A 72,089-nucleotide genomic window follows, 5' to 3' on the forward strand; every position below is an offset into this window, starting at 1 on the left:
GGTAGACTGGTTTGAATTCTCCAATTTCAATAAGATTCGACTAATGATGAAATTTCCACCTTTGTTATTATTTCAGTTCTTTCTCTCTATTTCTTTTGTGATAGATTTTTATTTTATTGGTTATCAGAAAAAGAGAAAAAAAACCAGCGGCTGACTTAATTCAAGATGACAAAGGTGGAAAGTTGGAGTTTATTTGCACAGAAATAAATTACCCAAATTTAATTATACACCGAAGATGCATCTATATCTGGTTCATATATTCAGATTAAAGGAAAATAAATTATACTTAATAAAACTCAAATTCACTTGCCAAGGGTTATGAAATAAAAAAATTAAAAGTTGGCAGCGACTCAGACTCGGAGTGTCTGAAGAAAAAAATTCAATGCCTAACCTGAGGGGCCAATTCGCAGTTTCCTCCGATCCCATTTTCCGCTGGGGTAGCTTTCAATGAGCATATTCCTTGAGAGTGCGATTGTGGGAAGTAAACAGCCCAGAGCTCTTTCTTTGCGCTTGCGCAGTTTGACGATGAAGCCACGCCACCATCAATCTGTATCATAAATTTCCATTGCGTTCCGAACTGTGAAATGGAGGGGCAACAATGGCGCTGATTGGCATTTTTACTGGTACTTTACGACCTTGGCCCTATTTTTTTTGGTGTTTTTTATGTAGAAGAAAGGTGGTGTACTCTATAAAAGGGAGCAGAAAGAAAGATGGAAAGGATGTTCAGATCAATAATCATCCGCCATCGCTGATATACTCAAACAACTAATATTCTTAAACGCTAATAAAGGTAAGTTTCCCTTTTTAATTAGTGGCAAATCTATCGTGGTTGCAGACTTGCAGTGAGAATATGTCAAGTTGTCAACTTGCTAAAATAACACTAGTACATCTAAAATAAAAATAAATAGGCGTAAGAACGTTTCCTAAAATCTTTTAAACGTCAAAAATAAGTGTTCTACCCTTCCCAGCGCTTCACAAAAAAGGGCATCCACGAAATCCAACCGTCAAATACGGTCAAAATGATCCCTGATTATCACCCATCATGATGATATAAAAGGTGTCTTGGCTTTTTTACCAGAAATTTAGTGAAATTATTATTATTTTTTAAATATTTTGTTAAATAATATTTTGAATCTATAAATAGATTCAATACTTAACCTAACAACCATTTTAAATAGAAATGTTAAAAGCATACCAAAAAAATCAAAACTAAAATGTTCACAACACATTTAAAATAAACCCTAACACTATGGAATAAAGTCGACACCAATAATGATGAAGATCTGGTTAGGGATTTAAACGTAAACTCGTCCTACCTTCATCTTAAGAAGAGGTAGACTATGTATTTGTGATTGGATAGAATGATTCTTAGCTATTTGCAATACCATGTGTATGGAGTTGCAGTGATATTTGGTCGACCTTGAAATGTGATTATTTGAGCTTGTTTGAAGACCAGTATATTTAAGTTTATGGAAGAAGATGGAAGAAGACATTTATATTATGAAACATAATACTTTTATTTCACTCTTATTATGATACACAATACTTTCATTTCAAAACAGAATTCATGTTTTTATTTCTGGAAACTTTACAAATGCAAAATGAAATCGGTGAAAAATATTAATTAAAATGATAAGAGAATGAATCTGAAAGGTATGACAAATTCTTGTTTGAGAAGGGAAAACCAAATCTGAATGCAGGCTTCAAAACAAGTTTGTGCCAATTGTATACAAAATCAAATAATGTGTTTATTTAAGTTCCCAAAATAGGGAGACCGTCGAAGGACACCTCCATCGGAGAGTAATGGCCATCGCTGAGAGTTTTTCCTGCGCAGGGGAGGAAACCCTTGTCACTGCGGTTGTCGGAGGCGGCGTGGGAGGGAAGGATGCAGCCCTCGCTCCTCACAGGATCGATTTCAGAGCACGATACTGGTATGCTGCGACCCTTCTCAAGATATCGGGAACGCCCTGAGCAAGAGGCCAATTGACTGGGAAGAATCGGATCTCCTCGACGCAACAGTCACCCCTCGTCCAAATCATCTACTGTTCGATGGGCAAAATAAAACCGATCTAACGGAGAAGCTAGTAAAGTCGACCGAGGTCAGAGATCTACAGATATCTTTTGACTTGGGGCCCAGAACCCATCCTGGGGGCTGGAAACAGTTAGAGATCGGACTGTTTTTCACGGGATCGGCCAGGTTGTTGTGCGCCAGGCGGATACCTCCTCAGGCGCTTACTGCATGCAAAGACAGGGGATAATATGAGGCAGATCTGCCTCTTCACTCAAATGCATGGCCCCATCCTTGCAGATCCAGGCTGGATCTACCTGATACGAGCAGTTTTCAAGACTCCCAAGAACCCATGTTGCAGATCGGAGGATCTACACATCGATTCAACAGAGGGATCGCAGATCGCAAAATGCAAATGAAGGAACATCCCAACAAGAGCCCAGATCTGGAGTACTGCTTACAGTCAGATCGCAAGGCAATCAGCAACGACACTGGCTCAGGATCAGGATCTCAGCTAAAACGTAGACATCAGGTAAACGAAGCTCGATTTCAGATTTTCATTAAAACCCCAAATAAGCAATCCTCTCTAGTATGGGTACAAGCAGAGAGTAATGTTCTGCAGCTGAAGCAGCAAATTTGGGCTCTGACTGGATATCCTGGTCAGATCCAACACTTGGTAAATGGCAGAAGATCTCTCCAGGATAACAGAACTTTGGCAAGTTATGAGATCAGCTCTGGAGAAACCATTTTTGTGAACCTCAGACTGAGAGGAGGTGCCCTTCCTCAGGGCCAGCCTAGCAGCTCAGGAGGAGACAAAGGGAAAAAGTCAGCTTCTCAGCACCAACCTAAGGGAGGTCCCTCCTACAAAAACATCCTTCAAGGTAGCAGAGATCCAGGGCCCTCTCCAGATCAAGGCGGATATACACCTAGGCCTTACATAGTAGACCAGCTAGGGCAAACTCCAGCCATTAATTTTGACTTCACAGGGCTGGATGATTATGTTAAGTCATATGAATCGCAGGCCCTAATATGCCGATTCAACAACTTCTGGCCAACACCAACGAATCTATTTCACTGGATATTTTCCAATTGGACCATGGAATGCGATATACACTTATGCTCTAGAGGGTTCTTCATAGTCAGGTTTGCATCCAGGGAAGTCAGAGAAACAATCATCAATGCCGGGCCTTGGTTCTGGGGAACGGCAGGCCTGTTCATGACCCCATGGTTTACAGACTTCGATCCAAACAAAATGACAGTCTCCAAAATGTCGGTCTCGGTTCGTCTACACAACCTTCCTCTACACTTCTGGAGCGAACGAGTTTTGGAAGGAACCGGGAACAGCATAGGGAAATACATCAAAACAGATATGGAAAGGATCGACGAAAGGATTTTCACTTCCGCACGAATCTGTGTGGAAGTGGATCTAAGTAAAGGGCTGCCTGACAACATAAGGCTGATCTACAAACAAAAAAATTGGTTGCAAGCACTAGACTATGAAAATACTGCTTTCAGGTGCAGGCTCTGCAGACAAACAGGACACTTGCAAAGCACATGTCCAGAAGCCAAAAAAGTAAACAGCAAAAGAAAGCAGAAAGGAAAGCAGAAGAAAGGATGGTTCTTTTCCCCTCCAGTCTCAGAAGATGAAGAATCAGAAGCTGAAGAGGAAGATACTACCACTGTTGTTGGGAAAAGTATCCATTCGGAATGCCCCTATCCCACTCTAAGGTGTGATAGTGCCTTAGCAACAAACAAGGTAAACTAATTGAGTATTCTTCTTTATGAAATGTAGATGAGGAGGAAGGATGTAACTAACCTGTGTCTTCCGCTAGTTTGTTGATCCAAATCACTCCTCTCTTCAGTAGCTCCCAGCTATTTGCTCCTTCACCGGCCCAGCTTCACCGAATTCCTGCAAGATCACAAGAGAGAGAAACTACACAAAGATACAGATATACATTCATAAAAAGCTCAAGATCAGATTAAGCTAAACATGTAAGCATAACAAAACATCATTGGTACACAGCATGTAGGAGAAACTCAAATAGTTTATTGACAGAATAAGAAAGTCCAAGAGGAGATACAACCAAGTGAGTTTCGATCCAGCATCTACCTCCCAACAAAGGAATCCCTTCCTCTCCTCCAACAAAGCATAAATCACCCAATGTACTAATCTCAATCTCAAACCAACAGCAATTCTCTGCAAAGTACAAAATTCCAGCCTCCTGAACCTCTGGGTGAGAGATCCATATATAGATGTAAGAAGAGAGGATGAGTCAGCTTATCTTTTGACTTGTGGCTTCTCTCTGTCAGTTCTTGCTTCCACTTGGAGGTTGAGAGCCTCTTACTCATCACTAGTCGAATTCATTGAGGCAAGTGTCATTGGAGAAGATTCTGGAAGCTTCCAGGGTCTTTCCACCTCATTGAATGAGCTTGCCATTTGTCATTTCCCGCTCAGCGCACCCTGGTAGTGCTTCCACCTGCGTTGCAGTGCACCTAGCCAGTGTAGTCTCTGCATTTCAATGCAGGCAGCTAGTGGAGCCTCTGAATTGGTCCTGAATTGACTGTTTCTGAGTGGTTTTTGGTGGAGAACTTCTGGGAGAAGCTGTCATTGGTTGACCTTGTTCCTTTAGGAGCTATAACAACATCTTTAGGGACTTTGGATCCCTTGAATTATGGACATTTTGTGCTTATAGCTGTAAGGCACAAAAATGTCTATAACAGTTGCCCCCTAAAGTATGAGGCCGTTTATCGGGTGAAATGCTTTATTAGGAGGATCCGAAGTTCATTCAATGCTAGGAGGAGACCTGTAATAAGATACAATACAATACATTATTTTTCATACTGTTTTCATGATCTAGCTGAGGCGGGCATTCCCATGCTCAACTTTATAAATTCATTTTTATGTACATAGGACAGACAATTGTCTGATGATAGACTGATGATCCTGCTGAGATCATCATCCTTTGGTAGGATGATTGTCTGTGCTGCAATGTTGTACATGTCAATGTCTTTATTTTTCCTGAATATATATCGTAGCCCGGATGGATGAAACTAGATCCGGGGTCTTCAAACTCGTTCGATCTTCACTCTAAGTACAAGTCGATCCATGTGAGAAATGTTTTGAAGTCGAACATGGAAAGACATCGCTTGATTACCAGTCAATGATGTAAACTGTTAACAAGCGCGAGAGAAATCACCGATAATGATAATGACCCTCAAGGTACTGCAGTAAAATTCACGTGGTGTGAATAAAGGACTTGGCGTCGAACACCACGCAAAATCTTTCGGTCGAAGGTCATTGACGTATACTTGTCGCCGGAAGTGAGAAACTTGCCATTGAGGCATGCAAGCTTCAAAGTACTGAAGGGGGTGTCCGTAGATCAACTTCTTGGATAATGAGCTGATGTCGACAAGAAGCGATCCGTCAAAGGAGGGCCTTGATGTATCCCACATCAGTGACACGGAACGGAGCAAATGATTTTGATGGAGGTGAAAACGATCTGATGATATATGGTTCAGGGTGGCGGTCATGAAAGAATGAAGGATAATGTATGGTAGTGGATGGGACACGGTTGACTTCTCTGGATGACTTCTCTTGAACATATCGGCGACACTTATGTGATGGATTGGTAGCATTTACCCCAAAGATGGATGGTATGGCGAGACCATGGTGATGTGACCGGTGAATGAAACAACCCAACCCGACTCAGGCATGGAGTGGAAGTGTCATGTTCAAGAGCGACTTGCTACCAATAAAGTTCTTTGAGTTTCTTCCCAATTTTTCCCCAGTCATTGCTGACCAATACCTCTTTATTTTTGTCAAGCTTGAGGAGGATAACATATGCTTGTTCTATAATTTGCCCTTCGGGCAAACCCATCGCTATGTTTTAACGAGCCTAGCGATAGTGAAACTCGTTCTCGTCTAAAGATAAGTTTGTAGCTATTTAATGTTTTTAACGAGTCTAACGACAAAGATAACTCGGTCCTTTTCATTTTTAGAGAGTCTGAAAAGGTACGTAAAGTCAACTACGAATGTCCTTTTTCGTCATCTAATCCCTTAAGTCCGAAAAAGTATAAAACAATACAGAAGGGATGAATTTTCGATAGTTTTAACGAGCCGAACAAAACAAGTGCTCGATATTTTTGTGCAATAATCCCTCAGGTCCAAAAAGATTAAAATCTAGAGGAGGGATAACACTTCCGGTTGCTTTAACGAGCTGGAAGGTCAAAACTCGGCAATCTTTTCATATTTTACGAGTCAGATGAAAAGAGCTTAAAGAAGACTCGTCTTTTGAGGAACGAGTGATAAAACGGGTTAGCAGCTGATTCCAGGTAAGGGTTGGAATTTTCCAATCACGGCAGTGTCACAAGGATGGCTAGTGAAATCACTCTTCGCAGCTGTTCCTCAAAAATGGGTAAACAATCAATATGGAGGTGAATGATCGGCCAATGGAAAAGTGGAGGTGACGGTGCAAACACGACCAAGGCTTTAATGGCTGATAATGTTACATTCACGGTGGTTATTTACCGGAGGATAGTTCATTTTTTAACGAGCTTAAACGCGGAAAAACATTGCTCGGTCTTATGTTTATTTTTTAACGAGCATGAACTATGTGCTAAAACTGCTCGATAACATGGTCTTGTTTTGATTTTTTACCATAAATAGCTTTGCTCTTTTCAAAGATAGTACTGTATCCTCAATTGCTGCATCAAACTAGTTAGAAATGAATAACATTTGCTTGAAAATGAGATTAAAACATTAATATTTCACTTTGAACTACGTAAAAAGCAATTAAAAAGTGTTTTTACTTCTCATTTTACCATTTCATTTGAACTTGGTTTGTTGGAGCTTTGGAGGTGCCTCTTCCCCCTTGATTTTCATCAGTTGATTTTGGGAGATTCTGTGGACGATTCTTGGCGCCGTCTGGACCAGGTAGAAGCTAAAACTGAGCTCTTTCATTTCATGGTTTCCTTTCTGTATTCTGTGCTTGATTTCCTGTTTTTCTGAGCCCCTGGGGTTTGATGGGGTCGCTCTGCCATCAGCGCACCTTGGGCACTCGAAACCTGCGCTAAATGTCAAGCAGTATGAAGGCAGTTTGACCTTCAACGCAGGTGGAACACTGTACAGGTGCGTTGGGCGCAAAAAAGGATTTTGTTGCATAGTTTTTGATGAAAATTTTTGCCTGTTTCTCATCAAAACCAGGATCTAACGCATCTCATGTTTGTTTTTCAGAGATATTGGGGCAAAAATGACCCTTACATGGTGAGAACGAGAACATGAAGACGAGGACATGATTGCCCTACATGATCCGGTTACGGTGAACGCGCTGCGGAACTGTGGTCTGCTGAAGTTCTTCCGCATCTCTAGCATGAGACAGCAGATCAACCTACTGCAGTATTTGCTTGATGCTTGGGATCCTATCAACCAAGTTTTTCAGATTAGGGGCAAATCTATCCCCTTGACCACAGTAGACATTTACTTCTTGGCTGGCTTGTCGAGGCGGGGTGCCCCCATCTCTTTGTCAGGTTCGGCCCGAGGGAGTGACTCTGTGAGAGATTACGTCCGCCAGTATTGCAGGGAAGGATCTCAGCCGAGTAAAGACGGCAAGATCGTTATCCGTGAGGTTGCTGACAGGTCCCTTAGGTCTATCCTGTACACTATTGGTAGGATGGCCGGTAGTGCGTCTCTTCATGTAGCCAACAGATCTTATATGCAACATGCCTTGGAGTGCCTCCAACCGAAAATATTCAACTGGTGTGATGCAGTACTTCTTCAGATGAAGAGTCAGTTGAACAAGGTAAAGGACGGGAGGTTGAAGAACTTTGGGTTCGGTTCTATTTTGACCGCCTTTGCTTTGGAGAAGATACCACTGATGCAGCCACAGTACATTGCACTCGACTTGCCTTCTCCTACTGAACCACGCATGCAGAGATGGGTTGACCACATGTCTAGGCATGCTGGTCAATCTCAGATTTCTTTTTCTGATACCTTCTTCAGGTGGTTTGAGCGTCAGGAGATGGTCTATTCCGAGTATCCATATGTTGGCATGGACTTCCGGGGTGATCCAGATTTAGTACTGCCGGACGGCGAGCAGTGGGGCGCTATTGGTAAAATCTTCGACCATATCACTGTTTACTGTTTTTATTCATAATGTCCTTGTGCTTTATTCTATCAAGACTTTAATCAAACTCATGTGTGCATGCAGATGTTGGTCCTGTTCGTCCAGTAGTTCGCCTGAGAGTGCCAGCCGCTGCCCCAGCAGGAGAGGCTGCCGGGAGGGTTATCCTTTGTGACCTTGATGTGGCCGAGACCCTTACAGCTGTGTAGGAGCAGGTTGAGAGCCTTACTCTCGGTATTCCAGATGTGAGGATCGACGAGTTACCTTTACAGTTGCAGCGGCATACTACTGGTGTGCCTAGACGATGGACTCGTCTCTTACGCATGATTGCACAGGCTGTGACGTGCTATCATGAGCATCATTAGACTAGGGTGCCCCCTAGCATTTTGAGTTTTTGGGTCATGTGACCGATTTTGTCTTGGTTACAAAACATTATATGTAAACCATAAACAACTTATATATATATTTTTTGATTTTCGGGGTTTTATTCTGGTTATGTGATCCACATGTACAACATTGATGATGTGTTTCTTTTTATAAATGTGGCAAATGTCTATCTAACACATAGTTTGCTAATGAGTCGGTTAATGTGTTTAAGTTTCTGGAAATATGTTGGTATTGAATTAAATCAAATTGTCTTTCCAAAATCCTAACTCTTAGGAACATGCGATAAATAGCTGGATTTCGGACGGAATATATACCATTGAGTTGTAGTATTACGAGTTGTGAGTCTAGCCTCACGATTAGTTGACGTATACCATGGGTGATGGCATCAGAGAGTAGTTCTATCAACGCACTATACTCAGCGATGTTATTCGTTGATTGACCGATACATACACCTCTGAAACTTACTAACTCGCCGCTTGGATCAAAAATGGCCCAGGCTGCGGAGGATAGGTTCTGCGAACTACGACTCGCTCCGTCGGCATATCCAACACATGTCTCCAAAAGGTTTGACATCTGCAATAAATGTAAAAAGGTGGATTACTCGACCAAACGACCACTTTAGCGAAAACAAAATACAACAAAAGCATATTGGTTACTATTTAAGCATAGTAACGCTTGAGGTACAACCCATTACGGGGTTGCGCCAGTGGAATTCCGTCATAATCCATTAACTCGTAGGCTCCTTTCGCTAACACTTGTTTAACAATGTAGGGGCCCATCCATAAAGAATTAAATTTACCTGCTCCCAATTTATCGGATTCTTGGTCGTAAAGCAAGACCAAGTCACCTTCTGAGAAGACACGGGGTTTGACATTTTTTTCGAACTGCGCCTTGACTCGTTTCTTATGGGCTTCGTTAGCCAAAGCGGTATTACGACGGGTTTCATCCAATTGGATTAATTCCAAGAAACGGGCCTCTTCTTCAGAAGTTCCAGGGAGGAGATCGATTGCGAGTCTAAGAGACGAGATTTCGCACTGGACTGGTAAGACTGCTTCTAGGTCATACACCAATTGGAAAGGTGTGAACCCGGTTGCATTCCTTACCGATGTTCGGTAAGCCCACAAGGCTGAGTACAGGATTAGGTGCCACCTTCTTTTGTGAACTCCGATCATCCTTTGCAACATACGCTTCAGGACCTTGTTGATCGCTTCAACTTGTCCGTTGGCTTGCGGATAATACGGGGTAGAGCTGTCGTGAGATAGCCCTAGCTTGGCAGCTAATTCAACCATCATGTGATTGCGAAAATGCGATCCATGATCCGTAACTATAGCCTGTGGTACGCCGAATCTGGCGACTACATGATTGAAAAAGAAAAGGGCAGCTGTTTCACCAGTGTTATCTAATGTAGGCATCGCCTCGGCCCATTTGGTAAAATAGTCAACGACGACTATAATATACCCATGCCCCCCGGTCGAGGTGGGGTTACATGTCATGAAATCGATGCCCCATTTGGAAAAAGGCCCAACAACAACTATTGGCTATAAAGGTGCGGGTGGTCTTCTGGTTTTGCTATCAAAAATTTGACAAGCATGGCAACTTCTGACTGCGGTTATGCAATCTTTGAACATGGTTGGCCAGAAGTATCCTGCTCGTAAGATTTTTTGTGCTGTAACATAACCAGATTGATGCCTCCCACAAGCTCCTGAATGACACTCATTCAGAGCTTTCTCGGCCTCCTCATGGGTGAGGCACCTTCTCAGAACTGTATCGACACTGCGACGGTAAAGTGTATCACCGACGATCATGTAGTCTTTTGCTTGGTATCGTATACGTTTCTGTTCTGAGTGAGAGGTGTTAGGCCTAAAATTTTGGGTTTGGAGATAAACTATTATATCTCCATACCACTCATTGCTTTTGGATATCGGAAACAAATTCTCGTCCACGATTGTTTCTTCGGATGTTTCATCGTTGGACGACGATGGCAGGTCGCATAATAATTCTGCAAAAACTAGAGCTTTCTTTTATTTGGATTTTACACCAGATCAAACTCTTGAAGGATTGCTATCCATTTTGAATATTTGCCCCCCAGCAACTGTCGCGACAATATATAAGTCATGGGGTTGCAATCAGACAAAATGGTAGTTTTCCGAAAGAGGACATAGTGTCGAAACCTTTGTATTGCTTGAACAGCTGCAAGCGCTAGTTTTTCAACATAAGAATATTTACTTTCTGTATCATTTAAGTTTCTACTTAAATAATATATATGGTGTTCAATTCCATCGACTTCTTGATCTAAAACCATTGCGATGGTTGTATCTGCTGCAGCCAGATACAGGTTAAAGTCTCTTTGATAATCGGGTGCGTACATTAATGATGCTTTTATTAAGGAATCCTTTAAAGCATCAAAGGAAGCTTGCGCAACCTGATCCCAGACGAAGGGTACCTCCTTTTTCAAAAGACGTGTATAACCTTTAGCAAGTTCGGCGTAATTTGGAATGAACCTCCTCAGAAAGTTTGCTTTCCCTTGGAGTTTCTGAATCTGAAGCAAATTCATAGGTGGAGGCAAATTGATGATTGCCTGGACCTTGCAAGGGTCGAGACGAATCCCATCTTTGGAAACTACAAAGCCAAGTAAACGACCAGAACTGACGCAAAATACACATTTGTGCGGATTTAGTTGTATCTTGTAGTGTCGGCAACGTAGAAATATCGCTCTTAAATGCTGCGGATGAGTAGTCCGCTTTCGCGAATGAGCCGGAAGGTCATCGAGGTATGGTTCAACGATGTTCTTGATGTCATGGAAGGCATAATTCATTGCCCTCTGAAACTTCGCCCCTGCGTTCTTTAAACCAAAGGGTAATTTTCGATATGCGAATGTGCCCCACGGACAAATGAATGCAGTCTTTGACTGGTCCTGTGGGCGGATATTTATTTGATTGTACCCGAAAATCCATCCATGAATGAAAAGATTTCGCATCTGGCGCATTCATCAATTATCTGGTCGATGAAGGGTGTAGGGTAGTTGTCTTTCGGACAAGCTTGATTTACATCCCTATAATCAACTCACACTCTTATTGTCCCTTGTTTCTTCATAACAGGGACAATGTTTGATACCCAATCGGTTAGAGGAACCGGGTAGATGAAATCAACATGGAGAAGTTTTTCAACTTCTGCCTTAATGGCAGCGGCTTTCTTGGGGTGCACCTGCCTGAGCCGTTGTCGTACCGGTTTGACATCTGGATACATCTTAATTTCGTGTTCAACGATACTCGAGTCAATGCCTGGCATTTCATCATATGACCAAGCAAAGACATCTCTAAACTCGCGAAAAAGAGCGTTATATATTTCCAGTTCTGAAGGAGAACAACCTTTGCCGACATAAATATTCTCTACAACATTTGTTTTAGTCGAGATATTTATGGCTATAGTCTCTTCAATATTGGATAATTTTCGCTTGGAATCCACCGTATTTACAGTATTTGATAGTAATTCAAAAACTGAAGGATGATAAAGGTCATCTTGAGTATCTTCTTCATAATCCAGAAGAAGGGAACGATGGTGGCAAGAATTCCTTCGTCGGTTCCATGCACTTGCGACCAAGGATCTAAAGGGGTACCATATTCTCCAGACCTATCTACCCAAACGCTTGATGAGCGTTGGTTCGGGTTCGCCTCCCATGCCAGAAACATTGATTGCTACAATATTTCTATTGGGCTTGGGGGCAAAACCATCGCATGATCCGTGTTGATATCGTCTTCTGAGATCTTCGTGGAAGATATCATATTGCAGGTACCTATCAACGCTACTTCCGCCAAGTCGATCGGAGGTGGAAGAGCGAAAGTTCCCATTAGTATAGGATCTTTTAGTAGGCCTACTCCGATATTCTGAAGCGAATGGGGGTTTCCATGGATCATGGGAATGCTTCCTGTAACTTGTGAACCATTAGGGAGGAAGTTTTGTTGGTCGACGATCGTAATCCCCCCTTGAAAGGGGAATGCAATCTTCCTAAAATAGGTCGACACAACAGCTGCCATGGCATAGATCCACGGTCTCCCTAGTAGGATGTTGTAATCAAGGTTCCCATCGATGACTTCAACATCTATTTCTACTGTTTTTCCCCCTAGTTCAACCTTCAAGTTATTTAGGATACCATATGGGGTATATGTCCTTCCGTCGAATGCTTTTAATGTTGTCGAGGATCGTGACAAGGTTGGAGATCCTAAAGTTTTCCAGCAACTCATCGACATAATACATGTAGATGCCCCCTCATCAATAATTGTTCGATGAACAATTTTGTTGAGGGCTTTCACTTGGATAAGGAAAGCTAGTTGAGCTGGTAACTGAGGATCGTATCCTTTGTGGTCAAAGGATACAAGATTGGAATCCTTAGGATCGACCCCACCAATGGCTGATAACAAAGCCTGCCTTTGGGATGGGCAATTTTGTAGTACTTCCAGAGTCGACATAGCGGATGGCGATTGGGCCAAATCTTCCACTATGTTATAATGCTGCACTGCTCTGGCGCGAGGATTAAATGTCGACTTGTGTACTACTCCCTTTGGCGGTTTTATTGTTAATTCAGGAATGATGGGTGGTACAACTTTTGTCGAAGTTGTTGTCGAACTACTCGGTTGATCTTTACCTTTGTCGTTCGACAGCTGCGGATTCCCGTAATCTTTGTTCCTTGTCGAAATCAAAGCATTATTTTGTTGCTTTGAAATCGACAACATTAGCACTTGCGACGGGGAAGCATTTCCACTATCAACCAAATTTGTTCCTGGATTTGGAAACGGATCAGTTAACACAGCTGAGGTTTTCGAACTCTTAAAGAATCTTTTAAGCTCAGCTTTGTATGGACAATCTGTTGTCCAATGATCCTCATCGCATATACGACATCCCGTTGAGGGTGGTTTCTTATTTCCAGGAGGGTTTGAAGAAGTTTTTCAGGAGATGACTCACCCTGTTTCTTCTTCTTCCCTTTGCTTTGTTTCTTCTTGCTTCCTGGTTGTTTGGTTTCTTTGCCCTTATCTGTTGATACGGCATTTACTTCCGAAGCAAGAATTTCATCTTTTGCATTTTGATCTGAAATCTTACGGGCTTTCTTGGACGCAGCCTTTGTCGATTTCGCGTTTGTCGTGCCAATCACGCCATCGCCGGCGTGAGAGTCATTGTTTGATTTAGGAGGAGGAGGAATTGAGAATTCCGGTCTAGGGGCGTCAGGTATTTTGTTGTAGAGCGTGCCAGACTGAGCATAGACCAAGTCTAGATATTGCGTACGAGCGATAACTTGCTCTTCCGTTACGACTCCCCCCTTCGCCACATCTTCCGTTATGGCAGGAAGTAACGACTTGATAAACCATTCAGCTAATAGCTGATCGGGAACGTACATTTTTACCATCCTACGACGACGTCGCCACTCATGTATATGATCAGATATGTGAGTGGCCGTTGTCTGTTTGAAGTTGGTTAAGATTTCCGTTCCCGTTTCATACATTATCGGTAATTGAAAATGGGTTAAGAAAGTCGTGGCTAAGGTGTTGAAATTGTCGAACGAAGCTCTAGGCAATTCAATATACCATTTTGCCGCTGGACCCATTAACGTCCTCTGAAAAAGGCGAAGCCTTATCGAATCATCGTTTAGGGTGTTTGATGAACACCATAGATGAAATGTCATCACGTGATTCGATGGGTCCTCACCTGGATTTCCATTAAATTTAGGAATATCTGAAGGAAGTTTGTGAGGAATCACTGGCCACCAAGGGGCGTAAGCAATTGGATCGTTTGTTAACCGGTGTAAATCGGGTAACTCTAAAGTTGCCACGAATGGTAACTGTTGATTCAGGTTAGGTGAAGCATACCCAGGATACGATGGAATTGCCTGAGCAGTTGGCCTTTGCATACCAGCATAATGTAATTGATGTTGGTATGACTGATACGGTTGGTGGACATGACCACCGTAAAGTGGTTGATTTTGACCGTTTTGAATGTACGGTTGTCCACTGTTCGCAAAGATCTGCTGCTCAGAACCTTGGTATACTTGTTGGAATTGTGGTTGTTGATATTGCGCCAGCCACGGTTGTGGAGCCATGTTCTGTTGCGCTATACTTACCGTTGGACCAAGGTGTGGGGTAATTGTACCCATTTGGACCTGTGTCGCCCCACCAATAGGCGATTGTGGTTGAGTCACAGGGTCAAGGGGCTGTTGCATTACAACCTGAGAAATCTGAGGTTGACACACAACAGGCAACGTTTGAACTTGCGACACGGTCACAATAGCTGGTGTAGTCGGAATGTTCGACATAGGTACACATTGTTGCATAGAATACACAACCCTTGGTTGTTGGGGTAGTATAGGTACCCAACCACTTGATGTAACTCCAGTGTAACCTGAATACTGTTGTGAATTCCCGTATGGATATCCTCCTGGAGGGGGTAATGAAAGGGCATACTGCCCCCCATACGGTGGTAACCCGGAACTCAAGGGGATTGTTTGCCCTTGGGGACTGGATTGCCCAAATTGACCTCCAAATGGATCAATTTGTCGAGTCTCAACATAAGAGTTGCCGGATATTATTCCGGAGGAACAAACAGGAATAGACCATACTGTCGAAATAGTCCCTGGATGGACTCCTTCTAGTGGTTGTGAGCTAGTCGGGACAGATGGTACGTCGGCAAACATTGTCGGAGTGACGGCAGGGAGTTTCGCTGTTGCTGTGTCAGCCGACACAGTCCTAGATGTTGACGGTTGTTCAGACATTTTGAGTCTATCCAAAAGATTACCTAGCAATTCTATAGGAACTTCCACTGGTGGTAGACTAACTTCTGATGTTGAAGGAAATAAAGTGACCCCGACTCCAAAATGTGTCGGAGTACTTGCTTGCAGATCTTCTACAATTTCCTCTATCGCAATCAAACCAAGTGGAAGGGTAAGACCGTCAGGTCCGTAAAATATTTCTGGTGCCGAAGAAGGGGTTGAATCGACAGCGACAGATGTTTGAGGAGCAAGACTCTCCGAACCGGTTGCAGATGGAACTGGTTCAGTAACACAAGTGTTTACTCTCAGACTAGGATCAGTATCATTGTCCCTCTGTGGCTGTTGAACTTCTTCTGTAGAGGCAGGGTTTCCAGAAATGTTTGGAGTAACCGGAATCTCAGATGTTGTTGAAACACTTGTTCTAACTTTGATAGGAGATTTCGAACCGGTTAAACGAGTTCGCTTTGTCTGTACTGTTTTCGATTCCGGAGACAAAGACGGTTGACTCGTAAGCCTCCGCGAACGACGGGGTTTCTATTGACTTTCTTCCACGATTGCGGATTACTCGATCAACCAAAATACAAAAAGGGGAAAATGTTTTTCCGAATTAAATGAATTTTTAGACGCTTTAGACACAACTTGCTTTTTCAATTTTAAAGAGTCGAGAAAAAGCAAAAGATGACTCTAGTCTCCTTCGACGTTTTAACGAGCCCGAAGTGACAAATGATCGGATGGACTTTTTCCGTTATAGAGTCTGAAAAAGGCCAAAAGGAACTGCTCTGGAGTTCTAGGTAGAGGGTGTGCCAAACTTTTCGCAAAATCACAGAATACTTTTTAAGGTACGGGCGGTCAATCTTCCCGAATGCTGTGTTCAGTGCATTGCGATCAGTAGGGTGGCCGACACGGCTTCCTATGGATAAAGGTTTTATTCCTATAGGGGTCTCCCAATATATACTCGATGGTACGTGGGAGCACAATCCGTACTGGCGCTATCGTCTCTCAGGAGGAATCACCCAACCATCAGCGAGATCGACAGTCACCAGGTTTTACGACGCCGGAACACGTCTCTAGCCTAGACCTCTATGTTGTGCGTTAAGTTACAAAGCGTTGTTAAGTTCATTCAATTTATTTTAGGTTGATCTTTCTTAGAAGTTTGCCTTTTTGGATCACCACGAGATGTATGATACAATTCCTAAATGCAGTCTAAAGATGATAAGCAAGCTTTTATATCTTTTCAACAATGAAAATCCTAGCTACAAGGGGAAAAGAAAGACACAATCTTTTCTCAAAGAGCATAGAGCACACTGTAAATGCACTTTTCCTAAATCAAAGCATGCAAACTATCAAAATGCAAATGCACATATGCATGTATTTGTTTTCGCTTTCTTAATATTGATGCCTAAAAAGAAAGTTGTTGTACAAATTTGAATTTGATTTCAAGTGAAAACATAAACAAGTTCCTTTCGAAAACAAAAAGACGATTACGACACTTTATGATTTTGAAATAAACACTTGTTTCGACACTAGAAATGCATAAATTCAAACCAAAAGACAAAAGTAAAAGCGTAATCAACTGTGAACAACAAAAAAACTCACTCCTAAGATCAAAATGACACTTACGACAGGTCTAGATCTAAGGGCGACAGTATGACTAGTTTACTTTTGTAATGGGAAACTGTAAATGATGTAACAAATACACAAAGAACAAATACAATTTCTTTATACAACTGAGGCAGAATTGAGGCAAAGAAAAGGGGTTTCAGATAGGTACACTGACTGATAACAGGCTGCAAAAAAACAGAGATACAACTGAGCAAAAGGAAGCAGGGAACCATAGCTGCACAAGGCAAGGGCTGATCAGCGCACCCTCAACACAGAGAAACTGAACTTCAGCGTAGGTATCCTTCACGGGACCTGCGTTGAAATGCAGAACCTCTTCACAGAGTCTGCGCTGAAGCAGAAACGAGAATTGTTTCTAGGTTTTGGGTCACGGTTTGCAGTTTAATCTACAGTTTTTGGCCGGATAAAAGCTATCAATTAGGTACAATTAGGAGGATGATTTAAAGGAGGACTAAGATCTATCACAAAGGGTTGTTAGGGCACTTGTGGATCAGATGTTCAGATCATAAAAACAGGCCTAGTGAGTGGACTAGAGTGGCAGATCTCTACTTTGCATTTGAAAATGGCAAATGCATTTCGATTCGGCACTCCTGAGTTTATGAGAAGAACAACAATAGAAACACAAATAAACTAACAAGATACGATCCCCAGCGGAGTCGCCAATTTGTTGTTGGGAAAAGTATCCATTCGGAATGCCCCTATCCCACTCTAAGGTGTGATAGTGCCTTAGCAACAAACAAGGTAAACTAATTGAGTATTCTTCTTTATGAAATGTAGATGAGGAGGAAGGATGTAACTAACATGTGCCTTCCGCTAGTTTGTTGATCCAAATCACTCCTCTCTTCAGTAGCTCCCAGCTCTTTGCTCCTTCACCGGCCCAGCTTCACCGAATTCCTGCAAGATCACAAGAGAGAGAAACTACACAAAGATACAGATATACATTCATAAAAAGCTCAAGATCAGATTAAGCTAAACATGTAAGCATAACAAAACATCATTGGTACACAACATGTAGGAGAAACTCAAATAGTTTATTGACAGAATAAGAAAGTCCAAGAGGAGATACAACCAAGTGAGTTCCGATCCAGCATCTACCTCCCAACAAAGGAATCCCTTCCTCTCCTCCAACAAAGCATAAATCACCCAATGTACTAATTTCAATCTCAAACCAATAACAATTCTCTGCAAAGTAAAAAATTCTAGGCTCCTGAACCTCTGGGTGAGAGATCCATATATATATGTAAGCAGAGAGGATGAGTCAGATTATGTTTTGACTTGTGGCTTCTCTCTGTCAGTTCTTGCTTCCACTTGGAGGTTGAGAGCCTCTTACTCATCACTAGTCGAATTCATTGAGGCAAGTGTCATTGGAGAAGATTCTGGAAGCTTCCAGGGTCTTTCCACCTCGTTGAATGAGCTTGCCATTTTTCATTTCCCACTCAGCGCACCTGGTAGTGCTTCCACCTGTGTTGCAGTGCACCTAGCCAGTGTAGTCTCTGCATTTCAACGCAGGCAGCTAGTGGAGCCTCTGAATTGATCCTGAATTGACTGTTTCTAAGTGGTTTTTGGTGGAGAACTTCTGGGAGAAGCTGTCATTGGTTGACCTTGTTCCTTTAGGAGTTGTAACAACATCTTTAGGGACTTTGGATCCCTTGAATTATGGACATTTCGTGCTTATAGCTGTAAGGCACAAAAATGTCTATAACAACCACAGAGAAAGCTGAGGTTTCCCATGAAACGGGGATTCAGAAGGAAACCACACCAGACACCAAGGCTTCACAGTTGCACCCAAATCAGGCAGAGAAGACAAATGATGACCTGAACATGGGAGGGATTAAGCGGCATCACCAATCAGACACATCAGACTTAGACAAGGAATTAGGTCAGCAGAAAGCAGAAACACAATTAGTCATAGCCTCGATCGAGCCCACTCAAGGAGAGTGGCGCAAGGTCGAAAAGAAAAAAGGAAGAAAAACCTGAAGCGTGAGTCTCACTCACATATGTAATTCAGTTTTTTCTTGCTTTCACTCCTCTCCCCTCTCTCTCTTTTTCTCTTCTTTTCTCATCATTTTTTTGCACGTTAGTTATGTAACGCTGTGAAGGGTGCCATGGCACTCGTGCCCATTGGGCAGCTTATGGAAATGCATCATGCATCTGCAATTGTAACTTTTCATTTTTTAATAAAAGGTTACAGATTTTTTCTCCGGAAAAAAAAAGTTCCCAAAATAGTTTTAATATAAAAAGAAAAACAAGTAATTGTCCAACAGTTGCAGAATTTGAAGTTTGCTATTGAAATAAAGCTTGAAACTATAAAGTGGATGACAAGGTTGGAGAGTAGAGTGTGAAGGGCCTTGCACGTGTTCAATCATGAACCCCACACTCTAATGTTTACTACTTGCCTGCAAAATGCTACAACGTCAATGAAAGCACTAAAAATAAAACATCCTTCAATATTTACAGCTTGTCTACAAAATGCCACAACATCATCGAAAACACTAAAAATAAAAGAAAAGAAAGAAAAGACCAGACACGAATACAAAGGAACATTATATGAACTTTACCTAGAACAAAACAGAGGAAAATAAGAGTGTTGAAGAGTTGGGGACACCTAACTTTTGAACTGGCCCCAACAAGTGTTGCCTATAAATTCATGAATACAATTTTTAGAAGGGATGCTTTCTACAAAGGAGAGTGAATACATCACAAATCACAAATTTGTGTGTTTGTAATTTATGAAATTCCTTTGAGTCAAAATTCAAAATGTCATTGTAATGTAATTTTTGAGAAATAAAGAATGAACATAAACATGTGATGTTATAGTTTTTTTCATGTATTTTCTAGAGTGTTTTTTTTTAATATGTTAATTGTGTTTAAATGTTAGTTAAGTTTTTCACTGAATTGGACTTTGTTCCCGGTGTTATTAAAGCTAGATGAAGGAGATGGACATTTTTAAGATAATTTTTCACATTCAAGAAAGACACTAAGTTTTTAGCATAATTGCATGGGAATTGTTCTTGGTATTTTCTAAACTCATGCCATGTGTTTCGTGTGTGTTCTCGAGATCCATGGAGTTTAAGAATGGGAATGAAACATCCCCAATTGGTTGGGAACAATTATGGGAACTTTGGGGCTTTTTTTTTGGAACTTCAACTTCAAAGAAATGTGAGTTTGAGAATGAGTTTTTATATCAAAGGTTTAGATTAAAAATTTATTCTTGGTATTAATAAATACTATTTTACAGTATTACTGAATCAAAATATAAATATTTTTATTAAAAATAATTTTGTTATAGTTATTCAAAATATCATTATAATATAAATATTAAACTACATGTAAATTTTTGTCCAAAAGTTATTTAAATTAAGAAAATAATATTTGTTTTACAGTGGTGGATGCAAATCACTTTTAATGCAAATATGTTTGTGATTGTGCTTTGCATAGACATGAGAGTCCAATATGTTTGTGTTGTGCCTAGACATGAGAGCCATATGTCTGTGTTTGTGTTGAACCTAGACATGAGTGGTATTATTTAACTTTTTATATGTAACATTTAATTTTACAAAGAGTGTGTGTGTGTGTTGTTTCTCATTTTTTAAATGAATATTTATAGATATTAAATTTTAATATGTTAAATATGTTCATATAATTATTTTCTATTGTTTTAAAAGAACGGGTAAGGGTATTTATATTAACAAAAGTTGGAACTGGGACCAAAACCCTTACATAGGTTTTTCATATACAAAATTTCTAACTTTATGAGACTAGACAAAATGCTTACTAGGCTTGAGGCTATAAAACCTTCTTAATCTAAAGATATGACCCGAAAGTATAACCAAATTTGCATAATATCATAAAGAACCAGAGAATTAAACAACATCAAACCATTTCTACAAGACACCTCCTAGCTTCTCAGACCACGAACCTCAACAACGACCATGGCTAGTAGCATCAACCCCCCTAGAATGGTGGGTTCTATTTCTTTCCATGGCATCTTTGGGACCAAGACCTCCTGAACCCTATCATTCAATGACATTACTTATCATTTCCAACTCAGACACACGCACATAGAGGGAATGAACCACCTCTCTCGGAATTTTGAGATAATTCTCCATATCAAAGTGGTGACAAAGAAGTTTCCAAAAAGAGTTGAAAGGAGAATTATTGCCTTTCGACCATGTCTTCCAATTTTTGAATAGAAGCCAACAACGCTTGAGAAGTATCCAAAAGCCTATTGAGCACAATGTCTGCATTGGCATTCTCAAGAGAAGCAGGATTATTCACCATCTTTGTAAAGGGATCCAACATCAAACTCTTTAATACTTTGTTGAAAGATTTGCGCACATCAATGGCTGAATGAATCAATTGAGTAAACTGAGAAGCTGAGAGATTCAATATATAACCAAAGTCGAGACCATGCCACGAGCCGGGTTGCAACACAAATTCCAAATCCATCTTCATAACCTCAACAGGACAAAAAATCAACATCGAGGAGATATCCCAAGACAATTGAATTAGCTCCATATCCTCTTGCAATAGACTAATCACCACGATCGAGGAGATCTGCAACAAATCCCACCGAGAGTAGCATAAATAGACAAGACATATGCTAAGGAGAATATGTGAGGATTTCTTCCACTTGGTAATTGTATTAAGACACCAGGATTGGGTCATGCAAGTTACGTGGCAAGAAAAGGAGGAGCCACTGAAAAACAAGGCCCATCCAATCTTGAGGGGTGAAGACAGTCAACTGCGTCATGTATGAGCACAATATTTCATTGATTTCCCATTCAATTTAGGAATGATTGCACTTGGGGATTTCGAACTTACATGGTGAGCGGAGAATGATGAGGGGGTCCACTCCCTAGCTAGCCTGAATATATCGTAGCAAACCCAACATAACTAAGGGACTAGGGCAATGTGAAGCTCGTGATCCAACTCTATTCTTCTCTAACCCAGGGTAATATTTATATTTGCCAACAAATCAACCTTAGAATTCAAATGCCTAAACACATGGGAGAATTTCAAGTAATCAAACAACAAGGTGAAGGCAAGAATTCTTTAAGTAAGGAGAGAGGACACAAAACCAATTTTTTTCTTTTCCTTGGTCAGTTTTTGAATGACTAACATGGAGTCCCCAAAGTCTAAAATTCTAGTGATTTTATGATCATTAGCTGTCTCCAATCCTTTCCATAATGCCAAATACTCCGCATGGTTATTTTTTTCTAGATTCCCCAAGCAAATTAAGAAACAATTTTTCCATCAGGGTAAAAAAGAGCCCTTCTCACTCCCACCTCCCCCAGATTTCCTCTTGAAGCCCCATCGAAAAAAAGAGTAAACTGGGATTATTCTAATCTCCATTTGCTAAAATCCAACTGACTAATCCCAATGCATGTGACCTTATTGCTTTTAGGATGAAGCTTATATTTGGTGGGGGGAATTTGATCCAATCCCAGTTTTATCCAATCATGTTCCTCGTAGTTCAAGTCATCAATCTCTTTTATGTTGAAGCCTCTAGTAGAAATAGCCTCAAAGAGCATGGAGGAAGCTTTGAGGATGACTGACTATGGGGATAGGATCTCAATTTTGAAGACATATTTGTTCTTGGCGATCCAAATAGACCAACATAGGTACTTTGGAAGGCCTTCCCAACAATGAAGAGGCAATGGGGAGGCTTTCCTGGCAAAAGGATACATGGATCTCCATTGAAGAAATATTTGCTCCCATGATCTAGAGATTGAATCAATATGAGAAATTATCACAAACATTAACCACTAGACCTCCAAGGAAAAAGGGTATAAGAGCCAAAATAGATGTGGAATGTTTTCCTCAGCATTAGGGCATAGAGCACATCTTTCTGGGCCATGATTTGTTTTCCTTCATAGGTTCTCGACGACGAGAATTTTTTGATGAACAAGGGACCAATAGAAGTTGTTGACCTTTGGGATACCATCATTACTCCAAATTTGTGTCCACAATCTGCACTAGGGGTTGAGGTAGCCACTTAATTAAATGGGAATACCCCAATTTGACATAGTATGTATGTTGTGGGGCTAAATTCCATGAGTTTTGATCCTTCAAAGAGACAGATATTGGTGCCATATTTTTTAACATGCTAATCAAAGCATCCCTTTGAGTTCCTCGATGAGGAGGGATCTCAGGCTTGAACCAGCCTTTCCACCATCCATGTTCATCCCAAATCAAAATATCTTTCAATTTGCACAAACCCTTATCTTGCATCTATACTGCTAAATTAAGAGCTTCAAGAGGGTTGGTAGGGGATGTTAATTTATGCAACTAGGGTAAAATTCCACCTTGGATAGCTCATATGATAGAGATGATGATTGCATTGAATTCCTCTTTTCGAGAAGACCAAAATTGACCTAAAGATCATTTGGACGCAGAAGTTGGTTTTTGAACTTATGTACCCACTCATATACATTGGGACAGGTCGGCCTCACACACATGTACAATTAGACAGGTTGGCCTCAACATCAAATGGACCCCCATGGAAGCATATATGTACAAGAGAACTCAAACTCATTTGATCACCATCATGAAGCATCTTCTTTTCTTCTTCTAGTGTTTGGTTCACACAGGTCTGACAAAGGAAGCTCACGCAAGGTCTGAAATTATAGGTCTGAGGCTCACACGTGTTTAGGGTTTTTGTTTTCCAGTCGCAAGTTTATCGTAGGTCAGATCCGATTGTAGTCACATGCTCGCAGTGCCTCAGAGAGCGACTAGGAATCCATAGTCGCTCATATAACATCTTGAAGGGTGTGATCAAAGCTATGATATAGTTCTAGGCAGATCTTACCTCAGTCACTTGCTAACAGTGCTTCAAAGAGTGACTAGGAAGTCATAGTAGCTCATTCACAGTGTCTCAGGGAGTGACTGGGAAGACACAGTCGCTCACAGAATAACCTGATGAGTCTAACTGGGGTTCTCAGCTAGGGTTTGGAAGTTGACTGCAGATGTCTGAAGGTTGGAAGGCCTCTCTCCTTTGTACAGTAATTATGGAAGTATGCTTCTAATTTGTATTGGGTAAATATTTGTTGGATGATTATGTTTTGGGCTTATTGTACTCTCTGCTTAAACATTTTATGACAATCTAATAAGAAGAATATTTGAAAGGGTTTTCCCCCTAGTGGGGTTTTTCCATGGTCTTTGACCAATTTGGTGTCTCTTGTGGTTGTGATATTGTCTCCTTTGTCATTGCATATATTGTTCTATCTCGAATTACTAATTATGATTTGAAACATTGTCAATAATTGGATGCAATGCTAAATGAAGAATTGAATTGAGATGAAGTAATTGAAACAACATAGAACAATCTAAAAAAAATTAAAATAAAAAAATAATAATAAAAATAAAAAGTTAAAAAAAAATAATAATAATAATTTAAAAATAATAATAATAATAATAATTTAAATAATAATAATAATAATAATAATAATTTCAAAGCAGGTTTAGGAGCCGGGACTAACAACTTTGCGGAGCTCATTACCCTTCGCCATCTTCTTCATTTCGCACTGAGACACCAATGCACTCGCATCAACATCTATGGGGACTCACAGATCATCATTAACTGGATAAATGGCATTGCAATTTGTCACATGCACACTCTCAGTACTATTTTACAAGAAGCACTTGATTTCAAATCCGCTTTTAACCATATCTCCATCTCTCATATCTACAGGGAGCATAATAGGAGTGCCGACAAACTTTCCAAGGAGGCAGCGTTAATGGATAGAGGTACATGGGAGATTACAGAGACTATTAATCAGCAGGAGTATACTTATTATCATCGGCCGTACATAGACCCAGGGTATCCAACCCTGGATCAGCATACAGCTGCCTAGCAGCCAGATATAGTTTTTTGTCTACAACTATACAGATATCACTGATTTTTGTAAAAATTTTGAACTTTTTTGTAAATAGAACTGCACTGATAGTACACTGATAGCATACCCTGCGTGGTAGTGCAACAAAGAAGTACCGAACATCATGTAATCAACGGACTCTCATGTTTAAACTGATCATCAATGAAATATTTTTGATTTTTCCAGTGGAAAAAAAAATAATAATAATAATAATTAGCATGGTTTCATAGCTAAGGTGAAGGAAAAGCTGAAAAGGAGGCAAGCATTAAAGCCATTTTATGAGGTGATGAGCCCCAAAAATGGACAATTATTTGGGCTCATTCAACCTCCTAAGTTGACTTAATCCACCATTCTCATTGGTTTATTGCATGTTTTTGATTATTTTTATGTTAATAGAGTGAATTTGGTTAGTCATTATGCCAACAAGTCTAATGAGTGCTTTGTGTAGCCTTTTTGGTCAACTTGAAGACAAAATTGAAGGTCTTAATGAGCACTTGGCAGCCAAATTCGTGGGAGAACAAGCTAGAGGATTTGTAGGAAGGTGTCCCCCTCATTTATGGGCCCTTACCTTGAATTCTCCACCATCAGCTCGGAGTTCAAAGGCCACCAAATCAATGAGCACAAGGGCAGCCAAGCAAGTCAAGTTGGACTGCTGTTAACTACAAGTCTTGGGCAGCCAAGTCCCTAAATTTTAGGAGGACTGTTGGGTCCTCAAATTGTATAAATAAGAGGGCTTAAGACCTCATTTCAGTTAGTCAATTTGGTTAGCTAGTGGTTAAGTCATTTTATAGCCAGTTAGTCATTTTGTTTTAGCCATTAGTTAGCTAGTTTGTAGTTCGATTTTTATGCAATAGATTAGCTTTGCTTTCAGCTCATGTTCAAGTTCTTCTTGTGTACAGTTTTGATGTAACTCTTCATTCTTGTTTAATAAAGATGAATCCAGCTTTGCACCAGCTCTAAATCTCTCTTGGGAGGCTGTAGCTCTTGGGGTTGGGCCCATCTCAAGCGCCCAATACCTCCCTTGTTTATCTTTATGTGTTTTGCTGCATTCTGAGAATAAAATCTGCTATTTTGTTTTGTTATTTAGTTTTTTTTTTATGAGTAAAATAGCTTGTCATGCTCAGATTTAGTTGATAGGTTGTTAACAGAAAAAGCTTCAAGAAAAGGGCCAACAAACATCTGTGGTTTCACCTCTCCCTCAATGGGATCAGGAGCTGTGACTAGGATGACTTTGCTGCCCACAAAAACACTGATTTTGCTTTGCCATGCAATCACTAGTGTTTGACTTTCATGTGTAGAAGTTGGTTACAAATTCAAACTTTCATTTTCTTATTTGCATGAGTTAAAATACATGGTTTCATTGCAGGTCACACTTCTGTTCATTCTCTTTACTAACAGCTATCAAATTAGGTCAATGTAACTAGGTCTTTGAATTTATAAGTTTTGTTGGTTCAGATTGGAAAAACGACTTGCAAAGCACCTGTACCACTCCTTCATCTGCTTATTCTCCATCAGCACCATCCACTCCACCCTCTACTTAGAACCCTTGCTTCACGTTTGCCATTCGCTCCCAAAACCCTAATTTTTGTGCAACATTGCTTCACTCTCCCTTGAACAAATTGAACCATCCTCGCCATTCCTTAGCTCCATCCATCAGTTCCTAGGCCACTTCAGACCCCTATCCTACCTCCATATCCACTCATGCATCTTCCCTCACTCGCCCATGCTCCAAAATCCCATTTCAGAACATCCTGTAGAAATCTCTGAACATCCTATAGAAACCCCTGCAGACATCCTGTAGAAGCATGCACACTCGGTTGCCGAGCACCTGAACGTTGTGGACTTCTGTGGAATGATGTTTTGGATCCCCTGGAATCTCTCCTAGCCTTCCCAACCTTTCCCAAGCTTTCTCTCCCTTCGCACCACCTCTGCACAGCCAAACCCTAATAAGAGACAAATTCATAATCACTCCATCCACTTAAGCAAAAATACAAAAACAATGTTCTTTTCAATGGAAGTAGTTTGAGTTGATGCATTTCACATCACTAGAAGTAATGGCATCCTTTTTAGACATTTGCACTTTCACCATTGCATCATAGAGGTTAAACTAGTCAGATTAGGGTTTACTAGGGTTTCCATGCTTTGGTTGGCTTTCAGTTCATTTTTGCAAAGTAGATCAATTTCCCTTGAGATAGCCTTCGTCCATCATTTAGAAAGATTCTTCTGAGAGCATATAGAAGTTGGCTTGAGCCCTAGCGGACTTGTGCCAGCTGACCAAGTGACAGCTGCGACAAGAGCTAGTACTTGTGCATACAGCACCGTCGCTTCCAAGTTTGTACGAACTACCGGGTTGATAAAATTAGAGATAGGGAGCCCCATGAGTTGTAGCATTATTGCTACAATACTGGAGCTCACCATGAGGCTCATCAATAGGTAAATTATATGGGCTTTAATGCCACTCTCCAACTTATTAAAATCACCTTTTCTCACATTTCTTTACATATTTTATTATATTTTGCTTAGTGAGAAGGGTAAAGGTGAGATGTTATGTCATGTGGCCTAATGTGCATTAATTGCACGATTTGGAGCAGTTTTGGGCTAATTTAAGTGCAGGAACTCGAAGTAGACAAGCAAGAGGGATTTGAGGAGGTTTGGTCTCCCTCCTTAACTCCTCAATCACTTGAAGATTCCTCCACCAGATCTCATTAGCTCGGAGTTACAATGTTATGCTCTTAACATGCAAAAGATACCCAAATACAGAATATGCGAAGGAAGATACCCAGAACATAGAATAGTGAGAGACAACAACAAATATTTTATTATTCAGAAAGCAATGTTCACTGGCCTCTTCAAGGGGGCAACCTCCAATAGAGCAGAGCTCGATACAAAAATAAGACACGATGCTCCTCGCAGGGAGTCTCTATCCTTTATATATGACTCATACATGCAATACCATGGATCAATACCATGGGTTTTATTAATACCATCTATGTAATACTACGACCCATTTGCAACTAACTGTGGTCCTGTCATTAATTGCGGGTTAACCACTTACAATTATTAATATGGGCTTTATTGACTCTTGACTATGACTTGATCCCATTACATAAATAAGGGGGTTAGGGTGGGACCCTAACATGCCCTCCCCCTTAAGACTAGCCTTGTCCTCAAGGCTGAAGCTGCGGAAACTGCTGAAGAATAGTGGCTAGTTCCCAAGTTGCATCTTCTGGAGAGGTGTCTTTCCACTTGACAAGGACTTCCTTAATCATGCGGCCCCGTAGGTGCCTGTCTCGTGTGTCTAGGACCTGTTCAGGTTGGAGCCAGATTGACCCTTCTTCGTCTAATTCAGGTAGACTGGTTTGAATTCTGCAATTGTTCCCAATCACTTTCTTGAGGCATGAGACATGGAAAACTGGATGGATTTTTGCAGTAGGTGGAAAAACCAACTTGTACGCCACTTCTCCAATGCGCTGAAGTAATTGATATGGTCCATAGAATTTTGGAGATAGTTTCTGACAACCCTTGTCTTTGAGTAATGTTTGCTTATATGGTTGCAACCTCAAAAATACCTGATCCCCTTCTTGAAATTAGCGCTCTGAGCAATGTTGGTCTACCTGTTGCTTCATGCGGTTTTGAGCTTGATGAAGATTCTCTCTAATATGGGCGAGCATGGTTGCGTGGTGTTGTAGGAGTTGATCCACTGCTTGTACCTTTGAGCACCCCTTGATATAAGAAGTAGGGGAAGGAGGGAGTTGACCATATACTGCATCATAGGGAGTCATTTTGGTGGTGGCATGATAGTTGGTGTTATACCACCATTCAGCGAGAGGTAACCACTGTACCCAAAGATGTTGCTTTTCTGAAGTGAAACACCTAAGGTAGGTTTCCAGACATTTGTTGACGGCTTCAGTTTGACCATCCGTTTGTGGATGATAGGAAGTACTGAGTTTTAGTTGAGTGCCTTGTAGCCTGAAAAGTTCCTGCCAAAAATTACTGGTGAAGATCGGGTCGCGATTGGACACAATAGAAGTGGGCATGCCATGCAATTTGAATATCTGATTCATGAAAGATTAAGCGACCAAAGTCGGTGTAAACGGGTGGGGTAGGGCGTAGAAATGAGCATACTTCGAAAGTTTGTCCACAACCACCATGATGACTGACTTGTTTCCTGACTTTGGAAGACCTGTAATGAAATCCATAGAAACCTCCGTCCATATTGATGTCGGGTTGGGCAACGGTTGTAATGTGCCTGGAGCGTTGATGGTCTCCCCTTTGTGGTGTTGACAGACATCGCATTCTGCTACAAAAGTAAGGATGTCCTTTTTCATGCCTATTCAAAAAAATGATCTTCTGGTGCGAGCATACGTCTTCTGAAAACCTGAATGTCCTGCAATGGGGGATGAGTGAAATTCTGCCAAAATGCGACTTTTGAGGGTGGATTTTGGTGATATTACGACTCTGTCCCTGTAGCGAAGAATCTCATCCTGCCACGAGTAGCCCTTGGTGGAATTTGGATCCGCCTGCAATTGAGAAATGAGTTGGGAGAGCCCGGGATGTGAAAACCATTCCTTGCGAGCCTCTTCAATCCATTCTGGAATGGGGAGGGAAATTGCTAACAGATTACTTTCCTCCTCAAATTGGTGAGATAAAGCATCTGCAACACGATTGTCTTGCCCTTTCTTGTAAATGATCTCATAATCATATCCCAGCATTTTGGCAAGCCATTTATTTTGTTGTGGGGAGCATAGGCGTTGCTCCAAAAAATATTTAAGACTGTGATGGTCTATGCGGATTTGGAAATGTCTCCCCAATAAGTAAGGTCGCTAGGTCTCTACTGCATGTAAGATGGCCATCATTTCCTTCTCGTAGGTAGATTGGCCCATATTCTTCCCACTTAGTTGTTGGCTTGTGAAGGCCAAAGTCGTCCTTCCTGCATTAAGACTACCCTAATACCCGTACCCGAAGCATCACATTCAATGACAAAAGATTTGGTGAAATCAAGTAGTGCTAAGACTGGAGTGAAACACATGGCATTTTTTAGAGTTGTAAAGGCCTGTTGTGCATCCTCATTCCAGAAGAATCAATTTTTCTTCAGGAGTTGAGTGAGGGGCTTCGCTATGTGACCATAATTGCAGACAAATTTGCAATAATAGCCTGTGAGACCCAAAAATCCTCTCAGGATCTTCAAGGTCCTAGGTTGAGGCCAATCCTGCATTGCCTAGATCTTTTTGGGGTCCACCTTGACACCTTCACGCCCCACAATGTGGCCCAAATACTCAACTTCTTCCATGCCAAACGAACACTTGGACATCTTAACAAATAATTTATGCTTGCGGAGCAGTTGTAAGAGTAGATCTACATGCTGAAGATGTGCGGCCCAAGTGCAACTATAGATGAGGATGTCATTGAAGAAGACAAGGACAAATTTCCTGAGATATGGTTTGAGAAGGTGGTTCATAAGGCTCTGAAAAGTAGATGGGGCATTACAAAGACCGAATGGCATGACTAGGAACTCATAATGGCCTTCATGAGTTCGGAAAGCAGTCTTTGGAATGTCGACTTCCTTCATGCGAATTTGGTGGTAACCTGAGCGCAGATCCAGCTTAGTGAAGGATTGAGCCCCATTGAGTTCATCCAGCAAATCATCAACCACCGGGATGGGAAATTTATCTTTGACTGTCAACTTATTGAGGGCCCTGAAGTCTGGACACATCCACCACTCCCCATCTTTCTTGAGCACCATGACCACCGGTGATGAATAAGGACTAATGCTGGGACAAATGACACCTGCTTCCAAAAGTTCCTTGATTATTTTTTCTATTTCATTCTTTTGGGTGAATGGATATTTGTATGGGCACACATTTGGGGGTTTGGCCCCTGGAACCAAGGTGATGCTATGATCATGTTCCCCTCTCGAGGGTGGAAGCTTATGAGGCTTGTCAAAGACTAGCAGATGGTTATTTAAAATCTGTTGCATCTCAGGATGAATCGACAGAGACTTGGTTGCGACTGCCTGGATAGCATTGAATTGAGCTATAACTCCATGATGGCCCTTTTTTAGCAATTTTTCCATCCTATGCGAGCTGATGATAGAGGGAGCTCCCGCCTGGAGTCCACGGAGGGTATGTGTGGATTTGTTCTGCTTAAAACTCATATATAACTCCTCGAAATCCATTGTGATTGGCCCAAGAGTGCGGAGCCATTCAGCGTCGAGGACAATGTCGCACCCTCCCATGTGTATGGCAAACATGTGGGTCTTCAACTGATAATCCCCCATTTGAAGTTTGACATTTTCATAGCAGCCTTCACATTTCATTGTGCCCCCATCCGCAATTTGGACTTGGAAGTTAGAAACTGCTCGTACAAAACAATGCACTGCTTCCACGACTTTGTGATGGATGAAATTATGTGTACTTCCACTATCAATCAAGACTACTACTGGGTGATGTTTAATAAAACCTCTGATTTTGAGAGTTTGAGGTGAAGAAATCCCTACCAAAGCATGCAGCGAAATAACTGGTTCGTAGGGACATTGTCTTTTTGGTTGTCCTCTTCTACTGCCTCATGTTCCTCAAGTGGTGGATCTTCCTCCGATGAGCTGTAGTCAGTGGCATCAATTTGAAAAAAATTTGGCTCCTTGCATTTATGACCTGGGGAGTATTTTTCATCACAGTAGTAACATAATCCTTGCTTTCTTCTTTCGGCCATTTCTGCAGGTGACACCTTTTGGACCTTAAGTGTTTGAGTCGTGTTGTGAGCCTATGGGGGGCAACCCTTAGCGGAGAAATTTGGGCGACTGTACTGGGCTGCTAACGCACGTTCCACGTTACGAGCTACCTTGCAAGCCTCCGTCCATGTGGGAGGGTGGTGCAGTAGGACTTGGGTTTTTATGGCTTCTTTAAGACCGCTAATAGAACATTCCGTGTAGAACACATCTGAGAGAACCCTAGTGCGGAAGGCTAAGGCTTCAAAGGCTATAATATATTCATCCACTGTGCCAGTCTGTCAGAGCTTAGTAAGACGACCCAAAAAAGAAGATTCCTGGTCAAAGCGGTCTGTAAGAGCTTTTTTGAAGTTAGTCCAAGCCAGAAAAGGTCCATTGCAACGTTGATGCCATTCCCACCATTGCCACCTTTCATTGTCCAAGTACATGCTCCCCACCATAAGCTGAGTCTCATTATCTAAGATGTTATTCAGATTGAAATATTGCTCCATTTGTGCTATCCATGATGTTGGGTGAGAACCGTCAAATTTATGCATATCCAACTTGGGAGGTCGCTGACGGGATTATTGGTGGGTGCCCTAGACGTGAGGAGAGTGGCTAGACTCACCCTCACTGTGTCCATTGCCATTATACGCCTCCTCGTGGGCTTCCTCCTTGCCCTTCGAGATTAGGGTAGATAGTCTGTCAAGTTGACTTTGGATGGATTGCAAGGTTAGTTCAAGTTTGTCAATCCTCTCATTGGCCATAGCTTGAGCTCTAGTTTCTACCATGCACCGATCAGATGTTCTTGAGATTTGGGACCGCCCAAAAAAAAATTTCAGTAAGAATTGAATGGTACCACTGTGCTCAGCTCGTCGTCCTGATTCTGATGGGCTAGATCACCAATAAGCGCCCCGGGAGATCTCAGACTTTTTTTTTTTTTTTTTTGAAAACTCCTAACGGAGTTTTACTCCTTCCTTATGAATACTGCAGTCGCCAAATCCTCAAAATGTCAATGCTGCCAAAAGTCCTGCGAAAATTATGCCCGGTATAGGAACCCCACACAACTACTCAGATCTGGTGGATCTGAGAGATCTGAATGGCGGATCGGATAGCTCTGGGTGGCGGAACAGACTGCTATTGTGGATCTGATGGATCTAATAGATCGGAATGGCTGGTCTGCTAACACAGAACTGCGGGACTGATGTCTGCTGCTGCTGCACCCCTTTGCACGAGCGGATCTGGCAAAGATGATGCGTGATCCCAAGATAGAAAAGGGAACTATGGTCTCGAGGAGTGTCAGGTGCTACAGATCGCAATATACATAAGGGTCTGATAGTAGTACTCAACCCAATGTTTCAGGGCTCTAACTAAGGAGGATCTACCGTACCCTTAGCCGCACAACCCGACTACCCTATCGTACAGGTGAGTAATCTCTCCGAGTGCTGTTCTCGGTGTACTGTAGCAGCAAGACGGCCAACGGTTTATCTATGGCGAGGTTGTGGAGGAGCTAAGGGGCTTCTGATATACCCAGAAGGTACTTGGAAGATAGTCCGTACACGGTTCTGTCTAATGCGCTACTACTCGAAGGGGTACCCACAGGGGTTACAAGGGAGTCCAACAAGCGTGACCACCTCTTGTATTTCCTGCGTGCATGCCTCCCGAAATCCACAGGTTTATGCGCTCAACGACAGATCCCGTGGTTTAAAGACGTCGGAGCACGTCTCTAACCAAAAAAAAAAAAATGCTAAGAAATGGAGATCCCACCGGCCCTGGAAAGTGCTCTGATACCACTTGTTATGCTCTTAACCTAAAAAAGATACCCAAATACAGAATATGCGAAGAAAGATACCCAGAACATAGAATAGTGAGAGACAACAACAAATATTTTATTATTCAGAAAGCAATGTTCACTGGCCTCTTCGAGGGGGCAACCTCCAATAGAGTAGAGCTCGATACAAAAATAAGACACGATGCTCCTCGCAGGGAGTCTCTATCCTTTATATATGACTCATACATGCAATACCATGGATCAATACCATGGGTTTTATTAATACCATCTATCTAATACTACGACCCATTTGCAACTAACTGTGGTCCCGTCATTAATTGTAGGTTAACCACTTACAATTATTAATATGGAATTTATTGACTCTTGACTATGACTCGATCCCATTACATAAATAAGGGGGTTAGGGTGGGACCCTAACATATAAGCAGCCAAGCCAATTGAGTTAATTAGCAGCCAATCTAGTGATAGTTGAAGACAAGTCAATCTCGAGTTTGGGAGCCAAGATTCCCTAATTTTTAGGAAGTTGTTGATAGCTTCAGTTGTATAAATAAGAAGGCCTAGGGCCTCATTAGGATTCGACTTTTTATTGTAGCCAAGAGGCAATTTCAAGCTGAGATATTGTGATTGTTATTCTCATGTTATTTTTGACATTTTGGTGTTAATGAAAAGGGTTTCGTTGATCCAGCATTGAGTTAACTCAGAGGGTTGAATCTCTTGGGTTAGTTTCCAACCCTAGCAGCAAAGGTTCCTTTTTGTGTACATGTATTCTTAGATTAGAATTATAGATTAGTTGTTGAAGTTATCTCTGCTTTGTTTGATTTACAAGTCTTTGAATGATAGGTTAGTTTTTCTTCCATTAGTTGGAGAATTAGATCAGTGTTATAGTAGTGAAAGAAAATACTTCTGACAATGGCCTCTTCCTCATCTCCCTCATGGAATCATGGTTTGAGGGCCCCACTCTCACAACCCCAAAAAAATATTTATCTTTTGATCATTGCATAGCTTAGGATTTCTTGTTGAGTAAATCGTTGCTTATGATTCCTTATAAGCACCTGCAATTTTCATTTTGGTTTCTTGAGTTTGTTGTAGATTAGAAAGCATTCCATTCCATGGATTTAAGCCATTAGCCATCAATAAATCAATTTCTCAAATTCTGTAGAAATTTTGAATAATATGACACTTATTCACAGAGATTATCCTGATTATACACTATTGCAGAATACATGCATAATACATAACCTCCTCTACGTTGATCATCAATTTTGCAGCATTAAAAACAATGAAACATCAATCACATGCACACATTAACACAGTATTTAACCCAGGGAAAGCATACAACTGAAAACCCCACACTATCTATATATTATAATGATTGAGAAAATGTAACAATACATAGTACAATACTCCTCACAGGTACTCAGTACTATCTCCACCTGTTACACACAAAACTAGCTCAGATATGAATCAATCACAGGTTCAAATCTCCTCCACTACTTTGCCTACCTCCACCACGTAATCCTACATGAGAATAATGATGAATGGATGAAGCAAACTCGTATTTCCTTAGCTGAACCACGCAATCCTCATTGGCATTACTCAATTCCATTGATTGTGCAAGATCTCATGCACAACTATAGTCACAACTGACAACAATCTTAACCTCTAACACCTGTCTCCGCTGAACTGTCCATGCACTGAGTTAACTGATGTATTCTTTAGTTGCTTTATGAGTTAATAATTAGTGAATTAATTAAAAATTAATTCACATCACTCATCACTAGTGTATTCTGCAGTTAGACTAAATACAACTAGTTTAACCAAGTCAAACTGAACACAACTCCATCAACTCCACCAAACTCAACCACATGAGTTCTAACTGCAGTCCTGCATGCAATAGCTCAAATGACCCACAAGAAAAGCATATTTCCTTCTGACAGCTGCATGTGCCACATCTGTAGCTCAAACTGAAGTGCTCCAAGAAGATAAGATAATGTTTATAGTCCAAATATTATTATGAGCTAATAATATTCGACTGTTCTATTTTTAGCCTGGCAGTCTAAAAATAGAAACTGCCCATACGTCTAAAAATAGAAGTCCATCTATTTTTACCAACATGACCAATCATCCACAAATAGCATCCTGCAACTCATAGACCATGATCCATATGTCTAAAAATAGACTTTGTGCCAAAAATAGCCTACGGGCCCACTTAGTGAAGGTGACGACTTTCCACTAAGCTCCATCATCATGTTGCATTCTCAACGCTCCCTCTCAACAAGATATGGATTATCAGCAACCCCTATCCTGCCTTGGTGGTATTCGAATTTGCTCCTGGTGAGCGCCTTCGTCAAGATATCAGCATCCTGATCCTCTGTTGGAATGTATGAAAGTAACATGATTCTCCGTTGCACACAATCTCTGATATGATGGTACCTAATGTCAATGTGCATGGTACCTAATGTCAATGTGCTTAGATCTATCATGAAATACTGGATTAGCCGAGAGTTTAATTCAACTCTGGTTATCACAATAAATCACAGTAGGTTCCAAGTATGAACCGAACAACCCGACCAGGATCTTCCTCATCCATATAGCCTCGCATGCAGCCAAACTTGCTGCCATATACTCAGCCTCTGCTGAACTGAGTGCCACGAATCTCTACTTCCTATTGTACCAAGAAACTGCTATCGACCCGATACTGAAGAACCCTCCAGATGTGCTCTTTCTATCTGTTTGGCTCATATACCTAGGAGGGATAATATGGGGTACCAAGGGAGGTACCCAAGGTAATAATGTAATAATGGGATGGGCCATAGTAATAAATAAGGCGGTTAACCCATGTCATGTAAGGGACCACAAGTAGTTAATAATAATGTAATGGGCCCATGGTATTAGTTGATGGTATGAGGGAACCATGGTAATGACCCATGGTATTGTATGTATGAGGCCTATATAGAGGCTAGAGACTCCACATGGAGAGATATGAAGAGAAGTATTATTGTATGAACAGGCATATGGCTTGTGGAGTGTTCTCCTTCCTTAAGGAGTGAATGTATGGTGTTGCCCTACCTTAAGGGTTTGATTAATAAAGAGAATCATTTCTATCTATTTTGATCTTGTTCTTTCTTGGGTTTATTTCTATTATCATATATCTTTTGGATCAGATCTACAACAATTGGTATCAGAGCACTTTCTTGGGCAAACCGTGGAGAAATTTTTTATTTTTGCAGGGATTTTTGGGTGGCGAAATTGCAGATCAGATCTGTACATTTTGGTGCAAGATATACAAAATCTAATTGCAGATCTGTATTCCTGGTGAAAAAATAGCCGATTTCAAAAAAAAAATCGGTTGAATCGAAGTCCGGATGAAGAAGATATCGCTGATTTAAAAATCAGTGGGGTTGCAAACAATTTTCAGGGCAGCGATTTTGCGGCGCAGATCTAGACGTCCTGGTACAAGATTTGCAAAATATAATTGCAGATCTGGATTCTTTGGGAAAAAATACCCAACTTAAAAAAAAAAAAAAGAAAAAAAAAGAAAAAGAAAAAAAAGTCGAATCGGAGTCCAGATGAGGGAGATATCGCTGATTTAAAATCAGGTCTTTTTTCAGAAATTTTGGGTGACGACGGGAGAGTAGCAGTGCAGATCTGAAATTCTAGTGTCTGAATCAGGATTTCTATCACATGGGCAGATGCAGAATGGTTGCTCCATTTCCAAAAACAGGTTATAATAGAGATTCTGAGCAATATTGACGAAACTGTGACAATTTCAAATTTTCGCCAAAGTAAGTGAAATTTTTTTCAAACCCTCTTCATGGAATATTTTGCTGGAAAAGATGATAGCCCTAGTATTGAAGAATTCATACAAAGCCTAAAGAAAATATATACAGAGGAGATATGGAGGTTTATGGTACCACATTTTTTAAAGAAGAGGCCGCCATATGGTGGGACTCACTGGGCATTAGAGGCTTGTCCAAATTCTCGAATGAAGAAATGGAAAAACTCCTTATGGACAAATGGTCTCAGACTAGAAAACAAGATAAGGGGAAACATGTGGGGTTATTTCCTACTGGTATATCCTTATTGCAGATTCATGGATTGATTCAGAAAGAGAAGATCATTGTTTCTATCAATCCTAGTTGTAAACATAATTTTATCAGTGTTAATTTGGCAAAAAAATTGCAAGTCCCGGTAAAACAAATTGTACACACACAGGTTGATAATGAGGATGTTCAAGTGTACAAGGATTTGAAGGTTTCTATGGATAAATATGTGTTGCATGGTGATTTTTATGCTTCAGAGATGGATAATATGGATGTTGTTTTGGGATACCCTTGGATGGAATCCGTGGGTACTATCAATATTAATGTGCAGAAGAAATTCCTGAAGCTATGGTATAAAAAGAAGAAAATTACATTACAGGATATTTCCATCCATAAACAGGTAGAGCACATGGAGGTTGAAGCAGAAGATGTTCAAGGGAATGACATATCAGATGATGAGCCTTTGATGATCGACAATCAAACACAAACAGAGGCTGCAGAAGAAAAGGTTACAGGTGATGATACATTAGAGGAGGGCTCAGTGGTTGAAGTCATATTGAAAAAGAAGACACCACAACAGGCACCACAGCAGGGTGAAGTAAAGAAAAAGCCATCGTGGGTTAAAACTTCAACATATCATCACCCACATCACCCCACAAGACAACCATCAAGATGGAAACCAAGTAGTCCCATGACGGATAGCGAGGAGAGAAGATCCACCCACTACACATCAACACAGAAGAGCTGCCATGGTCAACTTCCATCTCAAGCGAGCGAGGCAACAGTGAGATCGAGAGTTCACCTTTCTCTTGGATGGCTAGATGCACGTGCATGGTATCAGTGGACTACTCTTTTGAGTAGATCTTATTATTTGTGTTCTTCCCATGTTTCGGGGACGAAACATGCTTAGGGGGGTGGAATGTTATATACCTAGGGGGGATAATATGGGGTACCAAGGGAGGTACCCAAGGTAATAATGTAATAATGGGATGGGCCATAGTAATAAATAAGGTGGTTAACCCATGTCATGTAAGGGACCACAAGTAGTTAATAATAATGTAATGGGTCCATGGTATTAGTTGATGGTATGAGGGAACCATGGTAATGACCCATGGTATTGTATGTATGAGGCCTATATAGAGGCTAGAGACTCCACATGGAGAGATATGAAGAGAAGTATTATTGTATGAACAGGCATATGGCTTGTGGAGTATTCTCCTTCCTTAAGGAGTGAATGTATGGTGTTGCCCTACCTTAAGGGTTTGATTAATAAAGAGAATCATTTCTATCTATTTTGATCTTGTTCTTTCTTGGGTTTATTTCTGTTATCATATATCTTTTGGATCAGATCTACAACAGACTCCCTGCCCAATCTGCATCCGTAAAGCCACATAAATTCACCTCATCCTCCTGTCTGTACCACAATCCATATCCTGATGTGCCTCTGAGATAACGCAATACATGCTTGCCTGCCTTCCAGAAGAGCTTGGTTTGCTTAACCATAGTTTGTGAAAGTTGGTTAACAGCATAGCATATATCGGGTCGTGTATTGACCAGATACATAAGCAACCCCACCAACTGTAGATAAACAGTGGCATCCACTACTTCCGCTGAAGTAGCATCCTCCTTCCTCCAACCTCCAGGAAGAGGAGTATCAACAGGCTTGCAGCCATGCATGTTGAACTTCTCCAGTATCTCCCGAGCATACTTACCCTGAGAAATAAATAGTCCATCACTGCGCTGCCAAATTTCCAATCCCAGGAAATAATGAAGGAGGCCCAAGTCCTTCATCTCAAACTCCTTAGCAAGATCATCCTTGCATGAAAGTATCAACAGCACATCACTTGTTAGAATTAAATCATATACATAAAGTACAATGATAAGCAACTTACCCTCCACCACAATTTGGTATAGGTTAGGATCCACCTCACTCTTGGAGAATCCAAGTCCGGTGAAATAACTGTTTATCCATGTGTACCAAGCACGTGGTGCTTGTTTCAACCCATACAGTGCTCTCTTGAGCCTACACACATGCAACTCACTGTTGAAGATCTCGAAACCTTCGGGCTGCTCTATGTACACCTGCTCCTCAATGACTCCATTGAGGAATGCAGTCTTCACATCCATCTGATGAATGTGCCACCCCATCTGCGCTAAGAGAGAAAGAATCATCCATATGGAAGAATACCTTACGACAGGTGCAAAGGTATCCTCATGATCAATCCCCTCTATCTGTGAAAAGCCTCGAGAAACAAATCTTGCCTTGTACTTCTCCACACTCCCATCAGCTGCCTGCTTAACTTTGTAAATCCATCTCAAACCCACCACTGATTTCCCTTCCGATCTTGGGACAATCTCCCATGCACTGTTTTTGACAATTGAATCATACTCTTGCACCATGGCATCTACCCATGCGGGATCCTCCACAGCTTCCTTGAAAGAGGATGGCTCAGTCACAACACATTTGCTCACAAGAGCCATGTATCCAGTGTACCGATCAAGTGACTGTCTCTATCTACGTTGAGCTGTAGGTGGTCCTACAACCTTCTCTGCATCTTGAGCCAGTCGCTTAGCTTCTGTCAAGCGCTTTCGCCCTTTGATGGTTGGCGCTGCATGAGTGGTTTCTTCCACTCCATGAACTTCATCATGTGGCTGATCCACGTCCTGAAGCTCATCCTTAGGAACTAATAGCTCCTCATCTGCATGCAAGTGTGGCTCCCTCTCAAGCGAACAATTCATGGCTTTCTCCTCTTGAAATTTTATATCCCGTCACACAACAGTCTTGCGTCTGTCTGGAAAATACACACGATAGTTGTGGGGTGTATCAGTGTACCCACAAATATCCCAACTTATGCGGTTGGCTCCAGCTTCTTCCTAGCATCCTTCGTCACATGCAAGTAAACATTAGAACCAAAAATCCTCAAATGAGAAATATCAGGTCTCTTACCAGAATAAGCCTCCTCGGGTGTACTCATGCCAAGTATCCTGTGAGGACAATGGTTCTACACATATACTGTAGTATTGCATGCTTCCACCCACAAGTGAAGGGGTAGGCTCTGATCATGCAACATCGCCCATGCAGCACCCACGATCGTTTTGTTCTTCTGCTCAGCAACCCTGTTCTGCTGTGGGTTATGGGGAGCTATGAGCTCTCTTCGAATCCCTTCTGCGCTGCAGAAATCCTTGAACTCGCCAGAGATGTATTCACCACCATTGTTGCTCCTAAGAGCCTTCACCTTCTTCCCCAACTCCTTCTCGACCAGTGCTTTGAACTCACAGAACTTTGAGTATGTCTCGCTCTTCTTCTGCATGAAGAAGATCCAACACTTTCGAGAGAAATCATCAACAAAGATCACATAATACCTGTGCTTTGTTGTCGAAGCTACTGAGAAAGGTCCACACACGTCTGTGTGAATTCTCTCAAGGATCGTCGTGGCGCGACTATCCTTCTAGTGAAAGGTGGCTTTCACAAATTTTCCCAAAGTACATCCCTTGCACTGATCTGACTGCGCAAGAGTGCCTTTAGGAAGCCCAGTAGTTATCTGTTGCAGTATCTTCAAGGCTCCATGGTGAAGGTGACCCAATCTCCTGTGCCACAGCTCGCCATCATCCCGGCTCACCAATCCTTATGCCTTGCATGCCATTGCTGCGTAGCCATCTATCTGCAACTGATAAAGGTTCCTGACTCGAAACCCTATCTTTCGGGTTTCTCCAGTTGTCTTACTGCGCAGGAAAGCCTTTCCCTCGCTGAAAACAACATCATATCCCTTGTCTTCTAACATCGCCACAGAGATAAGATTCTTCTTCAATCCTGGAACATGCATCACTTCCTTCAATATGAAGGGTTTATCAGACTCCCTCTCAAAGGAAATGGTACCGATACCGGTCGCACTGTATCTACCATCATCGCCCATTTCGATGTGCACTCCAAGATCTTTCTCCTCCAGATCAGAAAAAAAATCTCAATCTCCTGTCATGTGAAAAGACGCACCACTGTCCAAGAACCATACCGATCTCATCACACTTGATACCAAGCATGCGATCAATGAAAAATCAAGCTCAAATTGTGAGGCTAAGGCCTCTCTTGCTGCAGATCCAGCAGCTTGCTTATTTTTCTTCTTCTGCGGACAATTTGTGGCATAGTGTCCATGCTAGTGACAGTGAAAGCACTTCACCTTGGACATGTCCTGCTTCTTGCCTTTCGCACCAGAATGAGAAGCTTTCTTGTTCTTCCCCTTCTTTTCTTTGGCAGCCAAAGCGCAATTTTCTTCATCAATTGCCTTTGATGAAGATCCGTCCCTGGTATTCCGCCTGATCTCCTCCTGCACAAGATCTGACCAAAGTCTCTCCCATCCTGGCAATTTCTCCTGACCATTGACAGAGTCCTGATAGGAATGCCAACTCTTCGGAAGACCAAGGAGAGCCAAGCTCACCAAGTCCTCATCATCGACAGTTACCCCTACACTTCCCAGCTCATCCCTGCACTGAGTGAACTTCGTGAGATACTTGGGCATACTGTCTCCCTTCTCGCACTTAATGTTTCTAAGTTTATCCTTGAGCTCCAGCTTCCTCTGATCGCTCTTTCTTTGGAATAGATCTATCAATGCTTTCCACATCAAGTATGGAGAAGCCTTTCCATCCATGCTGGACACAATGTGATCGTTCACGCCCTCCAACAGAATCCTTCAACACTTTGCTGTCTTCTTTTCCAAGCATCAACTTGAGCAGTATCAGTAGGCTTTGGGACCTCAGCCTCTATGAACTCCTTCAACCCATTATCATCTAACACTGCCTCCATCATGTCTTTCCATGCAATATAATTCGAGCTGCCCTCAAGAGCATACTCCAATCGCAATCCGTTGAAAGACATTTCAACTTTGACACCAAGAAAACACTGCTGCAAATTCGCATTCCACCAGCTCAAAACTCAACCGCTTCTGATCTAAGATTCGTGAGAACAAAGTATTTCTCGTACAGTGATTGACTGTATGGGCTTTTACCAGACATCTCACCTTCCAAAGGAAGGATGAATCCATAGGCTACCTGGTCCGATTACAAACTCTGCCTGAAGAAATAAAATGTAAACACTTTCTAAATAATAGATCTGATGATCAACTCTGCTATGATACCATGTAGAAATTTTGAATAATATGACACTTATTCACAGAGATTATCCTGATTATACACTATTGTGGAATACATGCATAATACATAACCTCCTCTACGTTGATCATCAATTTTGCAGCATTAAAAACAATGAAACATCAATCGCATGCACACATTAACACAATATTTAACCCGAGGAAAGCATACAGCTGAAAACCCCACACTATTTGTATATTATAATGATTGAGAAAATGTAACAATACATAGTACAATACTCCTCACAAGTACTCAGTACTATCTCCACCTGTTACACACAAAACTAGCTCAGATTCGAATTAATCACAAGTTCAAATCTCCTCCACTGCTTTGCCTGCCTCCACTGCGCAATCCTGGATGAGAATAATGATGAATGGCTGAAGCAAACTCGTATTTCCTTGGCTGAACCACGCAATCCTCATTGGAATTACTCAATCCCATTGATTGTGCAAGATCTCATGCACAACTATAGTCACAACTGATAGCAATCTTAACCTCTAACACCTGTCTCCACTGAACTGTCCATGCACTGAGTTAACTGATGTATTCTTTAGTTGCTTTATGAGTTAATCATTAGTGAATTAATTAAAAATTAATTCACATCACTCATCACTAGTTTATTCTGCAGTTAGACTAAATACAACTAGTTTAACCAAGTCAAACTGAACACAACTCCATCAACTCCACAATCAACTCCACCAAACTCAACCACATGAGTTCTAACTGAAGTCCTGCATGCAATAGCTCAACTGACCCACAAGAAAAGCGTATTTCCTTCTGACAGCTGCATGTGCCACATCTGTAGCTCAAACTGAAGTGCTCCAAGAGGATAAGATAATGTTTATAGTCCAAATATTATTATGAGCTAATAATATTCGACTGTTCTATTTTTAGCCTGGCAGTCTAAAAATAGAAACTGCCCATATGTCTAAAAATAGAAGTCCATCTATTTTTACCAACATGACCAATCATCCAAAAATAACATCCTGCAACTCATAGACCATGATCCATATGTCTAAAAATAGACATAGTCTAAAAATAGACTTTGCGCCAAAAATAGCCTGCGGGCCCACTTAGTGAAGGCGACTTCTTTCCACTAAGCTCCATCATCTTGTTGCATTCTCAACAAATTCAACTCATCCTTTCCACATTTACATAGATTTGTGCATGAATGAAGAAAATAATATGTGTTGTTGTAGGAGTTTTTGATCCATAGGGAGAAATGCATTCCACTAGCCTCATCTAAGTCTTCTCCACCTCTCGCCCAACCCTACCAACCACTAATTCAGATTTATGTTTTGTAGCCACCTTGAGAAAATCCAACCATCCTAAAGAGTTGGGTTGATCCTTGGGTAGTGTGCACCTTCCCCATAACTTATTCCACCGTCATACATCCTCCCAACACTTTCTTTCACCTTCCCTACCTTCCTACAGCTTTCAGCTAAGTTTCCTGTAGTAAATCAGGACATCTTGTAGTAACTACAGGAAATCCTGTAGCAACTACAGGAAACCTTGTAGCAGCCTGTTTTAGACTATTTTGGGTAGAAATGATGATCAAAGCCTAGGGTAGGCCTTCAACTTGACTTCCATACCCCTCAATGCCATTTTGGACCAGATTTCCATACCTTCCTCCCCTACAAAATATTGGATTATTAGCTTAGCATTTACATTTCTAAATTGAAAACCAAAAGACTCTTTTCTGCAATATTTAGCTAGTGCATGCATACATTAGTCATAGTAATGTTAGGATAATTTCCATGCCTACTTAGTCCAAATAGCTAGATGATAGAATGCAAGGTTAAAATTAGGTCTTTTTTGCAAGTAATGTGTGTTAATTCTTAGCTAGGTAATTTCATGTAATTTCATAGCACTTTCTATTCAACACTTTCATTTCCTTAAAATAGGCAAGCATTTACTTTCTGCATTAAAGATAGCTTTACATTCATTGTCAGTAGTTAGCCTCCTTCTAGTCAATAGAAGACTGGTTTGAGAAACCCTAGTGGTTTGAGAGCCACAGTTGAGAAGTGACAAGAGTATATTGTTGCATATGTTGTGCATATAGCACTGTCACCTCCAAGTTTGTACGAACTCCGGGTTGATAAAGTAAAGTTGGTCGCTCTAGGAGTTGTAGCATCCTTTCTGCAATACTGGGGATCATCACATTTTGGCGTTGTTGTCAAGGAGGTGTCTAGGTAGATGTAATTTCCACTTTCTTTTTATTTTGCATTCAATATATAGTTGCAATTTCTGCTTTCTTTCCATTCTGCAAGTAGTTCCATTCAACAAATAGTTGCAATTTCTGTTTTCTTTCCATTCTTCAAGTAATTCTAAAAAAACCCTAAAATAAAATTTAAAAAATTAATAAATAAAATACAATAACATAGAATCGTTCATGCCTCGTAGGAGTAGAGACAACTTAGGAAAATTTTCGCCAAATACCCCGACACCATCAAATATCCAACCTTCCCTCTTCTTTGGTGGTTGTGAGCTAGAGGACCCATTAGGCGAACAACTTGAGATATTTGAAGAGCCTATTGTGGAAGAATAAGAATAACCCATTGCACAAACCTACACGATGGGTGAAAATAGAAATGGGATTGAAAACAAAAATGGAGTTGAGAACAGAACTGAGGGTGCATTTCCCATTAGAGAAACTAATGGAGATGCTAGGATGAAAAACATAAGCCCCTCTGCCCTTCCTCACTTCCATGGCCTAACTTCAGAGGACCCTGATACCTTTTTGTTTGTGTTTGTTGTCATCTGTGGAATCTATGATTATACCTCTGATGATCAGAAGTTGAAGTTGTTCCCATCCACCCTTAAGGATGCAGCGTTGTGTTATTTCATGGGTTTACCTGGGGACAACATCACTACCTAGGCTCAAATGCAACAAGCCTTCAACAACAAGTATAGGGATTATTGTAGGTCCAAAGACACCAAAGAGGAAATCTTTAGAATTACCTTGGGACATGAGGAATCCTTGGAAGATTATGAGGAAAAGTTCCAACTCATCTACAAAAGGGTCAGATGCACCTTCAACCCTAAATCACTCAGGTTAGTCCTTCTTAGAGGGAGATCTCCTAGAAACCCTAAACATGTTGTCGGGAGGGGACATCTACCCGTTATCTTATGATGATATCAAGAAAGTTTTCAAAAATCATTCTAGGGCAGCTTGAAAGAAGGGTGGGGCTTGTCAAACTTTGGCCAGTTCATCCTCCTCCAACACATCCATCAAAAGTAAAATTGGGAACATGTTGGAAGACTTTAAGAGTGAAATGTTTCATACCATTGCTCTGCAAGTGGACACCGTGCAGATTAAGAGGAAGTAGGAGGATGCAGAAAGAGCCTTAACTATATTTTACCCTAGATGCACCCGGAGGCACCCTAGAAATGAATTTCCATTGAATCTTATAGAGATCTATTCGGTCTGTGAGGAAAACCACTCCACAAAAAAGTGCCCTTCTCTGCCTAGATTGAAAGTTGTGTATCAAGGAACTGAAGGTGTGACTGAACAACTCTGCTATATCAACCAAAGGAGGCCTCAAGGACCTTGACCATACTAGCAGGGCATGAAAGGGGCATCCTATTCATATTACAACCCCAACCAGAATGCATCCATTCCCCCTTGGTGTCCTCCTGCTCATCCTTCATGGTCCACACCTTCTCCCTGGTCTTATGCACCTCAATACCATTCCCAACCTACCAATCAATCATTTCAACCATATGCTCCCCCACAACCTCAGTGGAATACACCATCACAAGGGTGGAGGCCCCCATACAACCAATCTCTAGCCTTACTGCCTCCACCTCCATCTCAACCACAGCTCCTTCACCCTACTCCACCTAAGCAACCTTAAATGCTTGCTCAGCCAAATCTGAACCCAAACAACAAGTAGGCACATTAGGTCTATAGTGGAGAGACATCCTACCCTGCCTATGCTGTGGAAATTCAAGAAATCAACCTCAGGTTTGGAAGAGTGATTCCAGATAACCAACCTCCATCTCCACCTAAGGAGCTTGAAGAGGAAAAGGAAGAGAGTGTTCCCTAATCCAATCCACCTCCTTTTCCTGAAAGACAAATCAATCCTAACCAGCACACCCAGAAGAGACAGAACTTCTCGGTGAATTGAAAATTTTGTGTGTTAAAATCCCACTCCTCTAAGCTATCAAGGATGTCCCCATCTACAACAAGTTAATCAAGGAGAAATGCTTCAAACATCTTGGAAGGAGAAAGAAATATGCCCCTACTATTAATGTTATTGGACAACTGTCTGACTTAATGTTGGGAAGAGTGATTTGCTCGAAGTACCTAGACCCTGGAATTCCTGTGGTAGATGTGCACATTTATGGTATCATCATCCCCCATACCTTGATTGATCTTGGGGCTTCCATCAATTTGATTACTAAGGAGACCATGCTTAAATTGAATCTCCGAGAATCATTAAGGAAGACCACAACAGTCTTTCAGCTTGCAGACAGATCCACAGTAGCTCCCGAGGGAGTTGTTGATGATGTGATGGTCTCCATTGATTCCTGGGAATACCCTATTGACTTCTTAGTTCCCCAACCTAAGACCAATTTCAATGGTTATCCTCTCATCCTTGGAATACCATGGCTAGCCATTGTTGATGCTTACATAAGTTGCAGGGTTGGGAATATGAATTTTTAAAATGGGAATTTGTCCAAACAATTGGTCTTGTACCCTCCTACTCAACCATATCTAGAGAATGACTTACCCTTATGATTGGAAGAGGAGGAGGAAGATGAAGTCTACTATCCCACATCTTACCCAATATGTACCCTAGATGCTACTATAGGAGGGGGGAAACCTTATGAAGATGACTTGATTGATCAAATCCTCCAGAATCCGCCCCCCAATGCCATGTCTCTTGATGAGTTAGTAAAGAAAGATGAAGATAACCCGTGGACTGATTTGTGCCTAGCTAACTCATGTCAAGATGATAGAATTTTGTCCAGCTAAAACATTGAAAATCAACCTCTCTCTCTTTGCACATCAGGAAAAGGAGTTATGTGACATGCTAAGAGAGCATTTGGATGCCTTTTCCTAGAGTTATAAAGAAATGAAGGGAGTGCACCCTTCGGTGTGTAATCACCACATTTACATCAAGGAAGGTTGCAATCCAGTGCACTAACCTCAGAGGAGAATGAACCTAGTCCTCAAAGACAAATTTAAAGAAGAACCGTGGAAGTTGTTTGATGCAGGGTTCATTTACCCCATCTCATATAGTGAGTGGGTGTCTCCTCTAGTTCTCGTCTCAAAGAAGAATGGAAAATGGAGGATCTGTGTGGACTATAGAGAGTTAAACAAAGCCACCAAAAAATACCATTTCCCTCTACTTTTCATTGATCAAGTCTTGGATAGTATTGTAGGAAAGAAGTTATTCTCTTTTTTGGATGGATTTAGTGGTTATAATCAGATCCAGATCAACCTAGAGGACCAAGATAAAACCACCTTCACTTGTCCTTAGAGTACCTTTTCTTATAGGGTCCTTCCTTTTGGATTATGTAATTCCCCTGCCACTTTTCAGAGGGCAATTCTAAGCATATTTGCAGAGCTAGTCCATAACTCTATAGAAATCTATATGGATGATTTCACTCCCTATGGGTGTGATTTCCTCGAGACTCTCTCTAACTTGGGGAAAGTGTTAAATAAGTGCATTTAAATGAACTTATCCCTTAGTTCTGAGAAGTGTGAGTTCTTGATGAATGCAGGGATTGTTCTAGGTCACTCAATATCCCAGGAAGGACTACAAGTGGACCCAAATAAAATTGCTATAATAAAGAGGGTTTGTATTCCTCATAAGCAGAGGGATGTCAAAAGTTTCTTCGGCTTAGCTGGATACTATAAAAGATTTATAAAGGACTTCAGCAAAATAGCCTCACCTTTTTTTGGGCTATTGGCCAAGGACTTTGAATTTTGCTAGTAAGAAAGATGCCAAGAGACCCTAAAACCTTAAAGGACAAGTTGACTACTGCACCCATACTCCGAGGCCCAAATTGGGCTCTTCCTATCCACATCCATGTTGATGCCTCTGACAAAGATATAGGAGAAGCTCTAGGCCAGATATATGACAAGTTTCCTTATGCCATATACTCCATTAGAAAAAATTTGTCCAAGGCTTAATTGAACTATACTGTGACTGAAAAAGAGCTCCTAGTTGTTGTCCATTCCTTGAATAAATTTAGACACTACATCACTAGTTACGAGACCTTTTTACATATTGGCCATGCTGCTATTAAATTTTTGATTAACATGCCTGATGTGAATGCCATAATTATTAGGTGGTTTATTTTATTACAACAATTTGATCTAACTATCATTAATAAGCCTGGTAGAGAAAATGTGGTTGCAGATTTTTTGTCTAGACTTGCTTTGCCTGCAAGTGAGGAAGGAATGTTTGATGATCAACTGCCAGATGATCATTTATTTTCTATTTTAGTTCTCTCTCCATGGTTTGCTGACATAGCCAACTACTTAGTGGTTGCACAGTTCCCTCCAAATTTGTCCTCCAAGGAAAAAAGAAGAATTATAAGAAAGAGCGCCCCATTCACTTGGATTGGGACAATCTCTTCAAGCTAGGCCCAGATAAAATTTTGAGAATATGTGTCAGGGAGGAGGAAGTCTTTGACATCCTTATAGCCTATTATGATGGGCCTTGTGGAGGTCACTTTGCAGCCAAGAGGACAACCTTCAAGGTACTACAAGTTAGCTACTACTGGCCCACTCTCCACCAAGATGCAAGAAGATACACCAATTGATGTGATCAGTGCCAAAGAATGGGGAACCTACTCCCAGGGATGAAATTCCTTTGCAACCTCAAGTGACTCTTGAGCCATTTGACAAGTGGGGCATGGATTTCATTAGGCCCATTGATCCACCATCAAGGCAGAAAAAGTACATAATTGTATGCACTGATTATTTGACAAAGTGGGCTGAAACCAAGGTTGTCAAGGTAGAAACAGAAGAGAAAGTGGTTGAGTTCTTAAGGGAGAATGTATTTTACAAGTTTGGGTACCCTAGAGAGCTAGTCACTGATCAGGGAGCTCAATTCACATCACACCTGATTGAGAATTTGTTGAGGCAACATAAGATCAAACACAGGAAGTCAACTACTTATCATCCTCAGGCCAATGGACAAGTAGAGGTTACTAACAAGCAACAAAAAATATTGGAATGTTGACACCTAATCCTCAACGGATGGGTGAACTGGAACGCGAACAGTCATCAAGAAGATGAACTGATCCGTCCCATTTATGTATAAATGATAGTTAGCTAATGAATTATGCAATCAGTTTTTCTCTGCCCATTCTGGAGTTACCCTGGCCTGACATGGTATCAGAGCACAGGTCCCAGTCCTAAGAATAGTCGTAACTCCTTTTCTCTGCGCATGAATACCTGAGCGCTGCCTCTGTCATGCGTTTCATTCTCTGCGCTGAATACCTGAGCGTTTCTACCTCTGTCCTGCGTGTCATTGGGTCTCTGCGCATCGGTTAAAAAAAATCATTGATTGTCCTACGGCCTGCTCTCGCTCTCCTCCCCTTCCGCGTTATTCATCTCCCCTTCTGCGTTATTCAACTCTTCCGCATGCTCTATATTGGCTTCTCCAGCCCCGTCGAAGGTTTCCAGAAGCCAATCCATGTTGGCTGCAACCATTTCCTCGAAGCTCAGGAAGATACATGAGCGTGACCAAGTATTTTATGTGTTTTCAACCAACGTTATCGTGCCCATGTCATCGAGAAACCAGAAATGCATTAAAACGCGTGGTTTCAGGCGGCCTCCATCTCGAAGATTCGATGGTCGTTTAATATTAGATGACCTTAGTTTTCATATCCCCTTCATTCCGATATTTCCATGAGTTAATGGGTTGTCTCGCTTAGGGATGCATGGAAAGGAAGAGTTTGTGCTCTTATTTATTTACATTGTGGTGAATTCTGCAGTAATCTATTAAATTGTGTTATTAGTTAACTTGGAACCTGCTATAGACGTCCGTTCAAGTGAACATTACAAGCTCACCGAAGAGAATGATTTGGGATTGAAGTGGCTACCTTCTTTTATTATTCTTTTATGTGCCAAGTATCGGGAATGAATGAGATGCGTCTGAATCACATTGAGGTCGATGCAGCAGCTCTTTAGCATTTTTTAACAAACTGTTCAAATATTGACAAACATTTCCAGCATAGACGTTGTTAGATCAAAGAACAAGAAGAGAAATCGTCTTCTCTCGAGTATTTGGATACTTTTCTCAAACGCTATGCCCGATTCAATGGTCCATCTTCACTGGACGTTTTGTCCCAGAAAGTTATAAGGTGAAACCGAGTTTGCATCATTGTAATTTTTAAGTATTCAGATAATCTTGTAAGTATTGAAGTTATGATATGAGTGAATGTATGGATGAACAGCTCAGGTCTAGAGAATCAAAGGGATTTATGGTGATTTTTTAGTCTTTTCAGTGAACTTTGAAATTGTAATACCGTTGCTGCTCCAACTTTGTAGAGCTCGCGGTTAATACCGTTGCTGCTCCAACTTTGTAGAGCTCACGGTGAATGACTGATTATTTTTAAACAACCAAAGTTATTTCCCACAGAAATATTTTGAGTACAATTTCACTGTACATCAGTAAAAGTTTTTTTTTTATATCAGCAGAAATTTCTTATCAGCAGAAGTTTTTTTAGCAGAAGTTTTTTTTACAGAATGCATTCAATCATTTCTATGGTAGGAATAGTTCTCACTGGCAAGGAGAACTATTCTGAATGGTCTCGGATGGTAAAACACACCCTCATCTACAATGAGTTGTGGAAAGGAGTGTGTGTCGGAGAAGAAGACAAAGACCCTGTGCAGCCTACATCAGATAAAGAACTTGTCATTTGGGAAAACAAGAACAGCAAAGCCTATGCATTGATAGCAGCATCTGTAAATGAAGAAGTAAGTCGTTATATTTCATCCTATTCCACTGCCTTTGAAGCTTTACAATAGCTGAAAGAACTCTATGATTCACATTCTTCACTTGAAGTTGTCCAGCTCATGATTAAACTCTTCACTCTTGAACTGAAAAATAATGATCCCCTTGCTCTTACATCTGAAATAAAGTCTATAATGCATGATATTAAATCCACTAAGGTTGAGCTGGATATCTCTCTTATTTCCTTTCTCAAGGCACTCTATCCTACCTACTCCAATTATCTTGAGTCTTTACAAGCAAATGGAAATCTTAAAGACATAACCTTTGAGTCTCTTGTGAAAAAGTTTGCTGAAAGAGAGAAAGCCTTTGGAAAGAAAACAGTCCCTGAATCTTTTGAAGAGATTGTTTGCCTTGCTCATAAAGAAAAGGATCCTGCTCAAGATTCTACAAGAGGAAGAGGTGGACGAAGAGGAAGAGGAAGATACTTCAGAGGCAGGGGGGGCAGACATTCTCAAGCAGAAAAGGCAGATCTGCATTGCATTCGCTGCAAACGAAATGGATCACATGATGCTTCTACATGCAAGCTACCATGGGACAAAATTGAGCAGAGAAGAAATCAGCAGAAAGGTAAAACTGATGACACAGACAAAGGTAAAGCACCTGAATCTGCTCACTATATTGAGGCACAATGTAACATTGGAGTAAATGAAGATTTGTTTAATGCTTCACTTGCTTCTTCGAAAAATGACTGGTTGCTTGATTCAGGAGCAACCTGTCATATGACTCATAGGAAAGATTTTTTTGAAGATTTCACTGACAATGTTGATGGAGCAGTATACTTTGCAGATCAGTCAAAAATCAAGCCATCAGGGCTTGGCACAATCAGGCTTAAACTGCCTGGTCTTCCAAACTTTCTTCTGGACCATGTTCTATATCTCCCACAGCTCAAGAGAAACTTGTTGTCCCTGGTCCACATCCGCCAGCAAGGTCACTCCATTCATATGTTTGATGGCAAGCTTGAGGTAAGAAAGGCATCTGACCACTCACTTGTCATGAGGGGTATAAAAGAAGAAAGACTTCTTAAACTGCAAGGAACTTCTGCTCATGCACAACATTTCTCATATATTTCTCATCATGAAGAAGGTACACTTCCGTCAAGTTTATTATGGCATGCTAGATTTGGACATTTAAACTATGATAGTCTCCGCTTGTTGAAGAAAAATGGTGTTGCTGGTTTGCCTACAATTCCTAGAAAACATAAGCAATGTGATGCTTGCATTCTAGGAAAGCATAGCAAACAGTCTTTTCATGATTCACATTCAAGAGCACATAGGAAGCTTGAACTCGTTCATTCAGATTTATGTGGTCCAATGCCTGTTCCTTCTGTAAACGGAAATAAATATATCATGACATTTATTGATGATTACACCAGAATGTGTTGGGTTTATTTATTGAAGAACAAATTTGATGCTTTTCAAACATTCAAGAATTTTCATAAATGGATTGAAAATGATGCACAATCTCATATTGGGTCTATTCGCACTGATAATGGAAAAGAATATACATCAAATGAATTTGAACACTATCTTTGCCAACATGGGATTAAACATCAAACAACTGTGCCTTATAATCCTCAACAGAATGGTGTAGCTGAAAGAATGAACAGAACAATTTTGAATATGGTACGATCCATGCTTTTCTTCAAAAATGTAAAGATAATGTTTTGGGCTGATGTTGTTCTATGTGCTGCATATATAAAGAATAGATGTCCATCTAGTGCTATAAGAAACAAAACTCCTTATGAATTGTGGTATGGACATGCTCCTTCGGTAAAACATCTTAGGATCTTTGGTTCCACATGTTATGCTTTAATACCAAAGGTACATAGAAACAAACTTGGTGCTAGAAGTCGTAAGTGTATCTTCCTGGGGTATTCAAACACATCTAAAGCATACCGTCACTATGATGAAGTAAATAAAAAGTTTGTTGTATCTAGAGATGTCATTTTTCTTGAATCATCCAAATCTGACAGTGTTGTTGAGCGGCAACTTGATCGCTTGGATAGATTCACAAAAATGAAATCATTTCAAGAGTTTGATAATCAGATTCCACATCTTGAAGGGGGGGATTCCTATACTAGATCAACATGTGGAATCTTCTTCTGAAGAACAATCTCCGTGCATGAAACTCCAACATCGGATGATCCTTTAAGTGATGTAATTGATAGAATTGGGAGACTCAATCTTGATTCAGTCCCAACTCAATCAGCAGAGCAGCCTGGACCATCTCAGAAAGGTCCCCAAAGTGTCTGACAAAGACACTTGAAAGTGTTCATCTTGATGAAATTGGAAAAACAGGAACCAGAAATACAAACCAACAAGATGGAGGTGATGTAGATAACTCTAATTCACCTGTTGATATGGATGTTACTTATGATTGTGAATTGAACTTGTCTACAGATTTTGAACCAACTTCCTTCAAAGAAGCTTCTTCTCATGATGAATGGAAAGAAGTGATGCAGAAGGAGTATGATGCCCTCATAAAGAATGGCACTTGGAAGCTGGTTGATCCTCCATTTGGAACCAAACCAATTGGCTGCAAGTGGGTCTACAAGAACAAATACAAAGCTGATGGCTCACTTGACAAGCACAAAGCTAGGCTTGTGGCAAAAGGTTTTGCACAGAAGGAAGGGGTCGATTATGAGGAAACTTTTGCCCCCACAGCAAAATGGGCCACCATCCGGACACTCTTTGCACTAGCTGCTCAGAATGGTTGGAAAGTCCATCAAATGGATGTAAAAACTGCATTCTTGAATGGAGATCTAAAAGAGAATGTTTTTATGTCCCAGCCTGAAGGATTTGCTGTGAAAGGACATGAACATAAAGTATGCAAACTTGTGAAGTCCTTGTATGGCCTCAAACAAGCACCACGAGCCTGGTATGAAAAACTAACTGAGCATCTTCTGAAACTCAACTTCAATCATTTCGATCTTGATGATGCAACTTTATTTGTCAAGAAAGTTGGCAAAACAGTTGTATATCTTGTGGTATATGTAGATGATCTTTTAATGATAGGGAACAATGAAAGCTATATTGCATCCATAAAGAAAGAATTAGGAAAAAGTTTTGAAATGACTGATTTGGGCTATGTTCATTACTATCTTGGCATTGAAGTAACCCAACATCCAAAATCCATATTTCTTTCTCAAAAGAAATACATTGGAGATTTGTTAAACATATTTGGCATGACAGAGTGAAATCCTCTTTCTACTCCAATGGAACAAAACTTGAAGCTCACATCTATTGAAGGAAAGGAATTTGAGGATGCAACAAAGTATAGACAGCTTGTAGGAAGTCTCATCTACCTCACTACTACCAGACCAGACATTTCATTTGTTGTTGGAATCCTCTCCAGGTTTATGAAAAAGCCTTGTGAGGGACATTGGTCTGCTGCAAAAAGAGTTCTAAGGTACTTGAAGCGAACTCAAGACCTTGGAATCAAGTATACACAGGTGGACGACTTCAACTTCATTGGATACTCTGATTCAGACTTCGATGGAGACAAAGAAACTGGGGTATCTACTTCAAGATATGCTATGAGTCTTGGATCAGGAGTTGTCTCCTGGAGATCACACAAACAATCAGTACCAGCGGATTCCACAACAGAAGCAGAATATGTGGCAGCAGCTGAAGCAACGAAAGAAATTGTGTGGCTCAGGAAAATTCTTGAAGATTTGCAGGTAAAACAAATACAATCAACTCCACTCATGATTGATAACACCTCTGCAATAAAGTTGGCCAAGAACCCAAAGTTCCATGATCGTACTAAGCACATCAATACTAAATATCATCTGATCCGACATCATGTTGAGGCCAAAACAATCCATCTCCGTCATTGTTCCAAAAACGAGCAAATTTCAGACATCTTCATCAAAGCGCTTGGAAGAGAAAAGCTTGAAAGATTCAGAACGATGCTTGGACTCACCAACATCCCTTCAGATTAAGGGGGGGAATGTTGACACCTAATCCTCAACGGATGGGTGAACTGGAACGCGAACAATCATCAAGAAGATGAACTGATCCGTCCCATTTATGTATAAATGATAGTTAGCTAATGAATTATGCAATCCGTTTTTCTCTTCCCATTCTGGAGTTACCCTGGCCTGACAGGACTGACAGGCTAGTGGAGGCCACTTGGGTCTATAATACAACCTAGAAGACAACTACTGGCTTCACCCCTTATGACTTGGTCTATGGGAAGAAGGCTCTACTCTCCATCGAGTTTGAGTAAAATACTTTGAGAATAGACACACAGTTGGATTTGGATGTTACAAAGGCACAACAAGAGAGGTTGCTCCAGATCAATGGTTTATATGAATTCAGGATGTAGTCCCTCCTGCACACAGAAATTATTCAAGGATACAGATTGAAAGCTTATAAAAGACCTTTGTCAAGGGAAGAGTTCATCAATACCATCAGTAAGGAAGTGAATGTGCTTGGAAGTGTGTTATAGACATTTTTGTGCCTTACAGCATAGGGCATGAAATGTCAATAATCTAAGGGATCCAAAGTCCCTAAACATGTCGTTCTTACCCTTAGAGGAACAAGGTCAGCAAACCACAGCACCACAAATCAGTTCTCCACTGAAAAAACACTCAAAAACAGGTCAATTTTGGATCAAAGCAGCTGCTCCACTAGGCATCTGCGCTGCATAGAAGGTACAACAAAGGCTACCTGCTATGCATAGCAGGTAGAACAAAGGCTACCTGCGCTGGGCGTACTTGGACATGTGGAGGAATCTTTTTCTTAAAGTGCCAGTGCCCAGGAAGCTTCTAAAAAGACACTTGATCATAAGATTCGCCTAATGATGAGTTAAGAGCTTCTAAAACTCCAAGTGGAAGGCAGAAACTCTGAGTGAAGGACTGAAGAACAATTGGAGATGAAGAGGACAACAAGTCACACATCAAGCTGGCTTATCTTCACTCCAAAACTCTATATAAGGATCTCATCCCATGGGATCTTGAGGGCGGAATTCAGTGCAAAGAATCGCTGTTGGTTTGCAGTTGTTAGCATTGGGTGATTGCTTGAGGGAGGTGAAGAAGAGATTTCTCTCCGTCGGGAAGGTGATGCTGGATTGGACCTCACATGGTTGTATCACCGCCTGAACCTTACTTCCATATATTAATAAAGCATTCGAGGTTCTTCTATTCGCATGTGTTTCAATGATGAATTGTCTTACTTGCGTCTTTGATTTATGCTAATCCTTGAATCATTTATACATGCATGCCTCTTGTAGTTTCCTTTTCTTGTCTTATTTGCAGGATCTCGTGTAGCTGGGCCCGTGAAAAGACTTGGAGCTGGGAGCAAGCGGCAAACAAAGGAGATAGGATCGACCATTTGCGCAAGACATCGGTAAGTGGATCTATCCCTTTTATCTCTTGCATGTCATAAAGAAGAAACTTTAGATAGCTTTGCTTTCAGCTGTTGCTAAGGAACTGTCACCCTTAGAGTGGGTTAGGGTCATTCCGAGTTGGATACTTTCCCCACAACAGACTGGCGACTCCGCTGGGGAGCGTGTCTTGTTGGTAGCTTGTGTTTCTTGCTATTCATTTCTTAAACAAAAGAGTACCGAATCGAACTGCATGCGAGTCCTTCGAATGCAAAGTAGAGGGCAGCTACTCTAGCCCAGTGCTGGGCATGTTTATGATTTGAAGAGCTGATCCACAAGGACTCTTTTTAGCTCTTTGTGATAGTGTTCATCTTCCTTTAATCATCCTCTAGAGTATACTTGACTGACAGCCTCTGATTTGGCCAAAAACTGCTCATTTTTTAGCAAACTGTGAGCCGGAATCTGAGAGAGACGAGAGTTGTCTCATCAGTGCAGCTGCAACAAAGGCTACCTGCACTGACATCGCAGGTCCCGAAGGGGCTACCTGCGCTGCATCGCAGATTGACAGTGCAGCAGCACCTGCGCTGATCCAGTTTTGCCTTGTGCAACTTGGATTCTCCACTATCTGTTGCCCAGTTTTCAGTATTGTTTTTGCAGCCTGTTGTCAACCTGTATACCCAGCTGAAACCACTTCTCTTTGCCTTCATTCCCCCCTCAGTTGTATGAAGAAACCGTGATTGTTCTTATTGTATTTCTTGCTGTCATTCACTGTTTCCCATAGCGAAAGCGAACTAGTCTTGCTATGACCTCTTGGATCTAGACCTGTGAGAAAGTGTCGTTGTGATTCTAAGAGTTAGTTTATTGCTGTTCATAGCTGCTTGAGCATTTGCTTTCGTTATATGGTTCGGATCTCAGTATTTCTTGTGTTGAAATGAGTGAATCTTAAGGTGTTCTTTTGATTATTGGACAAAACTTGTTTGCTTACGCTTGAAATCGAATTCGAAATTATACAACAACTTTCTTTTTGTATACATCAGCATTAAGGAAGAAGAAAAGAAATACTTGCATTGTGCATGTGCATTTTGACAATTTGCATGTCGATTTAGGAAAAGTGCATCAGTGTGTGCTCTATGATCTGTTTGAAAAGATGATGTCTTTCTTTTTCTTCAGTAGTTAAGGTTTTCATAAGTTGAAAGAATTGAAAAAGCTTGCTTATCATTCTTAGACTACATTTAGGAGTTGTATAATACATCACGTGGTGATCCATAAAGGCAAACTGCTAAGCAAGATCAACCTAAAAAGAACTGAATTTATCTAACAACGCTTTGAAACATAACGAAACACAGTAGAGGTCTAGGTAGAGACGTGAACCGGCGTCGTTAAACATAGTGATTGTCGATCTCTACGAAGGTGGGTGATTCCTCCTGAGGGACGATAGCACTAATACGGACTTGTGCCCCCGCGTACCGTCGCGTATATTGGGGGACCCCTATAGGAACAAAGCCTTTATCCATAGGAAGCCGTTTCGGCCGCCCTACTGATCGCGATGCAGTGAACACAGCATTCACGAAGATCGACCACTCGTACCGTAAAACGTATTTTGTGGTTTCGCGAAAGGTTTGGCACACCCTTGCCTAGAAGTCCAGAGTAGTTTCTTTTGGCCTTTTTCAAACTCTATAACTGAAAAAGTCCATCCGAGCATTTGTCACTTCGGGCTCGTTAATACATCGAAGGAGACTAGAGTCATCTTTAGCTTTTTCTCGACTCTTAAAAAGTGAAAAAGCAAGTTGTGTCTAAAGCGTCGTCATATAAAATTCATCTTAAACGGAACATAATTACCCCTGATTCCTACGTTGATCTTAAAGTTGAGAACATGGAACCCACCAACAAAGGGATTCCGCATGATGGGACCCCTAGCCCTTTCTCCTCTTGGGGAGAAGTTGGTGCGCCCCACATGGCCACATTGTCACTTCCAGGGCTGACAATTGGCCTGCCAGTTTGGCTATTCTCAACCGCTGTAGTTCAGACCACCACGGTTCCTGAACAGTCGAGTCAACAGTTAGACCCGTCTAGAGCTACCCTCCAGCCTTCCACTTCTTATACGCCTTCCTCTGATCCTTCTTCTTCGAAAGGTCAAGCCGCCGAAAGTGCGGCTCCCATAGAGAAGAAGAAGGAAAAGAAGAAAGAAAAGAAGCAGAAGGAGCCAAAGGCGCCTGGGGGCAAGCAGAAGGTATCTAACGAAAACCCACACACAGCACAGACCGGGCCCAAATCGCCATGTGTCATATGTAGAGGGAACCACTTCCACAGTGATTGTCCCAGTATTCCCTGGATACTAAGGGACTGGTCCCCTCATTTGCACAATCCGGAAGCGTCAACCTCTCAAAACCAGGTTGAATGCTTACCGTCGACCAGTGAAAGTGAAGGTTCTAGACGACAAAGGGGAATGAGATTCCCCTGCGAACTGTGTGAAGGCAATCACACCCTTCGTCGTTGTCCCTTTTTAGACGAAGCAAAGAGAGTTTTGGAAGATCAACCGGTGGCACCGGTGCTACTTCCTCCTGGATATCAAAAACTCGCGCCAAGTCCTTCGTTGGTCGAAAATACAGCTGCCCCGCTCATAGGGCCAGCTGAAGTGTCAGTCGCTGAAAGTGAACCTACTGAATCCGGACCGGACGAAAGTCCAAAGGTCGAAACGGCAGTTGACCCGGTTCTCCCTTCAGAAGTTTCACCTTCACACACCACAGTCACTGAGGATTCATCTTCAGCTGACACCCCCACCGGAGAGAGTAAGGATGACACCGTCCATATTCTTTTCGTCAACACCGATTCTGATGAGCATCTGGGCAATGCGCCCACTCCTTTATCGCAGGAAGGAGCATCGTCAGGATCATATCCGGCCGTATATTCGGTCCCACCACCAAGCAACCTAGTTGCGTCCTTTGATTGGAACCAACTAGGCAGACCCCGGTTACCAGCCAGTATACCATTTAGAATTATAGTCCAAATATACCAAATGGTGATGGCTGGAACTATCATTGATGAAGGGGCATCTGTGAGTATTTTGTCCTCTATTGCTTGGAAAGCACTGGGTTGCCCGGCGCTTTTGCCCGAGACAAGAAATCTCTCGGGTTTTGACAGAGGAACCAGTCGACCATTAGGGATTCTACCTAATGTGCCTATTGCACTGAAAGGGAAGGCTGTCAAGATGAATTTGATGGTCGTCCAAGGACCCTTGGATTTAACCTACTCCTTGGACGAGACTACATATATTGCATGGAAGCAATAGTCTCCTCACTCTTTCGAATAATGTGTTTTCCATACGAAGGAAGAATGGTCAAGCTCGTAGACCAACTTTCATTTCCAGGATCACGCATCGCAAATAGTCACATACCTATCCTGAATGGTCTATTTGATCAAGAAAGGTCTCTACCTCCGGTTCTTCTTCCTGATGAAGGCGAGTGATTCGGGAAAGGAAGGCCGGAACCCAGGGGGCATGCATCCTGGTCTGCTCTGGAGGCAGAAGAAACCTTGGGTGTAAAGTAGAATTTCCGCGGGAGAATATGACTAGTCCGTACCCCGTCCCCTCCTTCATCTTTGTGAATCTTCCTCTGAGCCATCCTCTTCGAAAGGAAGAAGAAGGACAGGAAGACAAAGAGAGACTGGGAATCTCAGAAGGGGCTGTTAGGAGTGGGGTTGTTCTAGAATAGGATTCTTCTGTCAAGGTTACTTGTTTGACAAAGGTCATTCACCTTTGTCTAGATAGGTAGGCTCTACCAAAGAAGGGGATCCGTTTGCGGCAGCAAGTAGTAACCATCTTTGGATAAAAGGCAAGCCTCACCCATTAAAACAAATGTTTTAGAGGATAAGTAGGGGCAGCCTCCAAAGAAAGAGATTCTATTGCTGCAACAAATTGTAACCGTCTTTGGATAACCTAATGATAGACATCGCCGAAGAAAGTTTCTGTTTAAAAGAATTAACAGAACAATCTTTGGGTAACCAGAAAGAGGTAGGCCTCTCCCGGTAAAACAAATGTTTTACCTGCAAATTGAGGGGTAACCTTGAAATTAGACTTACACCTGGGGGCATGCAAACCTCTTGGAATGCAAGCACGGGCGGCTATTTTGTTTTTTAGTTTTTTAGGTCCTCCCTTTAAACCTGTAGGTCTAACCCGTTAAACTCGTAGGATTAGCCGATACCCAGCTTGCATAAAGAGAGGATATGGAGCATAGCTTCGTGAGATAAAGCTCTATAAAAAATAGCTATCTCACACGAGACCTTCCTACTTTGTGACTGGTAAAAACGAGCAGTTTTGGCAAAGTTCATGCTCGTTAAAAAATAAACGCAAGATCCGAGCAGTTTTAATGCGGAAATTCATGCTCGTTAAAAAATAAACGTAAGCTTGTGAGCAGGCTTCCCCCAGTGTTCAAGCTCATTCAGAAAAAATGAACCGGTAAATAACCATTTGAGACCGTAAATTCATCAGCCATAAAAGCCTTGGTCGTGTTTGTGCACCATCACCTCCACTTGTCATTTGGCCGATCATTCACATCCACTTGATTGTTTACCTATTTTGAGGAACAGCTGCGAAGAGTGATTTCACCTAGCCATCCTTGTAATACTGTCGTGATTGGAAAATTCCAACCTGTACCTGGAATCTGCTGCTATCCCTGTTTATCACTCGTTCCTCAAAAGACGAGTCTTCTTTGAGCTCTTTTCACTGACTCGTAAAATATGAAAAGTTTGCCGAGTTTTGGCCTTCCAGCTCATTAAAAGAACCGGAAGAGCTATCCCTCCTCTAGATTTTAATCTTTTTGGACCTGAGGGATTATTACACAAAAAGATCGAGCGCTTGTCTGGTTCAGCTTGATAAAGATATCGAACATTCATCCCTTCTGTATTGTTTTATACTTTTTTGGACTTAAGGGATTAGATGACGAAAAAGGACCCCTGGAGTCCACTTTATGTACCCTTTTCGGACTCTCTAAAAATGAAAAGGACCGAGTTGTCTTTGTCGCTGGGCTCGTTAAAAATATTAGATAGCGACAAACTTGTCTTTAGACAAGAACGAGTTTCCCTATCGCTAGGCTCATTATTAAAAACATAGCGATGGGCTTGCCCGAAGGGCAGGTTATAGATCAAGCATATGTTATCCTCCTCAAGCTTGTCAAAAATAAAGAGGTACTGGTCAGAAATGACTGGGGAAAAATTGGGAAGAACCTCAAAGCTTAATGGTAGCAAGTCGCTCTTGAACATGACACTTTTGCCTCCGTAAATATCGGGTTGGGTTATTATCATTCACCGGTCCCTTCACCATGGTCTCGCCACACCATCCATACATGGGGTAATGCTACCGATCCATCACATCAGTGTCGTTATATGTTCAAGAGATGTCATTCAGAAAGTGTCAACCGGGTCCCATCCACTACCGTACATCATCTTTCATCCTTCCATGACCACCACCCTGAATCATATTTCACAGATCGTTTTCACCATCATCACTAGCTCTGTTCCGTGTCACTGATGTGGGATTCATTAAGGCCCTCCTTTGACGGATCACTTCTTGTCGACATCAGCTCACTATCCAAGAGGTTGATCTAGAAACACCCCCTCAGTACTTTGAAGCTTGCATGCCTCAATGGCAAGTTTCTCACTCCGGCGATAGGTATACATTAATGACCTTCGACCAGGAGACTTTGCGTGGTGTTCGACGTCAAATCCTATATTCACACCACGTGAATTGTGTTGCAGTACCTTGAGGGTCATCATCATTATCGGTGATTCCTCTTGCGCTTGTTAACAGTTTACATTATTGACTGGTAATCAAGCGATGTCTTTCCATGTTCGACTTCGAGAAATTCTCACATGGATCGACTTGTACTAAAGTGAAGATCGGATAAGTTTGAAGACCCGGATCTAGTTTCATCCATCCGGGCTGCGATATATATTCAGGAGATAAAAACATAGACATGTGCAGCAGATGATCATCCTACTAAAAAAGGATGGTAATTAAAAGCAGAGAATTATCAGTCTATTATCAGACGATCGTCTGTTTATGTACAGCAAATGTATTTATAAAGTTGAGCATGGGAAATGCCCGCCTCAGCTAGATCATGAAAAGAAAGTATGAAAAGATAATGTATTGTATTGTATTTTGTTACAGGTCACCTCCCGACGATTGAATGAACTTCGGATCCTCCTAATAAAGCATTTCACCCGATAAACGACCTCATACTTTAGGGGGCAACTGTTATAGACATTTTTGTGCCTTACAGCATAGGGCATGAAATGTCAATAATCTAAGGGATCCAAAGTCCCTAAACATGTCGTTCTTACCCTTAGAGAACAAGGTCAGCAAACCACAGCACCACAAATCAGTTCTCCACTGAAAAACACTCAAAAACAGGTCAATTTTGGATCAAAGCAGCTGCTCCACTAGGCATCTGCGCTGCATAGAAGGTACAACAAAGGCTACCTACTATGCATAGCAGGTAGAACAAAGGCTACTTGCGCTGGGCGTACTTGGACATGTGGAGGAATCTTTTTCTTAAAGTGCCAGTGCCCAGGAAGCTTCTAAAAAGACACTTGATCATAAGATTCGCCTAATGATGAGTTAAGAGCTTCTAAAACTCCAAGTGGAAGGCAGAAACTCTGAGTGAAGGATTGAAGAACAACTGGAGTTGAAGAGGACAACAAGTCACACATCAAGCTGGCTTATCTTCACTCCAAAACTCTATATAAGGATCTCATCCCATGGGATCTGGAGGGCGGAATTCAGTGCAAAGAATCGTTGTTGGTTTGCAGTTGTGAGCATTGGGTGATTGCTTGAGGGAGGTGAAGAAGAGATTTCTCTCCGTCGGGAAGGTGATGCTGGATTGGACCTCGCATGGTTGTATCACCGCCTGAACCTTACTTCCATATATTAATAAAGCATTCGAGGTTCTTCTATTCGCATGTGTTTCAATGATGAATTGTCTTACTTGCGTCTTTGATTTATGCTAATCCTTGAATCATTTATACATGCATGCCTCTTGTAGTTTCCTTTTCTTGTCTTATTTGCAGGATCTCGTGTAGCTGGGCCCGTGAAAAGACTTGGAGCTGGGAGCAAGCAGCAAACAAAGGAGATAGGATCGACCATTTGCGCAAGACATCGGTAAGTGGATCTATCCCTTTTATCTCTTGCATGTCATAAAGAAGAAACTTTAGATAGCTTTGCTTTCAGCTGTTGCTAAGGAACTATCACCCTTAGAGTGGGTTAGGGTCATTCCGAGTTGGATACTTTCCCCCACAACAAAGTGTCTCAACTTCCATCTCACCAAATTCTTGAAGACTGTTTTTTTTTTTTTTTTTTTTGAAAAAAAAATGAAAAAAAATGAAAAAAACAATAAGGGACCTAGGTTGAAACCTCTATGAGGCACCTGAGGCCAACTTTTGGGTTAAAAACCTCCTAGAGGTAGCCCAAGAGTGAAAAAGGAAAAATAAAAAGATCCCTAGGTGAAAACCTCCCTTGAGGCGCCTAAGCAGGCAAATAGGTTGAAAGCCTCTTTTGAGGCAACTTGTGTGCCTTAAAAAAAAAAAACAAACAAAACAAAACAAAATGCCATGGCAAGGACCTCAAACCTGCCCATTAATAAAATTATGTGATTTTTAAAGGCAACAAAGGACTTAGAGTTCAAGGGTCAGCAAGCTAGGTATAACACCCATTCTTCCTCCATTCATTTCACATATTCCATGCCTACCATGTCCCCATCATCCATCCTCACTTCCAGGCATCCAAAACCAATTTTTATGCAGTTTTTTGACTCCTACAAGGTTTCCTGTAGTTACTACAGGAGTTTCCTATAGTACTATAGGATGTCCTAAAACACTACAGGAATGAAGTCCTGATTGGAAAATGATGATGCAGGCTTGTTCTAGGTTGAAATAGGGGCCCATACACCTCACCACCTCTCACCCAACACCAGCTCATGACCATACCAACCTCTGTGTCCATCAAAAACCACTCAGAAAAATGAAAAAAAATACACAAAAAGAAAAAGAGTCCAAGGGTCATGCCATCATTGGCCTCACTCACCTACCACTCCATCTCCTCCATTTCCATCCTTCCACTCCTACATCACCACCCATTCCTCCTCCAAGTGAAAAAAATCCAAAAAAATGATGAAAAAAGGTAGCTATAGGATTTCCTGTAGTAACTACAGGAAACCCTGTAGCAGCCTGTGTTATCACAACAACAATTTCTCCATGCATTCTCCTTCACCATCCATGCAAGTAAAGAGCTCCAGCACACCTGTAGACATTATGACTCCTATCTAGAGCTCAACAGTAGCAACAAAGACCAAACACCTGCACACAACAACAAAGAAGACAACTACATCAGCTAGAAGAAATCAACAAAACAGTAACAAGGAAAAGCACTTACCTGAAAAAAAAAATAAGCATAGTAGAGTCACCCTCCAACATGCATCCACCAAGAAAAGGAAGGCATAGGTATGGCACCTCACCCAAATTCTTCCCTAAGTACAATATGATAAAAGTGTAGGAGTATGAAAAAGTTCGATTTTATAAGCTGGAGGTGGCCAGTTAACTTGGCCACCCTCAGCTCAAAAACAAAAAGTGAACTCCTAGTCAGCCTGCCACGTTGCAATGTCACATCAAGGAGAATGAGTCGAAAAGGTGGTCGAGTTAAGTTGTGTGAGAGTGGGTGATGATTACGAGGGGAGGCTACATGATAACCAACGGTGGGCCAATGGTCCCAAAGAGGAAATCTCGTACACTGCCAGCCAATGCAACACTCCAAGGAATCGACCATAAAAAGAAAACATTCCAAACTCTCATGCACCATTTGTTCATTTCAAGATCAGAGAAGACCGGGACCACCTTGGAAAGCCATCGAGGAAGAAAACATGTTTTAGCCACCCTATAGGAAACATAACTACAGGAACAACTACAAGAAATGCAGGGAGCTACAGGAAGCATTGGAAATTCACAGAGAACTCTGCAAGGGGGTGTCTAGGGTTCAATTGTTTAGAAATTCTCCTTATCGAAAACATCACAATGAAATGTAGGTGGCCCATATCTCATGTGTTTTGAATTGATAGCTAGGAAAGGAAAAACCTGAGTTTTCTAAGTGATTAAAGTGGGCCTGGGATTTTAGACAGAATTGTGGGAAGTTTAAAAGTTGTGTGGAGATAGAAAGAAATTGCAGCCATCCACCAATATTCTAAACTCTCAGGAACCCTAGAAACACTAAGGCTATCCTACCAACCTCCCTACAGTCAGCTAACCAGAAAAGAGACATGACAGGAAAATTCAACAGAAGGGAACCCACAGAGACATCCAAGATACACCTCCATCCCCCTGTGGTAGAAATATTTAGAAGGCATTACTGGTTGGGATTATTTGAGCTGCTCAGAGTGTATGATGATGATGAAGCTCAAGAATTTTCCATGGCACTCAACCCTCAGTGTAGAACCAGTGTTATTATTGTGGTAAGGAGACTGTCAATTACAATTACTCCTGAGGTAATTAGCAGAATCACTACACTTCCTCAGGGGATGCAATGGCGAAAAGAGGATAAGGTTGTAAGCACTTTTTCTAAGAAAAACATTTTCTTAAGGGATGAAGAGCCATTTGAGGACAAAAATGGGATAAGAAGGGAAGGCCTTCCCTATCAATGGAATGAGGTGACCTATCATATTCTCAAATACATTTCTTATGAAGGGAGGCTCAATATAATCTATGGCTACCAATTTAGACTCCTCCACGAGTTAAGATTCGAAGAGGAGATACCCATTGACAAAAGACTCAGTGTACCCTACTTCTTGATGCAATCAATAATGGACATGAGCCTAAAGGTCCAAGAGGGAAAACATCAGCAATTGGCACACGATGGACTTATTAAACTAATACTAGAGGATGCCTTGAGCCAGCTAAGAATCCCTATTCAATGGTCCACATTTAGAGACATGGACAATGAGGCTGTGATTGAAATACAAGCCCTTGAATATGATAGGGACAATACCTCTAGTGGAGAGGGGGAGGTAGAAGAAGATGAAGAAGAACCTAAAGAGGAAGAAGAAGAACCAGAGGAAGAAGAGGATGCAGAAATAGATAAAACAAAGGAAGAAGAAACCAAAGAATAATAAAGAGAAGAGAAACGTGAGGAGGAAGAACAGAAGGAAAAAACAAGCACATAGGAACATACCAAGGAAGGGGACGAATCTCCAAGGTTGTCCCCTAAACCCACTGAGAAGGAGGCATCCGCTACCTTGACTTCCCTAAGCACACCTGACAATTCAAAAGGGAAAAGATAGAGGCAGACTCCCCTCTATTTCAAAACAAGGAGGAGCATCAAGATCAAACAAGGTAAACCACAAACACCCACAGGGACTCCAATAATAATGGAGGACTCACCAAAAGAGCAAGAAAAGCTAGTTTCCCTGGAAATAAAAGGTGAAGAGGGTACATCAAAATAAGATTCCACAAAGTCTCCCATCACCTATGTTAGGAGGCCTGTCACTAGGTGAGCATCAGTAAAGCAAGACAAGGCACCTTTGACCCGATTTCAAAGAGGATAAATACTTCTACAGGATCCTAAGATAGTCCTACAAGAAAGTCGGTCAACACTACAGGAAAAACACAGAAAAAGCTACAAAAGGACAGCAAGGACAGAGGGAAGGAAAGGAAGCAACAACACAAGTGTAGGAGGGGGAAGCTTCTCCAAATACATCTGAGGTAGAGTTCCAAGAGCGCTAGGAGCCTAGCCCACAATCCAATCTAAGCTCTTATTACAAATTCATTGAGGGAGGTAGAGTAATACCACATAAACCTTCCATCCCTCTCTTCTTTGAGCTTGAAAAAGAGAGAGGAAGGACATGTCGCTGGATGCAAATTTCCAAATCAAATAAAGTAGAGGAAGTGGGCCATATGGAAGAGAACCTCCTAGAGATGGGCAGGGAGTTGAGTAAGATGAGAGACAGGGAACAAATTATGAGATCACAACTAGAGGCAGAAAACACATGGATAAGGATTCAGTTACAAGAAAAAGAGAGCCAACTGGCCACCATGGAAAGCCTCTCCATGGAGGCACTCCAGTGCATAATGCCACCAAAATCATATGCCTTGTACCTCAAAGATCAATGAATGCAATTTCATTTCAAGACACTAGCACAACAGGGGACTATGCATTTCCAAGCATATAGGCGATTCATTGAACTATGTGACAAGAGCACCCTAGAGGATCAGGCCAAGATATGTGACTTATACTTGCACAACTTGGCCTTAGTAGACTTGAATGTGTGGGACTCCAATGCAAAGTTGGAGGAATTACAACTAATGGTCCTTGGATCATGGATGAATCATGAGGAGGCTAGGGCTAAGGAGGTGAAGAGGGTGTTGGAAAGAGAATAAAGTGAGCCCCTTTACATCATAGCAGAACATGTATCTTTAATGGCTATCATTAATACCCACAACATCATCGCCAATGATCCCCATCTTGCACCAAGATACCTAGCTACACAAGAACAAGAAATCACACATTTTGAGAAAACCTTGATATTGTTAGGAATGAAAGCCAGAAAGAATGCCAAAGGAGATGGAGCACCCTACCATACAGCCTAAGGATCAGGGAGTATCATTCCCCTGAGAGGATGAGAGATGCACTAGAAAGGACCCCATTGTATAATAATTCAATGCAGACTCAGAATCAACTGGATTGGTTTGAAACTCAGTCCACCCTTGTTGTTGGGTATGCTAGAAGGTAGAAAGGAGGAAGAGGAAAGAAAGTAGTGGGAAGAAATAGAGAAACATGCAGGGTTTTATCCATAAGAGGAAACTCCATCAACAGAGGCCTAGGATGTCAGAGAGGCCACAAGAGCTATGAAAGATATGGACATAGACTAAGTTTCTTAGAGGATGAGCAACACTTTCAGTAGGGGGGTGATGATGAGGCTCATCAATAGGTAAATTATATGGGCCTTAATGCCACTCTCCAATTATTTAAATAAAATCAGCTTTTCTCACATTTCTTTACATATTTTAGTATATTTTGCTTAGTGAGAAAGGTAAAGGTGATATGTTATGTCATGTGGCCTAATGTGCATTAATTGCAGGATTTGGAGTAGTTTTGGGCTAATTTAAGTGCAGGAACTCGAAGTAGACAAGCAAGATGGATTTTAGGAGATTTGGTCTCCCTCCTTAACTCCTCAATCACTCAAAGATTCCTCCACCAGATCTCATCAGCTTGGAGTTACAAGCAGCCAAGCCAGTGATAGTTGAAGACAATTCAATCTCGATTTTGGGAGCCAAGCCTCCCTAATTTTTAGGAAGTTGTTGGTAGCTTCAGTTGTATAAATCAAAAGGCCTAGGGCCTCATTAGGATTTTACTTTTTATTGTTGCCAAGAGGCAGTTTCAAGCTGAGATATTGTGATTGTTATTCTCATTCTATTTTTGACATTATGATGATAATGAAAAGGTTTTGTTTGATCCAACACTGAGTTGACTCAGAGGTTGAAGCTCTTAGGTTAGGCCACAACCCTAGTAGCAGAGATTCCACTTTTTGTACATGTATTCTTATATTAGAACTATAGATTAGTTGTTGAAGTTATCCCTGCTTTGTTTGATTTACAAGTCTTTGAATGATTGGTTAGTTTTGCTTCCATTAGTTCGAGAAGTAGATCAGTGTTACACTAGTGAAGGAAAATGCTTCAGAAAATATTCTGTCAGTGGTCTCTTCCTCGTCTCCCTCACAAGATCATGGTTTGAGGGTCCCACTCTCACATCCCTAAAAATATATTTAACTTTTGATCATTGCATAGCTTAAGATTCCTTTTTGAGTAGATCATTGTTTATGATTCCTTAGAAGCACCTGCACTTGTCATTTTGGTTTATTGAGTTTGTTTTAGATTATAAAGAATTCCATTCCATAGATTTAAGCCATTAGCCATCAATAAATCAATTTCTCAAATTCAACTCATATTTTCCACATTTACATAAAGTTTTGCATGAATGAAGAAAAGAATATGTGTTGTTGCAGGAGTTGGTTATCTGCAGGGAGGAACTCATTCCACCAGCCTCATCTAAGTCTTCTCCACCTCTCTCCCAATCCTACCAACCACTAATTCAGATTTTTGTTTTGTAGCCACCATGGACAGCCACCTTGAGCAAATCCAACCATCCTAAAGAGTTGGGCTAATCCTTGGGTAGTGTGCACCTTCCCATACCTTATTCCACCATCATACATCCTCCCAACACTTTCTTTCACCTTCCCTACCTATAAATTTCAGCTAAGTTTCCTATAGTAAATCAGGACATCCTGTAGTAACTACAGGAAATCCTATAGCAACTACAGGAAACCCTATAGTAGCTTGTTTTAGACTGTTTTTGGCAGAAATGATGATCAGAGCCTAGGGTAGGCCTTCAACTTGACTTCCATACCCCTCAATTCCATTTTGGACCAACTTTCCCATACCTTCCTCCTCTGCAAAAGATCGGATTATTAGCTTAGCATTTACATTTCTAAATTGAAAACCAAAAGACTCTTTTCTGCAATATTTAGCTAGTGCATGCATACATCAGTCATAGCAATGTTAGGATAATTTCCATGCCTACTTAGTCCAGATAGCTAGATGATAGAATGCAAGGTTAAAATTAGGTCTTTTCTGCAAGTAATGTGTGTTAATTCTTAGCTAGGTAATTTCATGTCATTTCATAGCACTTTCTATTCAACACTTTCATTTCCTTAAAATAGGCAAGAATTTACTTTCTATATTAAAGATAGATTTACATTCATTGTCAGTAGTCAGCCTCCTTCTAGTCAATAGAAGACTCGTTTGAGAGAACCCTAGTGGTATATCGCCCCAATTGAGAAGTGACAAGAGTAGAATGTTGCATCTGATGTGCATATAGCATTGTCACCTCCAAGTTTGTATGAACCCCGAGTTGATAAATTAATGTTGGTTGCCCTAGGAGTTGCAGCCTCCATGCTGCAATACTGGGGCCCATCACCATTACCTTTGGAAATTTGAAGGAGCTTATCTAGTCAAAGTCTTGATGTCTTCCTCTACCTTCAAGGAGAACGAGAAGTTGGGTGTATCATTTAACTTTGTTGCATGGAAATTCAGGTTGGAGATCATAGTTGACAACAATGATGTATTGGAGTACATTCAAGGAAGAATGCTCACGCCTCTAGAAAATGCTTCTTCTTCCATCAAAAACAAGTACAATAAAGGTGAGTCCAAAGCAAACCAAATTATATTTGATGGTTTACAACATCATTTACTTGCATATGTTGGGAATTTAAGGAAGTCCAAAGACATGTATGATAAGATAGCTGGCATGCATGAAACCCAAATTTGGATGAGATCATCTCTTTAAAATATCAACTCAAAGACACCAAGTTGAATAAGGGAGAATCTATGCAATCCTATATCATAAAGATATCTTGTCTTAGAGATCAATTGCAGAGAGTTGGAGAATTTGTGCTTGACAGGGAATTAGTGATTGTGACTCTTAGAGGTCTCCAACCTATTTGGGAAACCTTCATTACTACTATAAGAAACAACAATATCCTCCCGTCATTTGATGAAATTGTTGTAAAGCTTAAACAAGAAGAATCAAGAATGGTATTAAGAGGAAGAATTCAAAAACACAAAGAAGGAGAGCCTGTTGCATATATCATTATGACAAAAATAATAAGAAAGGAAAATGAGGTTCGTCAAGAAAGCCTCCTCCTCAAAATATAAAAAGAAAGAATTATAGAACATCATCTCATATTGAATTCTATAATTGTCACAAGAAGAGTCATTATGCATGAGATTGTCTTGAGAAGAACAAAGGACCATGCTACAACGCTAGAAGAAACAACTACAAATACAATAATCATAGGAGAAAAGATGATCGAAGGAATGACCTCGATAGAAGATATGAAAGAAGAAGAAGAGGTGCTCCAAGCGACCATGAAGAAGATCGTCTTCCTCAAAAGAAGTCAAGTTTTTCCAAGTATGAAAGTAATGTTGAGAATAAATCTGAATACATTCTTATTTTTTCCTTACTAGTTCTTCTCCTCTGGATTCGTGGGATAGTTGATTGGTTGATAGTGGGGCAACTCATCATTTCTCTGGATATAAGGAAGTTCTCTCTAATCTAGTAGAGAGGGGGACTAAGTTAGAAGATTATTCTTGGAGACAACTCCACTCATCGCGTGAAAGTTTTTGGGTCCATCAAATTTCATTTGAATTCTGGGGAATCAATTTTTTTGCATGATGTTATGTATATTCTAGGATTAAATAAGAATTTGATATCTATATCCGCTTTGGAAGATAGAGGGATGAGG

The sequence above is a fragment of the Pinus tabuliformis genome, chromosome 4_2, assembly GCF_031772625.1.
Source record: "Pinus tabuliformis cultivar Carrire ecotype Pingquan chromosome 4_2, CPIR1, whole genome shotgun sequence".
NCBI lineage: Eukaryota > Viridiplantae > Streptophyta > Pinopsida > Pinales > Pinaceae > Pinus > Pinus tabuliformis.